The sequence below is a fragment of the Haliotis asinina genome, chromosome 2 (assembly GCF_037392515.1).
Source record: "Haliotis asinina isolate JCU_RB_2024 chromosome 2, JCU_Hal_asi_v2, whole genome shotgun sequence".
Classification (NCBI taxonomy): domain Eukaryota; kingdom Metazoa; phylum Mollusca; class Gastropoda; order Lepetellida; family Haliotidae; genus Haliotis; species Haliotis asinina.
The window spans coordinates 36595763-36667851 of record NC_090281.1 but is presented as its reverse complement, the minus strand read 5'-3'; the positions used below and the strand labels follow the sequence as shown (position 1 = coordinate 36667851).

The 72089-nt window shown below is 40.5% G+C and overlaps 4 protein-coding genes across 5 annotated transcripts in view; 3 read left to right on the top strand and 1 right to left on the bottom strand.

Moving 5' to 3' along the window:
- LOC137272518 (uncharacterized) overlaps positions 1-2024 on the bottom strand; it is a 13294-nt gene extending 11270 nt beyond the window's left edge. The window contains exon 1 of the mRNA XM_067804907.1: positions 1875-2024. Coding sequence (XP_067661008.1) covers positions 1875-1888 — 14 coding nt within the window. The 5' untranslated portion in view covers positions 1889-2024. The remainder of the gene's footprint in view (positions 1-1874) is intronic.
- Positions 2025-15659: 13635 nt separating this feature from the next.
- LOC137271769 (tyramine beta-hydroxylase-like) lies at positions 15660-23907 on the top strand. Its single transcript, XM_067804172.1, has 10 exons — positions 15660-15673; positions 16734-16923; positions 17915-18044; positions 18549-18647; positions 19925-20113; positions 20616-20773; positions 21156-21399; positions 21935-22031; positions 22712-22994; positions 23620-23907. The coding sequence occupies exons 1-10, from the start codon at positions 15660-15662 to the stop codon at positions 23905-23907; spliced, it is 1692 nt and encodes a 563-aa protein (XP_067660273.1).
- Positions 23908-38635: 14728 nt separating this feature from the next.
- On the top strand, positions 38636-47886 carry LOC137273675 (tyramine beta-hydroxylase-like). Its single transcript, XM_067806468.1, has 10 exons — positions 38636-38770; positions 38858-39047; positions 39614-39743; positions 40278-40376; positions 40695-40883; positions 41454-41611; positions 45276-45519; positions 45675-45771; positions 46488-46773; positions 47236-47886. Exons 1-10 carry the CDS (start codon positions 38757-38759, stop codon positions 47521-47523), a joined length of 1695 nt encoding a protein of 564 aa, XP_067662569.1. The 5' UTR covers positions 38636-38756; the 3' UTR covers positions 47524-47886.
- An 8183-nt stretch (positions 47887-56069) lies between these two features.
- Positions 56070-71878, top strand: LOC137273676 (DBH-like monooxygenase protein 1). Of its 2 annotated transcripts, none has more exons than XM_067806470.1 (9): positions 56070-56269; positions 65544-65745; positions 66331-66466; positions 67034-67132; positions 67367-67549; positions 67731-67888; positions 68521-68764; positions 69787-69883; positions 70364-71878. In XM_067806470.1, coding segments are annotated over exons 1-9 (1677 nt in total). In that variant the 5' UTR covers positions 56070-56267; the 3' UTR covers positions 70920-71878. The 2 variants fall into 2 exon arrangements, with proteins under 2 accessions (XP_067662571.1, XP_067662570.1); XM_067806469.1 differs by lacking the exon at positions 56070-56269 and adding an exon at positions 63162-63393.
- The last annotated feature ends 211 nt before the right edge of the window (positions 71879-72089 follow it).

Genomic DNA, 72089 nt, shown 5'->3' with positions numbered 1-72089 from the left:
GAAACTTGAAATTTGTTTACACGCACGTATTGCACGTGATGTTCAATTTATGATCGTGTACGCGCATATCTAAACTCAATTCATGATGCACCGGAAGAGTCAGCATAATCATACAGACAGACAGACAAAATCATGAAATGAAAATGTATGTATGAGTTAAGAGTGATTGGAGCTGCGATACTTTTTCCCATGTGCATATACACCTGATTCATATTACCAACAGGTTAACACTGCCAGGTCATGTAAATTACTTCATTCATGACATGCCGAGTGTTTAAGTAGCCTTGGGATTAAAGCCTTAGCCAGTCACTAATAAAGACTTCTTTTCCAAAAATGAGTACAATGTCTGTAGCCCATTTCTGGTGTCCCCGCAATAATATTGCTTGGTCTTGGTTTGTTAAACCCGCCTTTGTGTATATACTGTTTATAGAAACTGCGCATGGTTACCCTCCTTGGTTGCAAGTACATCAACTCTAAGCAGAAAGAAGGCTCACATTTCACTTTACACAAAAGGGCAAGAAAACCTGTTTTAGGGAGATCAGAAGTTCAGTTCATTCTGTGCTATATATTACATGTGTGCACTCGCTCTTTTCAAGGCTGGGAAATCATATGATGTTTTTTGTCAAATGAACAAACACACGGAATGGCTATTACACTGTAGGTTATTCATTTGTTTCTATCCCGTGGTTTACAGATGGGACTGGAGGGGTTACATTTAGCATAATAATTCCATCAAAAACAAATACAAATCTTATTCATAGTGTATATTTATCATATACCCACGCTCAAAATTAGTACACCCACCCACCCAATCCCCACGTGTATGGGATAAATGCAGTAATGCCCTCGGGAAATGTTAACCCCCATTACGTGAACCTGTGATTGTTCTGTCAAACAAATATACAAATTAACATGAACATGCATGCAGTACACTCTTCAAAATTAGAAACGCATAAGAAGTGAGAACCTTGACCTTATATATGCATGAAACATTTACACAGAGATGCAATTTAGTATTACTGAACAAAGTTATTCTCATACACGTTAAATGGTGCTGTAGGCAAACGTAGACGCCTGTACCATCATTCAGCAGCTTTTTGTTAGACACTTGGAAATGTACAAAAAAAAACAACTTATCAGTAGAATGCACCTGCAAGGTGAGACAATCGTATGCAGTGACGACTGTTAAAGAAACTGGACAATGCCTAAAGAGAGTGCTGCCAATGGAATTATTACCCCAGGACGTTTTGGAGCTGAAGAGTTCTCAGTCGGCAGTTACACGTTAATTTCAACGAATATCTCGAATCCCTTAATTCAAGCTGAGATCGTCTTTGTTCATATTTTTATCATTCAGTTATTTTCACTGTTGAGGTCCTTCATAATTTAAAGATCAATGTTTCGCCATGGCTTTACAGATCTGATTCTGACAAAGCAATATTCAAGCTATATGGCGGCGGTCTGTAAATAACAGAGTCTGGACCGGTGTGTTGAAATGGGGCGTACATGTGGGATGTCGTTGGGGGTCAGAAACAAGGCACATCGACAGGCCTTTTTAATCTCCAGTGATGGGAGGAATGTCGGTCTAGTGGTATTTGCACGACTTTAAGTGGCGAAAACCAGTAAGCTCACAGTGAAAATTACAGATTACAATGTGAAGTGAAACAGTCACGGTGGCATCAAATCTAATATTTAGGAGTTCTTGAGCTTATGCTCACTGATTAAAGACTGATTCAATATATGCCGAACCTTTACGTTTATAACACGAGCGGTATATTCCACATAACACACCTCTCTCTCTCTCTCTTTCTCTCTCTCTCTCTCTTTCTCTCTCTCTTTCTCTCTCTCTCTCTCACCAATGTAGAAAAAATACTTACCCGGAGTAAAACATGTCACTGTGATATACTAAACCTTGACGGGACTGCGCTCGCCGGTACCCTTACTCGCGTTATTGACAAGGTTCAGCGTGGGCAAACACTCTCCTTTACAGTGAGAACACGGTAGGAATGACGAGTTGAAATCAGACTAACAGCTTTGCGACATCAGAACCACTTTTCTGATCTTTTTTTAGGATCTTACACATGTTGCATTGTCAACACTCGAAGCATGAACACGTGCTATTACCTTATATGGTGTTGGTTGTGCAAAATTACAATCCATTGCGAAATCGTCGATGAAGGAGGGTAAAGAGAACAATGTTTGCTTTACAAAGTATAGAGGCAAATATTTACAATACCATCACACTGTGGTAGAACAGTATTCTATGATCTTTAAACCATAAACATTATTGATATAATTGTTCTTAACAATAAGATACTGTTTCTTGTAAACACAAGTCTAGTGGTTGTAGCAGCAATGATGTAACACCGGAACTGTATCTTTGTTGTTTAAGTGTCAGCTTTAATTAATAAAGTTATGCAAGCATGCTTACATTAAGCGAGAATGCAAGTCAACGATCAGTCAAAGAGATGTTTAAATGATTTGATAGAAGGCTTATGAAGACTTTCCATGTTTAATGTGTGCATCCTGACGTAATAACCCGCGAAGATTCGTGTTAGAATGGCTTTTCTGCAAACCATGCTTGTCGAAAGAGGCGACTAGCGAGATCGGGTGGTCAAGCTCGCTGACTTGGTTGACACATATCATAGAATCTCAGCTGGCTGATTGATGCTGATGCTGTTGATCACTGAGTTGGTTCCAGACTCGATTTAGAGACCCCTAAGACGGACTGTTGCTGAGTTCGGTGTCAAATAACAACCAACTGATTTCCTGACATGAACGAAGTCAAAAGCAAGACAAGAAAGAAGTTAAAAGCAACTTCATAAAGTTTGATTTCGCATAGGCAGTTCATAAATCTATGGAACTGTTGTGATTAGTTATTTTGGCATCTTTAGCGGACGGCGACCTTAAATCAAGTAAGATTTTGTATTCCTAAATAATGTGATGTAGTGTTAGTAGCAGTCTTTGTTTGACAGGCAACAAATTCAGAGTATAAATACTTGAATAATGTGATGTAGTGTTAGTAACAGCCTTTGTTTGACAGGCAACAAATTCAGAGTATAAATACTTGAATGATGTGATGTAGAGTTAGTTGCAGCCTTTGTTTGACAGGCAACAAATTCAGAGTATAAATGCTTGAATGATGTGATGTAGTGTTAGTTGCAGCCTTTGTTTGACAGGCAACAAATTCAGAGTATAAATGCTTGAATGATGTGATGTAGTGTTAGTTGCAGCCTTTGTTTGACAGGCAACGAGTGTAGAATATAGATACTTACAGTGTGTTACATATCACGTGTGTCTTTCTAGAGACAAACCACCAGTGTTTACTATTTAATTACAGCGATATCATGCATCTGTTTTGAAACAAACTAAACACTTCTCTCTGAAGATTTGAAATGTATTTATTCAAGGAAATTTCAAACGGAAAAAAAGAGTAAGAAAATTATTCACTTTTTATAGCTTAAATTGTTTAATAAACAGTCACATATATTGCTTTAAACCTGAAAATATATTCGTAAAACCATGACATGATATTTTCTAAAGATATATACAATATACTGTTTCACCAGTAGAACCTCATTAATACGAAGCTCAAAATCTCACCATAATCACTTCAGCACTTCGGAACTCCATCGGTCCCTGAATATAAATGTGTTCGAGGCATATATCACAAGACTTTGAGTTAACGACGTTTCCTTGTGTGCGACAATAGGACACACTGCGCACGCACTCTATTGAAAGACTGACATGATTGCCAAGATAACTGCGATGAAAGCAAGGGTTGATTGTTTCGAGGCACCAGCCGTCGGATACGGTCCATAGTCAGGTTTAGTTCTGCACTCGCATGAATCCAACGCAGCAAAGAATTTAGTGTTTTCAACACTATCCCGAAAGTTTCTCATTATGTCTCTGATATAACCCTCAACTTGTCCTGTAAAGCACGGGTGCTGCTTTACCTCAGCTACGGCAGCTGGGCATTCAGCACGACATCCGCCATAGACATTACAGTTGTCCAAAACCTTGAAAACAAATAATACAGATATTACATATAAAAATCACTGTTAATAATAACAATGAATTTTTTTTTGTATCAACCTAAATGCCCAATTGAATAAAGTACATACTTGACAAACATCGTATTTATTGCAGCGACGTTTCCGTGTAAGTACCTTTCTGTTAAACATCATGTCAAGCTTACAGCCGTTGAGAGTTCCACTTTTATCGAAATTACAGAAATCGATATCATTCCACGTAACGCAGGATTCGCTTTGAATGGCCTCTTCGGGGTAGTAGGTGAAAATCCCATAACACATCTTATTGGACGTCCAGTCTAAATACATGACAGTCGTGCTTCTGGGGGTGGACCTGTACACGCAGGTAGATTCTAGAACATCGCCCGCCAGAAGCTTCACGGGTGAAGCTGAAGTTGAGAAAAGTATTGAGTGAAAGTGTGAGTCCGTGAGTGCGTGAGTCCGTGAGTGCGTGAGTGCGTGAGTGCGTGAGTGCGTGAGTGTGGTTGGGCTTTTTTTCAGCATCATGCCAATGTCAAAATGGAGAGTGAGTGTGATTGATTGATGCGGACACTTGTTATTCTACACAGTTTGGTGGAAAATAGTGCGACCTAATCAAACTTTTCATATTTAGCATTGAGCATGATTCGAGTGAAGTTTTATGCCACTGTTGAACACTAGTGACGCTAAGAGCGGCGTAAAACTCTCCCATTCACTAGACAGAGACGTCATGAGAATATGACGCAGCGTCGAACATAGACTTGAGGACGTGACAATTCAACGAAGACCCGTCTACGCTGCTAAGCAACACATGGGACTAAGCTTGTGAAGAAACATTCCTGATTCTGAACGTAATCATTTGCATAAGACAAACTATTATGGGTGTCAACTTTTTGTCGTATACTTGAATATTTCTAAACTGACGAGCAAAAGAAAGTAAACAGGTTGTGTTTCTTCCAACAAGATAAAAGTAACAAAACGCTGAGAAGAAATGGAAAATGTATATTGAAGCACACTGCAATACTCGCGTTTTATCAGCAAAATGACATTGTAACAATAAACAGCGATGTCGTGATGGCCACTGCAGACGGTACGTATGATGCTGGAAGGTCAAGGCAGCGGTCGTTGGGCCCAAATGCCAGTAGCACGAAGTCGTCTTGTCACTGTGAATCGGCTCATGCGACGAGCCAATGATGTGGCGGCTGATAACGTCACCGTCAACATCCGGTTGCGTAGGTGAATAAACCGCTTATAGCGATCTTCTTGGGGTGTTGTGACACTGGGACGTCCAGCTGTGGGTGGATCACATGCCTGGCCTGTCATACTGAAACAGTTAAACAGACGAATTATGGATGGGTTTGTGCAACCCAATGTCCTTGCAATATGGTTATTGGAAGCACCCATTGGTGACATTCTTGTGGCCCGTTCTCGTTTCGTCGACGTTAGTTTTGTCATTTTCTCAAGAGATTTTTGTTATGTGATCCTTCAGTCTTCATCAAAAACAGATTTGATACTCTCTCTGCGAAACTGGCTCGTGCATAGGAAAATGGTCATAATTTTGCCCAAATCCGTGCAAAACACTTACTAATGTTTTCGGTTGCACTTACGCAAATGAAACATGATGGCCGTGTTCTATACAATTAGTGTTCTTCAATAATTTTACTAGTTAGAACGCAAATTTGGGATAGCAACAACAATTACACCTGTTTACATTCTTTTGCACGTCAGTTTATTTGCGTCTAAAGAGCCCCCGTAATCAACCTTATATTTTTATTGTAATAGTGGCCCAATGGTTGAGGTGCTTGCCCGATGTACTAGTTACCAGTGAAGATCCGGATGAAAAATGTTTTTCAGTAATCCATGCTTGTCGTAAGGGGCGTCAAACGAGATTGGTCAGACTCGCAGGTTCCCATTGCGAAGATCAATGCGCATGCTGTTGTTCAGTGTTGTCTGGTCGAGACTCCATTATTTACAGATCGCCACCATATAGTTGGGGTATTGCTAAGTTTAACGGTTGTTCAATGTGGAGTGTGGTGAACAAGTTGTTGATATTTTTCAGTGTTAACTAAGATTCTGACGCCATCCGATCCTCATCAGTCTTCCCTTAGATTAAACTGGACATACTTCGATACACATCAAATGAAATATACTATGAGTCGTTTGTGTTTCTGTGTTTTTGCTTATACTATGATATCGAGCGAAGTCCCGTCCGACGTGGTTGTGCCCGACACCCTCACCATAAGTAGTTGGCTTTACAAATGTGCGGCACATGGTCTCCGTTTGGGAACTCGTCCTGGTAGAAGCGGTAGGCGGATGTCGTCGCCACCAGCGGGAGAACTCTGAGGTTTAGGAAAAACTACCTGTATCACATATATCTTGAGCCTGTTCCAAAAGGCCATCTTAGCACTGAGATCAACGACGTCCCCGTGCTGGGACAGCCCCCATACCGATTAAGCACATATAAGCTATACAGAAGTGAAAGCAAATTTAAATATAAACGAAAACAACGTCAGTTTATTTGAAACGAGCCTATGAGACCTGGGTTCGATGTGTCAAGCAGATGCCACGTGCCCCAAATCCTGATATGGCTGGAACATTTCTAAAACCGGCATGAAATTGTCCTCGGTCTTTGTAACCTTCTGAACCAATGTTTTGTTTTGAATAAAACGGTAATTAGATTATTTACTCAAGGTTTGCCATGGTGATGCCAACTCAGCTCTCGATTTACAGAGTGTTCGCCGGAACTTGCTCCTCCATCTCCTGAAGAAATAACAGTCTGTCCGTGACTCGCTGTGAGGATATAGGCTGCCATGACACACACATGACTCACGTGAAATATGTACCCGTCTGTATATGCTGGACGACGGTGGGGCTACCTACTGGACACACAAGGGATATTGTCACAGTTTTTCTAGAAATTATTGAGAAAGTCTTTGTTTCCCAATACTGATAACAAAATTTCAAAATGGGTAAACTTGATGGCACCCATACGGGAGGCACCTCTTGCAGGGTTAACAATGAACTTTACTACGTCAAGGTTTATCTCCCCTTGTGTTGCAGACGGCAGATTTGACAACACAAGAGAAAAAGAAAGCTGGTTCTAGATGATTTTGAAAGGGATTTGACTAATGCAAAAGAGTCAGCTGATAGACATGACTTTCCCATGTCTACAATATACAGAACAGAATATTCAGTCTGAAATTCAGTTCGACGAATCGCTGGCGACCTGACCTGATTGTGAATTGTCGAACATTGTAAACATAACATATGTGACGAGATTTTATATTCGACAGTGTTTGACAAGCTTTTATTAATGATCAACTTCTTTATTGTACAAAAGCTATATTTATACCGTTTTCTTTCGCTTCATGTGATTTGTATTGTGAACAGATGGATACATACGTACAACTGTACACATACATGCGAGATGATATGCATGACCATATATATATATATATATATATATATATATATATATATATATATATATATGGAAACTATACTTTCGTACAAAGTTGGTCATGCATAGTGGCTTGTCCAATATCATTTGTTACTAAATTCATTTGGATACGGAACATATAATGTAAAACGTAAAATTGGCTTTTAGAAAAGTTGGTATTCTGTAGGTAAAGGACTTTATTAGCAAATTAAGCGTAACGTGTATGCAGTGTACGTGTTTTAAGTGCCCTAAGATGAAAAACATACTTTTGAATCTCTGTGTTCAATCTCAAATTCAGCTTTTCTTTTGAACTTGCCAAATGTAACAAAAGTGTAATCCAATAACGGGAAGAATTCCATTTGTAAACTGTCCCTGACTTGCACTGTACAATGCTTGAAGCCGCATTTGTACTATAGGATTGTTTGGTGCGAATTATGACCACACGAAAAATAAAACATACACCTTTACGGACAAGAACTTCTTGTTTATTGCATTAAGCGATGTTTCCATGTAAGTATCTCCATGGAAACTTCGCTTAATATAAGTTGTCATCCATAAAAATGTATATTTCAGATTCTGAGATGGTTCTAAAATTGGTCAGTTCAAATTCCAGTATATAGATGACTCACTGGTTAGAACTAGTTATTTCAAGACATGTGGCGATAACAGTATGACTCAAACATGTGACCCTGAGCTTTAACATCCCCGGTATTGTACTAAACACGTCCAGACATAACATGTACCTACCCCTTTTTACCCCGGTGGTTTAGATCAAGGTCTGGGTAAACACGTGAAGGTCTGGGTAAACATATGAAGATCTGGCTAAAACACGAAAGCGTACAGTAACTGGGAGTACAGTAAACACTACGACACTACGACACTACGACCGAGTATGTCCCTCTGTAATAGCGCACAGTCTCTGTGTCCTATTTGTACAGCATGACAGCAAGTTCGGCCTCAAACGCACAGTCATGTGAGTGTTTTGCCAATGCATTACACAACTACACCTTATAACAATACTGGTCGCGGATGCGTGGTTTACTTTGAGCACGCTGTTTGCCCCGGGACACCTCACATTCCCCACATCTATTGTTTACAGTCTGGTCCACGGGGAAATGACCAGTTAGTAAAATAGTTCACAGATTATAAGTGAACTGATTTTACCAACTGACCTGTAATAGCTGCCTTCTGACAGTGGGAAGTGTTTACCAGTGACACTAATTAGAACACACTCCTGCGGTTAGTTCCCATGAAGCAGGATTGTAAAGACAATGGAGCGATCTGGTGGTCTAGAACAAAGGCTATTCTATGTTTTCACATGCGCAAGGTTGGTGTGAAAAGCTGAAGTGTGGGAAAGAAATGAAACCAGTGTATACTGGTATCTAACACTTCATGACATAATAAGGGATTTGGCGAGACGTAGAATGCACCGTCTCCTTAGATAACTTGTAACTTGATAGTATTTCTTGTTTGATCGCCGATCTAGAAGTTGGTGGGTCAAAATGGAACATCCAACTTTATGGCTGAAGAGTTTTTGTTTATTGTGGAGCGATGTCTCGCTATAGACTCTTACATGTCATCAAGCTGGACAAAAGATTGAAAAAGATGTGACAGTTCTTGTCCTACATCGAAATCGTTATCAAACTAAAAAGCGATGGAGGAATCTACATCGAAACGTTGCTAAACGGAGTAAACAAGAATTATCAGTAGGGTTGTATGTGTCATGTGGTGTTTATGTAACATATAAGATATATAAGTGTACTGATTGAATGAACAAATGAATACGTTTGACAAACACTGATATCGATGGAGAGAACGCATTAATCAGTATCTTCATAATCTCAGTGACCTAAAGACAGTAAATGAACGCAGTAAATTCAAGTCACATTTCACAACATGGTTCAGTATTTTTATAGCTCTCACTGACCGAATCCTTTTTCAAAAACACTGGCACAACATCAAGGAGATGATACTCGAATAACAAAATTCAGCTTCACGGGAATCTCCCCAGGAGGAGGTGTTCTATGTTTGCCTGTGTGAACTAACCCGTCCTCACCTCTTTCCTCAGTGTTCAACACTTCCATCACCACCGATACTTCAACTTGATTTTCTATGCAAGATTTTAATGTAAATATGCTTAACACCATATTTGGAATGTCTTATCTTAGCACTTATAGTGCTTTTAACATGTTGTATTATTGTAAGAATGAAGATATTTATGGATATCAAATTCTTTATATGAGAACACAACGTTTCGGAGTTAATGCTTACTCCTTCATCAGGTGATTGAGAATGGGGTACAGAGCTATATTTATATGTACAGGTATGGGGTACCAGTGAAGCTGGTTGTAGAAAGACCCTACAGTAAACAGACGGGAGAGTATGGTAACCACCCCACCCTACCTATGATATGCGCTAGTCTCCCATAACTCTGCCAGAATCTCTTATGTACAGATGCCTATGTTTTACTTCTCATAATATTGTTGTGCATAGGATGCAGCTGAAATAAACCGTCTGCCTGTCTGTCTCTGAGAAAGTCTACTTGCGACGTTGCAGAAAAACAGCACAGTTAAAGGAGGAGAGAGTACGGCAATAACCACCCCACCCCAATCCCCCCAGGACATTTGGGGCAAGTGAATTCGGTCGAGGAACGCTGGTGTTATTTACACATGAGTGGAGCGCAAACATACCTGTGATGGAGGCACAAGGTCCTGACTCGCTACCTAGTCATAGCTATATATGAACAGTCTTTGAGAACATACACTAGTATATTAACTGTGCCCCTGTCTAGGTTTATACCAATAGATCGTATGAATAAATGAGAGTGATGACAGTAGTCATTTGTTTGCATGAATCGAGAAATACCTGTTACCTGTCTTCAGTGAATCAAATGCACGGGGTCGTCGTGTACACCCGCCATAAAAGTGATCCAACTTTGACCGACTTTCGAAAATAACTCTAAAAAAATTTGAACCTCAAAATATCTCTCTTTAGAAGTTGGAGCAGCGTATAAGCTCAATGTGAGTAGGGCCAAATTTAAAACGACCTATCATTATATTAATGCATTATGTTGAAATTGAACATAAATATCCTGACTAATAACAAAGAATAAATGGATTTACATTTAAATTACCCGGGGCGAAATTTATAAAACAACTAATATATGAAAATACAGAAACCATTTACTTTAATATCAAATTTGTTTAAATCGTACTATTTTGATTCACTGACTGGTTGTTTTGTAACGCCGCACTTAGCAATATTCCAGATATATGGAAGCGGTCAGTAAATAATGGAATCTGTACCACTCAATCGAGTGATCAATAGCATGAGCATCAATCTACTCAGCTGGCAGCCGATGGCATGTATCAATCAAGTCAACAAACCTGACCTGAGTTTAGCTTTACGCCACACTCAGCAATATTCCAGCTTTATGGCGGCGGTCTGTAAATAATCGAATCTGGACCAGACAAGCCAGTGATCAACAGCAGGACCATCGATCTGGGCAACAGGGAATAACATGCGAAGGGTTCGTGAATCGGTTTCATCACCTGTTCAGCTTGTTAGGGTTCAGTGCCTCAAGGTAAGGTGACCTGTTGTAATGGTTGGGATGATTAGTATTATCATTATTATTATTACTCGGGGTCACTCCTAAACCAGTGCTCAGGTTCGCTTCAAAAGAATCACCAAGGTGCAACGTGTTCTGAAGTTCATGGCGCCAAAGACTCAAGGCTATAGGCCTAACAGCAAAGGACAGATAATTCAAAATTAAATCCCAAAATGCAACGTTTGCCAGCACATATCTTTAGAAGTACTTCAAGTGGCATTTTCGACTTTTTTCAAAGACTTCCAAATTTTCTTATGTCCAATCTAATTCCCAACAATTTTGCCCGATTCGTCAAGTGGCTAAAAAGCCAGTTACTATTTTAGCCGCAGTTTTCTGAGTAGTTTGCTTCCAGTGTGTGCCTAGCTCGAACTATAAGCTAAAATCCCGGCTAACCCACCTGCAAATTGGACAGTCTCTCATACCTTTCTCGCCTCATATAAAAAATCTTGGTGTTTTTATTGACTCTTCTCTTACTATGGATAAGCAAGTGGACCATCTCTGCAAAGTATGTCACTTTCATTTGAGAAACATAGGATCAATCCGTCATCTTCTAACAGCTGAAACCACAGCCACTCTGGCTAGATCGCTCATACTTTCTCGTCTGGATTACTGTAACAGCTTACTGGTGGGAATATCAGGAGATCAGCTGAACAGACTGCAGAGGATACAGAACAGGGCTGCCCGTGTAATAACCAGGACTAAAACCCAGCCCTAAAGTCACTGCACTGGCTCAGAATCCGTGAAAGGATTGACTTTAAGATCCTTTCTTTAGTCTACAAGTCTTTTCAAATCGTTGCCCCTGTCTATCTTCAGGACATGTTTGCCCACTACAAGCCCTCTAGAAATCTCCGATCAGCTGACCAACTGCTCTTGACTGTACCAGTATATAAACTGAAATCTATTGGGGCTCGATCCTTCTCACATGCAGCTGCCTCATTATGGAACTCTCTCCCATTTAACCTCAAGAGTGCACCTACGCTATCTTTGTTTAAATCTGGACTAAAAACGTATCTCTTCCAACGCTACCACTAACTGTATCCACTGTTGTCCGCCCTGTGCATATGCACATATGTCATACGCGCTTTGAGCATGACCCTCAGTGATGTGGAACTAGCGCTTTATAAATACCCTTATTATTATTATTATTATTATTATCAGATCCAGAACGTCGAAAAGTTCTTTCTATAATGTGTGTCTAGGAACTACTCTATATATTGAGCACAAAACATGCTCACGTGTGCCTAAGATGGCCGCCATATTGAGCTCTACGTCTGGATCAAAATTCTCTATTAAAGGTTTAAGATTTCTCCACGATTTTCTCAAAAGCAAACTTACCATATATATGACAAGAGTTGGCTGTGATGTCGCATGTGGATGTTGAACAATATCTATTCCTAGTCATAGCCATTAGTGATGTGATTTGTCGGCCATATTGGATTGAAGGCCTTCAGATGAAATTTTGATGAAAAAGACATTTCAGAAACCATATTAAATTTTGAGCATATGCGTCTGATGGTTCAGGTCCTGCCGATTCTACAAGAGGCGTTAAAAGTAGCCGGTCTCGCGTTGGGAAATGATGCCAGTGCGGCTGTTTATTGTTTTAATTTACATATCATATGTCAACCTCAAGAAAATCTTTTTGCTATGCTATGTACCAGCCACAGGATCCCCGTTTTGTTTGACTTACCATGCTGGTACATTTGAAACTACACTCGCTTGTTAAAGTGACTCCCCCTTCATGTTTGCTGAAACAGCTTGGTTTGGAGACACTTTTCAGATGAGGGAATCATTAGGCCAGAACCTATTCTGTTTCCACTTATTCACACATTATGCGAAGAGTTCAAACTAATGGCAGAATGGTCAAACAAGGGTTAGCACACATTATATTGTAAACAGGATTTCACCCGGATAAAATGTTTTTAAAAGGTTAAAGGTGCCTTTAAAAACAGCTCCGCCTGGATGTAAATCAAGGAATCCCAATGCTTGAATGGTGATTATCCAATACAATACTGAAATCATTTTATAAGGTATTATCAGAGGCCATTATCCAAGAGGTACCACACGACTGATCGGTTTTCATTTTCTACATTTGTTAAAGAAATATTATACCCCAATGTGTTGTGATGATTAAAATCTTGTTAATCACATTACCCACATACGTGGAACTTTAGATATGGTTGCGCTAATGATTCATTCAAAATAAACTGTAAGTTCAAACACTGAACAGCGAGAATATAGTCATGCTCACTACTTTTTGAACAACCCTCGTAGGAAATGTCTGATAACAGCAGTGTCGACTGTAAAAGTCAGTCCAGGCAATCCTGTGATTCAGATCTTATGATATGGTTTCAAAGCAAAAAGTGGTATTTCTTTAAATTAGTAACTATAATTATGGTGAATAGGTACATACAGTTTGCAACATATTTCCCAGTTACATATAACTTTCCGAGTTTGAATCCATTGTCACTGAGTACAACCAGAACGCACGTTTCCTTTTGCACGCACATTTCATGCATCATTTCCAATAAAAGTCAGAGGGTTTCAATGCTCTTGCGACAGTTGACGATCTTAAATTTGTTAAAGTCATGCCTAGACTAACTGAGGCTCAGCGCAACAATGCGATTGGTCATTTGGAGGTTGGGGAGTCCCAGTCTTCGATTGCAAGGCAGCCGAATGTTTCACAGAGTACCATAGCAAGACTTTGGCATCGCTACCAGCAGCAATGGTCAACACGTGATCGCCCCAGGTCAGGTCGACCCTGAGTGACCACGCCCGCTCAGGACAGGTTTATTCACCTAACTGACTTATAATTAATATCCATTTTTTTGTGACACCCATCCAGAAAACGAAGTGAAAATTAGAGTACTTTGTTTGTCGCCATTGACGGGCAAATTGAAATATGTGACCAAACGTAGCTCAATTGGTCCTATATTCATTGAAAACAACGGACAAAAAGTAGTTCCTGCACCTGATAATAATCACATCATGTCCCGTGTATATGAAAGTGAGATACTCGCAGATGAATCCAGGGGGCGGCCAGAAACAAGTACGAGTGGTGGTACAGAATCACAAACAAATACGTCTTTAATAGTAAAGAAAATAGTGATAGTGAAAATCATGAAGCTTTCGGATGAGAAGGTGGCGAACTTAGTAGTGACACCTCGGACTTATGAAATGAGTGTTGACGAAGATATTGAAAATGATATGGTCGAAATCAATCAGTTATTACCATCAATTATAGATTATTTGAGAGAAGATGGTAGATATTCAGAATGGAAAAGTTTCTATCTCATGTTATCCGACAAAACATTACAAAGGTTACAGAATGTTACACGGTCGTTAAAAGAAACCTTGGAGAGGTTGAATTATGATCCAAAGTTTCAACTTAGCTGTTCCAAGTTTGATTATATTTTGTATTCAAATAATTGTGAAACAATTCCTCGGGACATAAAAGAAATAATTATAGCTCATGTTCTTGCTATTTTGAAGTTAAATTAGCTCTGAAGTGGGGTTTTACAAACTGCAATAATTGTTAATGTATTGATTTCAGTATTGTTGAAACCATTAGCAACCGATAACACCGTAGCAAACCGTATTTATGCACATGGCTTACCATTAGAGACCGTAGCATCATACTTATAAAATGTTGTGTCATATCAGCCTTTCCTGACATTACGGTCAATACAGTTAACGATCATGTTATGGTAATGCTTCTTGAAATAAAAATATAGTTAAATTTCTCTTAACGAAAAAATTAGCTCATAACAAACACATGAAATCGAAAGCATCAACTCTGTTTGGAATCAAAGGTTTATAAATTCGTGAATTCACGTTTAAAACAATTCCTTTGAACACATTCACATTTTAAAACACTCTATATAAACACTGGCTATCCATGATTGACAAGAATCTTACAACCTAACGTATAAATGTTAAAAAATGTCCCCGTCACCGTGTTGCAAGCAATGGTATTGAGTCGTAGCAAGTCGTTACATCTGTACATTGCAAACCGTAACGGCCACTAGCAAACATCCTATCTCTGGTGCGGATTACAGGGTGCATATTCGTATCCATATTTCGCTTCGTGTTACTTTCAACATGATGGCGTGTACACTACTGAAATGTAAGCAAGCTGAGCGGACTATCGGGTGTGACGGCACGCCCACAGATGGCAGACCGCTGAAAATATAAATATGAATACGAGTAGGCGGAACTGAAGTGGTTTTTGTTTTGGTGCATATTTATAATTTTTAGGACATTGTTTCAATAAAGAATAGTGTTTGAATGACATCATGTAATAGAAAAGCATAGTGTTTAACCTTTAATACTGTATAATGAGATCAACGCAATTTCTATTTTAAGATCACAGCATTCGAACTGGTATATAGAACTACTTATAAACATTGTCAGGAAGGCAGTACCGCCCTATGCTTCGCCCAGCATGTACAGATGGGTAGTATGTATTTCACGTGAGTCTTGTGCATGTCATTGCAGCCTATATCCTCACCGACAGACGTTTATTTGAACAGTGAGTTTGCTGTATTTCGTCAACAGAAGGAGACGCGAGTGCACGGGAACAAGCTGAGAGAACACGGAGGGTATCGCCATGGCAAACCTCGGGTAAATTATCTGATTAATGTTTTATTGCAAAAAGTATTGGCTCCGAAGGTTGAGTACAATTTTAGGCGGGTTTTAGATAAATTCAGCCATTCCAGGGTTTGGGGCACCTGACATGTGCTTGACAGATCAAACCCATGGTTCATTGGTACATTTGAAATGAGCTAATGCTGTTTTCTTTTTAATGATTTAAGTATTCTTTAACTTTCTATTTAGTGGTATGGTTTGTATACATATACGCATCCAATCAGCGTGAGGGGTTCGTCTCTGAACATGATAAAGCCAGAACGGAAACGTTGTTAATCTGGCAGCGACCAACTACCCCCAGATCTCGGTACACTGGCACCAGACAATTAAACGCTTCCAGACTTTTGGACGTAAATGCAGTATTCAAAGCTAACATAACACGTGACTTTAAACAATGTGCTGTAAAAAGGGGATTAAACAAAGACTGGTCGCTGTGAGAGACAACACTGCATACGGGTGGGGTATCCGTGTTAAGTGGTCGGCTTGAACTGAGTACACTTGGTATCTATATTAACAGCTGCTTCAGCCTATCAGTGGGCTGGGGCTACAGAATGGACTAGAACGTCCCAACTAGCACACGCAGGTAGCGCATGCTCTCCTTTCCTGATATCATTTGGTTTTTATATATGTGGACATACAGAAGTGCAGGCAAACATCGTTTTTGAAATACTTAGAGTACGATATCAACTCAAAATGATTAAGCAACATGAAGTTGAAAAAAATATTTAGATTCGGGATTCCAATCCCCAATCCCCAATCCCCAATCCCCAATCCGTTTCTAACTTCCTGTTCCCAGATGATTACTAATGAAGAACGTAAATGCTTACTTGTGGACAAACGTATGTATGTTCGACACATCAGCGTTCGAGACAACAGTGTTTGACTGTGTGTGAGTCTGGGTCACGAGGCGATCTTCGCGTTACGACTGTTGTAGAGCATGGTACTTGACTTACTATTGTCTCAGCCCTGATGTGGCTTTCTGGAACATGCTCATGATGTCGTTTATATGAAACAATCACTTCTTCCTTTACCTCAGAGTTCTAACCCTTCTCCTGCTGGTGGCGTCGACATCCGCCTACCGCTTCTACCAGGACGAGATTCCTAACGGAGATCATGTGCCTCACCCTTGTAAAGCCAACTACTTATGGTGGGGAGTCGGGCACGACAACCCTCTCGGGGGCGGACCAAAGAACCCATTTGGACGGGACTTCGCTCGATATCACAACGTAAGCAAAAATACAGAAACAAGCACGACTTATATGATGTTTAATTTAATGGGTATTGAAATATGTCCAGCTTGGTGTAAGGGGAGACAGATGAGGTGGCTTTTAAATCTTTCTTCATAATATCAACCGCCAGTTTACCATGCCTACCAATGTGTTAAACAGACAAAGAATTCATGCTATATTACAATATCACAGGATGCTGGTCATGGAATCATTCCAAGGTTTACGAAGGGATATCAAACATCAGTGAGCGTAACTATATTCTCCATGTCCAGTGTTTGTAAAGTTTCCATTTTATTGTGAAGAGATCATCAGCAAACCCATATCCAAAGTTTCACATGTGTGGGTAATGTGGTTCACGAGATATGAGTCATCACAATACATTGAGATAAAATATTTGTAAAATAATTGCAGACAATGAAAATGGTATCAACGTCATTTTGGTACCTCTTGGATAATGGTATGTCCTCAGATAATATCATATAAAATATGTTCAGAAAGGCATTGAATGTATTCCCGTCACAATCAACAGCCACAGATTTTAATTGTTTGAGTTAGATTTAAACAGGCACTGTTTTTAAGGACACCCCCACTTTGATCATTCACAAACATTGTATACAGATATTCAAGTTGGCACTGCTTACAACATATCGACAGCTGACACTCGTGTGACCATACAGTATTTAACTTAAACCCTATAGGCATCAGTTATGAATAGTGAAAACATTAGCATCAGTTCAACGACACGAGTTTAGTTCTACGCCGAACCCAGCAATATTCCAGCTATACGGCGGCGAACTCTAAATAATCGAGTCTGAACCAGACAGTCCAGTGATCAACAGCGTGAGCTTTGATCTACCCAATTGGGACACGTCGGCGAGCCTGACCACTCGATCCCATTAGTCGCCTGTTATGACAAGACTGGATTGCTGAAGATAACCCGGATCTTCATGGGTAACTATTTGATCTAATTCATCATGTCTGATATCAGTGGACGACAGAGTTGTGTCGCCTGGACTCGGATGGGGACGGGATGACCAACGGTGAAGAGCTGGGTGACCCTTACTGTGTCTGGAAGAAGGGAACTTTCCCTTCCACATCAACGGGCTTATCTCATCCGGGTAACAAAATATGTCACAACTGACTAATTTCCATGTAGATTTTCATTCTGGATTAGAACTTAGTACACCGGGCGAACCACTAGGCCTCTACCCGCTTTCAATTGCTTACTACTATCAGTTAGAACAGAATGAAAAGGAAGGTAATGAGTGAGTTTAGTGTAGTTTTACGCGGATGTCATAATATTTCCCATCAAAGTGTGTACATTAACAAGTGTCCGGAGTAATTCTACCGATGTGTTGTTCCATATAGATGTGTTTGGGTAGCCAAGTGGTTAAAGCGTTGCTTCGTCACGCCAAAGACATGAGTTCCACTCCCCACATAGGTACCATGTGTAAGCCCCATTCAAGGTGTCCCCTGCCGTAATATGACCGGAATATTGCTGAAAGCGGCGTAAAACCGCACTCACTCATAATAAATGTTAATTACTGTTCCATTTAATGGATACAACAGCTAACATTTGCTGAAACTGATTCAAAAGCAAACTGACCTTTTGTATGATTCAGGTGTCTGTGACCCATGGGGCAGCGAACAGTGCAGAGAAGCAAACAGGGATGTCACGTGCGAAACAGGGGAGTTCACGTGCGACGGCATCGACAGTCAAGGTAAAACAAATGACTGCCGTCGGGGGGGACTGTTGATGGAGAAATATTCAATCCTGTTCTTATGTTGTGACAACATCAACGTAGTGTTAAATATAGAAGCTGCTTGTTTTCGAACCACAATGATATATATGATTTGTAGTAGCTCTGTACTGTCGAAAAATACCATATTCTATCTGTACTGATGGCATTTCTGTGAAACCCATCCGTCGCCACTCCCCACTTTCCGTAACCAAAACGAACCTGTACTGCTTGTTCCAGAAAAGCATAGTCGGTAACGATTGCTGTGGAAACCGACACTCAACCCAAAATGGCCTCTTTCAGTGATCTTCAAGAACACTCGTACAGTTCGCCATCATTGCCAAGAATTGTGGCAAACCAATCACATTATTCGTAGTAAAATGTGAAAGGAGGTCAAATAATTGTTTTGACGTTTTTTGATTTGCACCATTATTTCTGCTATGATAAAATTGTCTTGTCACTGATGTTTCTTAACATCATGAGGTACTTACATAAACTGGTTTTCGGAGTCTACGAGACTACTACATTTATTCCCGTGGCCGTCTAACTGGATATGCTCGAGAGGGGTACGAGGCGGTATTAGCCTTCAGGAATCACGAGTAAATACGATTGCACTCGGTGATCTTTTCGCAGTTCTCGTGATCCCGCCGCCATCAATTTTGAGCATCGTTTGTGGTTTGTTGGCCTCATTCTTATGTAAAATTTAGCTGAAATTCATTGAAAAAGTCTGACGGGCCGATCTGAATCCATTCTACACACCAAAAATGACGCTTGCGTATTTTTCTGTGCTTGTACGTGGCGTTTTTCATGGATTTGTAAAAATCTAAATGTCTGTTCGCAATAGAGATGGCTGTCAATACAAATCACAGTGATTGATGATCGTTCACTAGATATCGATTATAGATACCGGACACGTAACTTTGAGAAAAAAGGCAAACCATGTAGGAACGAAAGTGACACATTTCATATATTTCATACACCATGTTCTGCATGGATCATTAACAAAACAGCGGGAGAAACAGTGTCTTTAAGGTGCAGCAATTCTCTGTGCAGACTCTCTGTGCGTCCCTTCGACCTACCATTGTGGGTTCGTATCCTCAGCACGTCATACTGCTGGTGACTTTCACCACTCTTTAGCATTTCATTTCAAAAAGTACCGTTTAATTCAAGTAACACACGAGTCCCTTCATAACTACACACAGAAAAGATAAAACAATGGTCAAGTCTTACTGATAACCTTGTATTTCTTTCGTAATCAGATGTGATGAACATAACACTGCGGTTCCCCCCAACCCGTGTCCCGCCTGAGGAAACAAGCTACATGTGCTTCACCTTTAATCTGGACATGCTGGATGACAACACCGACTATCATCTGATCGGTAGTAAGCCCTTCATCGACAACGCCAACGTCATGCACCATATCACACTGACTGGGTGCGACGCTACAGGTAAACCTCACATAGAAAGGAAAAATAACCCCACTTCATGTTGTTATAGTCCAAATTAGTTTGAATTGAATTGCGACTGTTTGGGTTTTTTAATATATTTTTTTTAAATTAACATATTTTTAAACCTCCTTTCTTCTAGTAATTTTGTTTATTTTATAAATTCATGAAACACCCTCATTTCATTGAGGTTAACCTACATTAAGATGAAAAGCCATCTTGTTTAGTTTGATGGTAACCCGTGAAGATCCAGGTCAGAACTGGTCTTCAGCGGTCCGTGTTTGTAATGAGAGGGAACTAACGGGATCTGGTAGTCAGGCTCTCTGGCTTGGTTGACATGTGTAATCAACGCTCACACTGTTGATACCTGGACTGTCTGTTTACAGACCACCTCCATATAGCTAGAATATTGCAGAGTGCAGCGTTGAATACCAAGCAAAACAAAAACATTTTGACAGTAAAGTCTTGCTCATTTCTTGAATATTTGAATATTTTTATTATTCAGGCGTGCCTCTTTCGGAGCCAGCCTTGTGCAACATGGCGTCCCCGGGATGCCAGAGAACCCTTCAAGTGTGGACGCTAGGGATGCCAGGAGAGTGTGTCTATCCGGATGCCGGATTCCGGTTTGGCAAGAAGGCAGGGATGTCCATGATCAATATGCAGGTGCGAGAAATTAAGAAATGGTTCTGCAAAGTTGGTTTTTTTCGAATCTTCCGAGTGTCAGGTGCTACGGTAGAGCAGAGCACGTTTACTTTAAAAACAACCCCTGGTGCCATTACTGCTCTTCATGAATTCATCTGTAATTTGTACCGCTTTTCTGCTCTTTAGAATTTGTTCCGATGGAGTGGTTAGCAGAGCCGACGATAGTCGGTTTGAAATCCAGTTTATTTAGGTGAGGTTGTCAGGTTTTTCAGCATCATACCATGGCTGATATATTTCAGCAAAACCGTAAACCTGCGTTGCTGCAGGCCTTTGAATCATGCTGCAAGAGAAACACCTTAAAAGCGGCGGTTAAACGAACATGAGGTTTTTTTTTCCCTGACAGTTTCACTGGACGAACCCACAGAAAAGAACCGACTACGTGGACAGTTCAGGCCTTGTGTTGTTCCTGACGACGAAGCTGAGAAAGAACAACGCCGCCTATTTTACCACTGGCCAGATGCAGCTGGTCATCCCGCCTGGTCAGCAGCGAGTGGTCAAGAAGTCTACATGTACCGCAGAGTGTACCAGGAAAATAATTAAGGCGCCTGTGAATCTTATGACTGGGTGGAACCATATGCATTATTTGGGTAGGTATTAGAGTGAGTGAGTGAGTTTTAGAGTGGGCGAGTGAGTAAGAGGGGTTGGCGTTTGCCTGAATATGTTCTGAAATAGCCGATTTGTTGTTGGATTTACTTGTTGAGGCCTGGTGTTTGTTAACTTTGATGTTAATTGGTCTGGAAGGTTCATCCGTATACGACTGTTACAGTCAGTTTTGTAATTCACATCCTCAAGGTTTAAATTCTCGTTGTTGGAGTTGTTGCGGCTTTTGGCCACCAGTAGGTTGTTGAGAGTTCGTTGAGAGTTGAGAGTTCGCCTAGAACGTTGTTTCTATATCAGCTTTCTGCTTCAGTAGTCTGCTGATCTGGTGTGAAGTTTTGTCAATGATTGTGAAACAAAATGCAGATATTTTTAACCTTTCGGAAGAATCTAGGAATAGAGCACAGAACTTGTGTAGTCCTGCGTGGCTTGAAATGCAGTTCTGTACAGCGAGTCTCGACCACCAACAATACGGAGATCGGAACTTCACGATCGTAAAACAACAATGACCTCCTCCCTTTTCAGGTTACCAACAAAATGTGGAACATATCCGGAATGGCGAGAAACTGCGAGATTTGACACCAGACGAAGTTTACAGTTATGACAACCCTATTGTTCACACGTAATGCATTTCTTGCACTATAATGAAAACAAATTGTGATAGAATATTCTATTGACGAGGATACACGTCACATGTTTTGTCAACACGACATCAATCATCACATGTTTGGACGTCATCACACGCTTTGCCAACGAACATTCAGTGCTCTAATCAGGCATTGGCAATCGATTAAAAAACTCTAATGGTGTCCTTTTGGGTAGCATAATCTATTTTTTTAATCGAACGTCTTTAATATATCTCTAGTCATTTGAAATGTTTTAAGAGAGTAAATGACAGGTAGTAATAGAAAAGGTAAACATAAAAGTATCGAGAGAAAACCTTATATTTCTTCCGAAACGATCTGCAACTGAAACAATGAGGATTTTTTTAGACCTTTAATTCTAACAAATCTGAAAGAGAATCGACTGTCTTTTGGCATAACACAATAGTAAATTTGTCACCTCAAAACAAAGATTCTAAATGCCTGAAAGGGCAAATCTTATTTTAGTAGTAGCATTAACGCTACGACCACAAAATAAGTGAAAGACTGGGATCAGTTGGCTAGACGCTGTCTGAAGAGCCGGCTTCGATTCACCACATGGCTACTATGTGTGAAGCCCATTTCTGGTGTTCCCTTCCGTGATATTACTGGATAGTGCGGTGTAAATCCATACTCACCCTCAACGCTCCTCTCAACCTAGGTACAACCCTCCCGTGCAGCTTCTGGCAGGAGATGTTCTAGAAACCACCTGCGTGTACAGGTCCACCTCGAGAAGTACAACGGCCATGTTTGGAGAGGGAACGTTCGATGAGATGTGTTTTGGGATTTTCACCTACTACCCGGAAGAAGCCATGCAGCGCCGGTCCTGCCTGACGTGGAATAATGTGGATCTCTGCAAAGTCGAACGTAGATCTCTCTACGGCTGTAACTTAAACATGGTGTTCAATGCATCAGATCCCATTAGAAAGCAATTATTTGGCAAGGTATGTTGAACTTTGTTTGGTTATAACTAAATTAAATAACACTATTTTATTTTAGATTCAAATTGCACTATGTTATTTTAATTTGTAATAACATTATTATTTATTACATGATATACTCCATGACACACTTCATTATGGAAACACCCAGTGCCCGGCTTAAATACCCTTTCCGACTGTGGGTTTGACAGGCATTCACGAAGCAATAATGATATGCGCTGGATTCATGCGAGTGCAGAACTAAACCTGACTATGGACCAAACAATCAACCCTTGCTTCCATCGCAGTTATCCTGGCAATCACGTCAGTCTTTCTGTAGAGTGCGTGCGCAGTGTGTTCTATTGCCGCACACAAGGAAAAGTCGTTAACTCGAAGTTATGTGATATGCAAACGACTTAATGGGTAGCAAGGTCATGTATTGCACAGGGATGGGTTTCCATGTACATTCATACACCGATTTTAAGCTAAACGAAACTTTGAAAAAGTTGTAAGAATCTGCACAGAAACGTCGCCCGGTGCAATGAAAAGGAAGTTGTTAAGTCAATACTTTATTTCACCGAGCAGTTAAGTTGAAAAAAGGCTACTTTTATTATTATGAACAGTAATTAACATGACGTTTGCTTTCAAGGTTTTGGACAGCTGTAATGTCTATGGAGGATGTCGTGCTGAATGCCCAGCTGCCGTAGCTGAGGTAAAGCAACACCCGTGCTTTACAGGACAAATGGAGGGTTACATCAGAGACATAATGAGAAACTTTCGGGATAGTGTTGAAAACACTAAATTCTTTGCTGCACTTGATTCATGCGAGTGCAGAACTAAACCTGACTATGGACCATACCCGACGGCTGGTGCCTCGAAACAATCAACCCTTGCTTTCATCGCAGTTATCCTGGCAATCACGTCAGTCTTTCTGTAGAGTGCGTGCGCAGTGTGTTCTATTGTCGCACACAAGGAAAAGTCGTTAACTCGAAGTTATGTGATATGCAAGTCTCGAATATATCCACAGATCGATGCAAAGCAGTCCCGAAGCTATTATGTGTTGAAATCATAATGATATATCGAAAAAATGGGCTTCATATTAATGAAGTTAGTGCGAAACAGTAGATGTTATGTCTTTATAAAATATAATTATCACGCTTTCACCTATATATTTTCAAGTTTAATTATTCCTGGTAAACATCGGTGAGAGTTGTTACTGTTGTGATAAATAATCCCAATTTAATCGAAGAAAATTGAATAATTTTCCAACTGTTTTGTATCTGATGTTTTCTTAAATAAACACATTTTAAAGCTTCAGGGGAACTGTTGCTTGGTAAAAGGGCCCCGAAAGGGTGCGTGATATCGCTTTAATCCAGTATTAAATAGTGTATACCATTCTCTGGCTCAGGAAAGATGCAAGTGACACGCTATAGCACCATTCATAAATATATAGTCTGCACTTGCTGCCTGTCAAACAAAGGGTACAAGTGACACGATATCACAACATTCATGTATTAATACCCTGCACTTGCTGTCTGCCAAACAAGGCGTGAAACCGACTCTATATCACATCATTCACGTATTTATACCCCGCACTTGCTGCCTGTCAAACAAAGGGTGCAACCGACACAACGCATCGTTCATGCATTTATACCCCGCACCTGCTGTCTGCCAAACAAAGGGTGAAACCGACACAACACATCATTTATATCCTACACTTACTGCCTGTCAAACAAAAAAGGGTGCAACTGACCCTATATCACTTCATAATATAACTTACTTACTTAATATAACTTAATATATACTTCATATAGTATAACTTACACTTCTTGCTTGTCAAACAACGGGTACAAGTGACACGATATCACAACATTCATGTCTTAATACCCTGCACTTGCTGTTTGTCAAACAAAGAGTGAAACCGACTCTACATCACATCATTCACGTATTTATACCCCGCACTTGCTGCCTGTCAAACAAAGGGTGCAACCGACACTATATCACATCATTCATGTATTTATAACTTACACTTCTGGCTTGTCAAACAACGGGTACAAGTGACACGATATCACAACATTCATGTCTTAATACCCTGCACTTGCTGTTTGTCAAATAAAGAGTGAAACCGACTCTACATCACATCATTCACGTATTTATACCCCGCACTTGCTGCCTGTCAAACAAAGGGTGCAACCGACACTATATCACATCATTCATGTATTTATAACTTACACTTCTGGCTTGTCAAACAACGGGTACAAGTGACACGATATCACAACATTCATGTCTTAATACCCTGCACTTGCTGTTTGTCAAATAAAGAGTGAAACCGACTCTACATCACATCATTCACGTATTTATACCCCGCACTTGCTGCCTGTCAAACAAAGGGTGCAACCGACACTACATCACACCATTCATGTATGTATAACTTACACTTCTTGCTTGTCAAAAAACGGGTACAGGTGACACGATATCACAACATTCATGTCTTAATACCCTGCACTTGCTGTTTGTCAAATAAAGAGTGAAACCGACTCTACATCACATCATTCACGTATTTATACCCCGCACTTGCTGCCTGTCAAACAAAGGGTGCAACCGACACTATATCACATCATTCATGTATTTATAACTTACACTTCTGGCTTGTCAAACAACGGGTACAAGTGACACGATATCACAACATTCATGTCTTAATACCCTGCACTTGCTGTTTGTCAAATAAAGAGTGAAACCGACTCTACATCACATCATTCACGTATTTATACCCCGCACTTGCTGCCTGTCAAACAAAGGGTGCAACCGACACTATATCACATCATTCATGTATTTATAACTTACACTTCTGGCTTGTCAAACAACGGGTACAAGTGACACGATATCACAACATTCATGTCTTAATACCCTGCACTTGCTGTTTGTCAAATAAAGAGTGAAACCGACTCTACATCACATCATTCACGTATTTATACCCCGCACTTGCTGCCTGTCAAACAAAGGGTGCAACCGACACTATATCACATCATTCATGTATTTATAACTTACACTTCTGGCTTGTCAAACAACGGGTACAAGTGACACGATATCACAACATTCATGTCTTAATACCCTGCACTTGCTGTTTGTCAAATAAAGAGTGAAACCGACTCTACATCACATCATTCACGTATTTATACCCCGCACTTGCTGCCTGTCAAACAAAGGGTGCAACCGACACTACATCACACCATTCATGTATGTATAACTTACACTTCTTGCTTGTCAAAAAACGGGTACAGGTGACACGATATCACAACATTCATGTCTTAATACCCTGCACTTGCTGTTTGTCAAATAAAGAGTGAAACCGACTCTACATCACATCATTCACGTATTTATACCCCGCACTTGCTGCCTGTCAAACAAAGGGTGCAACCGACACTATATCACATCATTCATGTATTTATAACTTACACTTCTGGCTTGTCAAACAACGGGTACAAGTGACACGATATCACAACATTCATGTCTTAATACCCTGCACTTGCTGTTTGTCAAATAAAGAGTGAAACCGACTCTACATCACATCATTCACGTATTTATACCCCGCACTTGCTGCCTGTCAAACAAAGGGTGCAACCGACACTATATCACATCATTCATGTATTTATAACTTACACTTCTGGCTTGTCAAACAACGGGTACAAGTGACACGATATCACAACATTCATGTCTTAATACCCTGCACTTGCTGTTTGTCAAATAAAGAGTGAAACCGACTCTACATCACATCATTCACGTATTTATACCCCGCACTTGCTGCCTGTCAAACAAAGGGTGCAACCGACACTACATCACACCATTCATGTATGTATAACTTACACTTCTTGCTTGTCAAAAAACGGGTACAGGTGACACGATATCACAACATTCATGTCTTAATACCCTGCACTTGCTGTTTGTCAAATAAAGAGTGAAACCGACTCTACATCACATCATTCACGTATTTATACCCCGCACTTGCTGCCTGTCAAACAAAGGGTGCAACCGACACTATATCACATCATTCATGTATTTATAACTTACACTTCTGGCTTGTCAAACAACGGGTACAAGTGACACGATATCACAACATTCATGTCTTAATACCCTGCACTTGCTGTTTGTCAAATAAAGAGTGAAACCGACTCTACATCACATCATTCACGTATTTATACCCCGCACTTGCTGCCTGTCAAACAAAGGGTGCAACCGACACTACATCACACCATTCATGTATGTATAACTTACACTTCTTGCTTGTCAAAAAACGGGTACAGGTGACACGATATCACAACATTCATGTCTTAATACCCTGCACTTGCTGTTTGTCAAATAAAGAGTGAAACCGACTCTACATCACATCATTCACGTATTTATACCCCGCACTTGCTGCCTGTCAAACAAAGGGTGCAACCGACACTACATCACACCATTCATGTATGTATAACTTACACTTCTTGCTTGTCAAAAAACGGGTACAGGTGACACGATATCACAACATTCATGTCTTAATACCCTGCACTTGCTGTTTGTCAAATAAAGAGTGAAACCGACTCTACATCACATCATTCACGTATTTATACCCCGCACTTGCTGCCTGTCAAACAAAGGGTGCAACCGACACTACATCACACCATTCATGTATGTATAACTTACACTTCTTGCTTGTCAAAAAACGGGTACAGGTGACACGATATCACAACATTCATGTCTTAATACCCTGCACTTGCTGTTTGTCAAATAAAGAGTGAAACCGACTCTACATCACATCATTCACGTATTTATACCCCGCACTTGCTGCCTGTCAAACAAAGGGTGCAACCGACACTACATCACACCATTCATGTATGTATAACTTACACTTCTTGCTTGTCAAAAAACGGGTACAGGTGACACTGCAACACATCATTCATTTACTTATACCCTGCAAGCGTTGTCTGTATACCTGATACTTTCTTGAATACTCAGTTGCTTTCCCAGTGCGCGATTAAACAGACACACTCTGTGTTTTTCGTTCTAATTGTGTCACAGTTCACGAATCTTATGTTTACTGGAACCTCCCGGCGTGTACATAGAAGTCATGTGTGTTTTGAACACTTGAAAAGAGAGGTTTAATCTGTCTTATGAACATTTCACAAACTCACTGTATGGTCCATTACGCTGTACAGTTTTCGAATATGTAAACCTGCTATTCTGTGTAAATAAAGTATATAAGTAGTGTAAGGCTCCCATATTCACCAGTGCTGGGTACGTTGTTTTCCACAACACAAAGAAGAGCGTCAGCTCAAGTACTGTGTGCCTTTTTTGTGATTAACTATCTATCAGAAATGTAAATTTGGAAGAAAAGATAGAAGAAGCTTAGATCACCTACTGTATGCGTTTAACGTGATTGGCTGAGACCGTTAGCTCCCGTACTGTGTCCGGGTTTCAGGATTAACTGTATACACAAAGACCTTAATAAAGCACACTGCATTTAGGCAATGATAGGTTTTAAACAAGTACAGAAATCGTCTCGTTTATGACTCGTTAGATTCTCTGACTCTTTATCGGAATCCATGTTCTATGTTGCTGGAATATCGATAACAGTGGTGTAAAACCAAATTCACCAACTCACTGAAGCTACATTCGCTTGATTTACACTGGGTACAAAGTATCTACCCCTGAAATCCAAAGACTACAGTCGCATTTGCTTGTAGACACTTAATCATGTTAAACTAATCGTGTTTTATCAAGAGTAATTAATACAGAAGAATTTCCACTTCAGAACACAAGACACGTGTGGGCAAAAGTACTATTAAGTTTATTCATAGTTATGCAAGCAACCAGAGTCAGGAAAGTGTGCAAGGTCAGCTTCCACTGTACACTAACTGGTGAACTGTCAATTAGCGCAACAGACAATCACTCAGGGACATTTAAAAGTATTCCAGTACTCAACATGGTTAATTGTCGCCCTACACACACAGAGTTATCACAAATTTCAATTAACGAAACTCAAACTTGACCTTAACAGGGACAACAGGTGATCACTGCAAAGGTGGGAAATAGTAACTAAATGAGTAGAAAAAGGTATACCCAGTAAAGAAAACACGTGCACGGCACTCGAAAGACCTGTACTATACACCACTGTAGTGAACAGGAATAGGGCAAGTAAGGTTCATTAATTATAACTTACTGTGCAACATACAAAATATGGGTACATGAGTTAACTTAATAGAGCGGGGAGCTTTTGAATTTAAGCAACATAAGTGATCAATATAGCAGTGAAATGTCTTCCACTTTACGGTCGAGATGTCCCGTGGTTACCTTGAACTAGTTACCCCTAATGGTATCTTCCTGTTATGACCACTCCCATGATGACTGCTCACAGTTTGACAACGCAGGAACATAAACATATGATGGAGCACCCCTTCACTTAATAATGTAGGACACCCTCCTCGTGGTTTGTACTGGGTAACGCTAAGTGCTCTTCGACCCACTCCACCCCAGCACACTACCCTATTCCACCCACTGAATTCAGATCGAGAGATTGTTCGGGATAGAGCTAAATGTCTGTATGACATGATAAAGGATGAAATGTTTGCTTCTTTCAGAAATCAAGGCGTTACCTCTGTGAAACGCTTCATTAGGAAACAAATACTTACCGTCTATGAAAGGCATTTTAGAAGTTGTACAGATGAAGGAATTCGGTTTCATGTCAGACAGCAATATCTTAAGTCACAGATACACAGGTCACATTAATAACTCTACCTCATCTCCTGGGGCAGAGTTTAAACGTAATAATTTTGGTCTTCTTGAATTCGACTAAATCCTTCCCACAATCACCATGTGTGTGGTGTAAATCAGGCTATGGTCCAAAGCAAGGTACTGTCAGTCCTCATGGTCCCTGGTATGGTGGTCTAACTACAGTTGTTGCGGATCTATTGCCTGTTTTTATATTGTACCGTCCATAATAGTTAAAGTATTTTAGATTTCATTACTAGTTTTAAAAATATATAAAATATATATGTGATAGTCTAGTCAGTTGTACTGTCCTTTGTCGACAGATGTTTAAACTGATAACCTTCTATTTATTTCTACATGGCTGTAATATTGTCAGTGAGATGTAAACGTGTAACTCATTCACTCTCTCGCTGTAATATTGTCAATGAGATGTAAACGTGTAACTCATTCACTCTCTCGCTGTAATATTTTCGATGCGATGTAAATTGTAACTCCCTCATTCATTTAATAATACACTGTAGCTGTCTATTTTTTAAATCTATTTACAACCTAAGCTTAGATACTCCCTCTACTCGAATTAAATATTAAAACAAAACCTGTCACATTTATCAACCAAGTATAAGACTGACCATGACTACTCCTGGTGTATATATAATTAATTGGAATTGAGGCAGTTCCATTCTTTGGTAGTGGACATGATAACTTAAACCAACATGTCATCACACGTGTAGCTACTTGTAAGCACAGATGGGCTCAGTCATAAAATTTAGCGTAGACATCTTTAAGCTTGCTTCCAAGTTTAAGAGCATCAAAACACGACAGTCATATTTGGGGCAATTGTACATATAATCAAAAGTTTATCCTTGCAAACTTGATGTACCTCGATCCAGTCCGAACTACACTTGGGACTGTCTGTGGTACCATTCTTATGAAATATACCATGAAACAAATCTTATCTTTTTGGATAAAAGCTGGAGAACAATCTAGTGCCTCCTCCTTTGTCATCTCTCTTTGCTATATTCAGTATCTGAATTAACCATCTGTATTATTTTGTTAAAGACTTTGATATAAAATTTGTTCTTAACGGTCATTCCAGCTCAAAATTAGAAACGAATATGGATCTCTAGAAATCAGAGCACATGTTCATACCTGGTAGGTTTCCTGTTTTTGTAACATCCAAAGATATGAAACATATACCTCCACACATTCGCAAAGATCTGGAACATAATTGCATTATATTGTCATACACCTTTTAATATACAGCCATAATTTTGAGTTGTATCCATCCGTGTCACTGCAATATTGAATACAAGTGCCAACAATGCTCAAATACTGTATGAACCCCATACATCTATGGATTCTTTATTTTATCCACTGAACTGAGGCTGGTATTTTTGGTGTATTTAATAGATGTACGTTTTTTCTATGACTTTCAAGTGATGTATAGTGAAAAATGTAATGAATTGCGTCTGCTATGACTGATGAATTACAAAGGTTGCAGGAAACTGCGAAATTTTCCAATTGGTAGTTTATGACTTGTCGTTCTAATGAGATACATTTTGTATATACATACATATTACCTGATTTTCAAGTTTAGGTACTTTCTTGTAATATCTGTATTAAAAGCCTTTTGAATTGTTTGGAATTGAACTGTTCCATGACTGAAAAAACACTGATCACTGAGAATTGTGTCGATCATACTAACCAGCCGCTGCCTGTCATATAGGCTTGGCATCAGAAATGCATATGAAAAGGCCACAGTTGTTTAACATTGATTCTATGTGGCTAACCCAAGGAAACTGATAGTTAGAAGATATATCTGATGTGATAAATGATAAGAGGTCACACGCTAGTTTCCCCGTTCCTGACACTTTGTTTAAGCCTGCAGCTTATTATTTCTTTAGCAATCGGAATTATTAATGGTTTTCTGCCCAGCTCGCCATACACCATAAAGTTAGGTATGGAGATTAGGTATGGAGATTTTGGGACCTATGCTAACTGCAGAAACGTGCGATGCGTCTTTTCAACAATGTTTATGTTTGAATTTAAATAACCCCAAATTAGTGAGTGCTGCAAAGACATAGTACTAGTAGCAAACAACTGTACCTATATCAAAGCATTGTCAGTCAAACCAGTAACACTCAGATTCTAATTTATCACAAAGCAAATGGGAAAGCTGTTTCGTCTAGAAACAAAGGCTCCCCTATCCTCAGGTGTCTCCAACTGTCGCGCGCTCCTTTTAAAGCAATACACGCGATAGCGTGCGTGTCCCAATCGCGGGACCCCTATGATGGAATCTTTCAGTGCGGGCCACCTATCGCTGCGACAGCCAACACCCACATGTCTCCGCTTACACCGGTAAGAAAAAACCACTTAATATTACCAGAATTATGAAGTTTAACCCCAACTAAGTTATTAAGATTAACGCTATATAATATCAAAACACCTATGATAAATAGCCCCTGTTGCACACTTCCACCCTTGAACAGAAATTAATAATATTACACTTAAAAATAAAAACAACAGCCAACACCATGAACCCATCAATCATTCATTTTTACGGCACAAAGGTATTCCATACCTTGCCCCAACTGTTCCAGTCGGTTCATAATAGTAATAATGTCCATTTGTAGGGCGCCCTGTCCACACATTAGTGTATGCTCATGGCGCCCAGTGTATAAACTCAAAACTAAACTGCAGTAGCTACTGACTGTACAAGTCATTCATAGTACTTCCTGAAGAGATGGGTCTTCAATAGGGATTTGATCCGTGAAGGGAGGTTGCTGTTTTGATGGCTATGGGAAGACTGTTCCAAAGTGAAGGAGAAGCGAGGCTGAATGCTCTGCGACCATAGTTCTTGAGATGTTCAAGGGGTGTTGTTAGGAGGAACTGAAGATGTGACCACAACTGTCGTTGTGGTGTTAACACAGTGATGAGTTCAGAGAGGTACTGAGGCGATAGGTCATGTAGACATTGGACCACAATGGACAGGGTCTTGAATTCGATTTTGGCTTGGATGGGCAACTAGTGTAGAGACTTTAGAACAGGGGTTATGTGAGATCTTTTACACGTAAGGGATACGATTTGGCTGCTACATTTTTTATTTTCTGGAGTTTTGTCAAGTGTGCAGAGCTGAGCACAAACAGAATGCTGTTTGAATAGTCCAGTCTAGATAGAACAAGAGACCTAACGAGAGTATGAGCTGCATCTGTTGTTAAATTCTGACGAATGTTACTAATAGCTTTAAGGCGGGAGAAGGAGATTCTTGAGAGATGGCTGATTTGAGCATCAAGTGATAATCTTGATCTGTGAATACTCCTAGATCTCTCACGGATGAAGCTAGAGTAATCTCTGCATCGGCAATTTGTGGCGGCTTGCCTGGCCCGGCTTCCGGGCTACATTTCGGGACTCTCTGTTTGCCGGTGGGAGAGTATCCAAAGGTCGATGAACTCCGGATATGCAGCCTCCATGATCTTTAGCTCCATTCACGGGTAATGCTGGAGAAGATGCCACTTTGCGTGGTCCTTAGTTCGGCCTCGACGCCCATACCGGTAACACCGATAAAACGTTCCGATGTCTTTCCGTGTCTCCAAAGATCCATCAATGAGTTCTGATTCTGGAAAGGGTCTGGTTCTTAGAATGGTGAGTAAGTTTGACCATCCTCCCACAGTGGGTGTGAAGCACATGCCCCCACCATTATTGCTAGAGGAGAAGAAGAGTCTATCCCCTGGTCAGGAGACAGTGAATCATCATCAGCATTGTGAACTGCTATCCTTTTGTATTTTGTAGGTGAGATGACAGCTTCACACAAACAAGATAGGGGCTAGTCCAACCTAGTTCAAGCTTCTGACCTGCTTTTGGAGGATACCAACGCCAGTTCCTTATTCTTCACACCAGTGCCATAATGTTTTTTTTTGTGGACTAGCGGAAACTCCAAGATTTCTGATGACAAACTCAAAGCACTTTTGCACTGACCTCTGTAACCACTCGACATACTAGACTGGACAGTCAGCCTGGAGAACTCCCGATAGGTTACCCACCATAAGATCTAAGGGCATCCTGACTTCCCTACCTGTCATCAACAAGTTAGGACTACATATCATGAACACTAACCTTAAAAGCCATGAAGAGAAACAAGAGATCATTCCAGTCTAGCGGCTCTTGATGCACAAAGAAGGAAAGCATGTTGCGAAGGGTACGATTAAATCTTTCCACTAACCCATGTGACTGAGGATGGTATGGAGTAGTCCAGGATTTATTTACCCCTAACCTTTGACACACCGTAGCATCTGGTCCGGACAACCGAAACGGACCAGAAAACCTCAGTAACCAGCTTGTCTGCGACTGTTAATGCAGTGTGGTTAGGAACAGCAAAAGCCTCTTTGCAATTAGTGAAATAATCACCCATTACCATAATGTACTCATTTCCATTAGATGTCACAGGTAGAGGCCCTACTATGTCAATAGCAATGCACTCTATTGGGCTCTATTCGCCTGAGGGGTGCTCTATCCTTACCACGACCAGGTCTTCTTGTAAAGGATAAAACACGATCCCGAGGTTTTGGTTGGGCATGTAGGCCTTCGGCCCGCGGGTTCTCCCGACACCGTTCTCCCGACCCCGAATGCTTACATTTCCAACCAAAACCGACGGAGATCTGTCATACAAACCAAAGGAAAAGGCGACAAATATATCAAAATCGAGGTTTATTATGACGAACAGGGATGAACAATAAGCGAGTAACCGTTTACACTAAAACCTATCGCCTAAACACAGCCACTGTAAACAGCACGATCTGCACGTGGTAACTGTCGCGACTACGGGTGTCAGCGCGCTGGCTCGTCGTCAGTCGCTACTGTTACTTCGAAGAATATGGAGCGAGAAGAAGGTGATGACATTTTCATAACGCAATCGCAATCGCAATCGCAATCGCAATCGCGTGAAATGGATACCGAAAGCAGTGACAGTGATCGTGAGTTTTAGATTCGGCGAACCCCTTGATAATAACGCCATTGATAAAGAACTTGAAATTTGTGTTTATAAGTCTACAAAATACAAGAATGATTGGGCTGTTGCTCTGTTTACTAGATGGCAGGAGGAAAGACGTCAGAGAGCCATGAAATACAATTTGGATTTGCCGAAGGTGTGTTTGTCAGAAAGTTTATTCGAAATGGGTGCTGAGAACCTTAATCTCGCCCTGAAATGTTTCTTGTTCGAAGCCCGGAAACAAGACTGAGGGTTGTATCCATCTCATACATTGTTTGGTATATACACCTCGTTACAAAGCGCCATCAGAGCAAAGTGATGCACAGTGAACATCTTTGAAGATAAGGAGTTTGAAGACAGTCGTCGATGTGTAGACGCAGTTATGCGCAAACGTTCTGCTGAGGGTCTAGGAGCCGGAAGCCGGAAGCCTACAGAAACGATATCCCTCACTGAGGAAGAGCAGCTTTGGCAGTGTGGAGCGCTGGGAGACGACACCCCTAGAAAACTTCTAGATACAGTGCTGTATCTTACAGGTTAGTCTTACAAAATACTCGATTCATGTACATATTGATTATAGTTATCGTAAGCTTTTCTATTCTTTGGCTGAATGCTCAGATATAAATGATGATGTGGTTATTTTGGTCTTTTTGTAGGATTGCACTTCGCTCTTCGATGGGGTAAGGAACATAGGACCTTGAGGATGTTTGCCAAACCACAAATAACGGGACCTCATACGAATGGCAACGGCCGAAAGTTCCTTCTGTACACCGAGGATGTGTCAAAAACAAACCTTGGCGGGTTGAAGCAGAGGAAACAAGCACCGAAGAAAGTGCGGGCATATGAAAACATTGACCACAAGGACCGATGTTTGAGTATATTTTCTATCAACGAATCAAAATTTTAAAACGATAAAGAAAATAAAAAAAATAACAAATTTAACATCTATAAGATGAAAATATTAAGATTTTCTTTCAAGTAAGTGGATAAAGTATTTCAGAAATCATTCTTTGGGTTCTTTTAATACAGTGTGGATGGCAAAACGACCGATTACTTCTACTTCACTCCTCGCGCCAGACCCAAGGATGGAAGTTGGTTTCTGAAAACCCCAGTTGACCACAATACGCTCCAATCTACAGTCAAATGGCTTTGTGAAGAAGGTGGTTTACAGGTAACAAAACAAATCATCCATTGAGAGCTTCAGCTGCTACAAGGCTTTATCAGGCCAACGTCGACGAGCAAATGATTTGTGAAATGATCGGTAAGAATACATTCGACATTGCTAGACAATATTTTAATGTTTACATTGTAACAATTATCTCATTCACGTAACACATTGTAGCCAATGTAAATAGCACTCAAGATTAATTACGTTTGAAATAATCTAATTTCTAAGATCAGTCGCCGTTATTTCACAACCTTTTTATTAAGACAAAACTACTTCATGTGCTTTGAGATATGTGATCTTACGAGCACTTTATTTATGCTTTGCCTCTTTCTTTCTAGGTCACAAGAGTGAAGCTGATCATTCATACAAACGGACCCCTGATCAAAAATCTACCTTGTCCGACACCCTTACGTCAGCGCCAAAACGTCAGAAGGGTATCAAAGCTACATGTAAGGTATCTCCAGACAAAGAGCTGAATATCAATGCCGGAAGTGACGTTGTTTCCAGGGAATCTAAACCGACAGTCGTATTCAATTTCATCATCTCGTGAAATGTAGTTTCAAGAAATAAAATCACTGTCTCTGCTTGACTTTTTTCTTTAAGAATCTGAACGAAAGAACTCGTCTCGTGAAAATCTTCTTTCAGGGCCGAATAGTATTCTAAACATCCCAGGGATATTCTATAGAATGTCCAAGGGATATTGCAAATGGCCCTGAAAGGAGGTTTACCCGACAAAAGAATCACCTGTGAAACAACATAAGGCACCTGAGGTTTACATCTAGCGCAGAGAACACATTTCCACCTTGCAAGTAACACGCCCTGATAGTCGCACGATTTGATAAAGCCTGTCTCTCAACTGACAACTTTGCCTGAGACTGACCCGACTCGTTAACCCCTGCACACTTCTTTATTGATTCTACTGCACCAATGACCAAAGATGGCCCCACACTGACATCGTCATTGGTATAAGCACTGAAGCACTCACAAAGAACTATCTGCTCCGATTGTGTGAGTATTCTGACTTTATTAACGAGCCTTATCCTAGAACACCCTTTAGTTGTCCTTTCTGTACAACTTCACCTTGCCCTTCTTAGTCTTGAGAGTACGTTTTGTTATGCAAGGTCATCACACCCACAGGTCTCAAAGAAATCCATGCCGAAAGTTCCAGATAAACCATCAAGATTGCCATGACGAAATTGTGTCCAAAACACAAGCCATCCTGACCTCCTACCACCAACTGTCTACTATCGACAGTAACTAGGTCGACACCCACCCAAGCCAGTTTCTTGGTGTCAAGACCTAACCTGGAAAATTCTTAAATAGACAACCGTGATATCAATCATATCAATACGCACATCACTCTGATGATCGTGGACCTGAATATTTGTGATGAGACAAGTACCAACACTCTGGATATTACGTACACGATAGGTGACTTTGGCAAAACTGGAAGTACCTCCCTCCAAATCAGATCCCGAGTCATCTTCACTATCCAAATTAGAATTAGCTGGCATTTTATTTGTTTGTTTTGTGTGTTTTTTGTTGAGAGCGCGCCATAATTCATTTGGCGCTTTGAACTGTTCTTCCGTTGACATCTTGTAAACATTATCTTTGTGTTTTCCTAAATGTTTTTTCGTAGAATTTTTCATATTCTTCATTGGCATGCCGAAAGTAAGAGTGATTTAGGATACTTTCATTTCTTCAGAAACACTCTAGCTTTAAAACATTTCCTCTTGGAATGACATTCTTTTCTTTTAGCTAATACCTTTCTTGATAAAACACCTTCCACGGACTTTCCTCCAAATGTTACAGGCGCGGCTTCAACGGGGGTACTAGTCAGTTTTGTTGCTGTTTCAGTAATGACGTCAGCCTCATTTGCTCACCCGAATAATGCCTCTGATGTGAGTATCCAAGTTCTTCCATCAGGACTGCATTAATATCTGCACAATGCTCACTGGCTTTAGCTCGATCATAACGCTTTGGCTTTTCATTTAGGGGCATGTCAGGTTCCTGTGCACTTTTATTTTGTCTGTGGATATTGCTGGCAAATGAAAATAAAAGTGGACTATGAACGTCTAAGTAGTGAAGAGAAAGTTTTGACTTACAATTGTTTATAAATGTTGACGAAACAGTCTACCTGATGGGGGAAAGAGCAAGTAATTATAAACACTGGAACAGGTTTGTGCACTGGACGGGTGGTCAAAATGGGAATGACCCCCCCAACCACACACCCAACCACTCAACCACACCTCACCGTACAGAAAGAACGCAACCTTCGCCACAAGAGCATATAAGTACTTGTGTCGTGAATAGTAATACATCAATGACAAATGGCAAAAGGGGGCAAAATACTGTCAGAATATTCTTTTGAGACAGGAAAATTCAAACATCCCGTATGGTGTCATGCAATGCAGACCCAGAAAGAGCAAAGTTTGCTCTACATGTTTTGATGGAACAAGACAATTATTTAGGTGATAATAAATCGGGGGAAAGAGAGCACAGCGTGACACAAAGAATATTCAAAGAACAAATTGAACAGACTCTATTTCTGTAAAACCATCACTGAAAATCCCTTATAAGGATATGCCCTTCGAACAGGATCCTTTACACCATGTAATGCTATTACTGCAAGTTCCCTAATAAGGTCATACCATTCGCACTGGTATATGGAAGACCTACTTATGAATATTCCATATATGTCCTGATGCAAGCCCCACGATCGTTCAGCATATACAAACGGGTAGTATATATTTCACGTGAGCCTTGTGTGTGTCATTGCAGCCTATATCCTCACCGACAGACGTTTGTTTGAACAGGGAGTTTGCTGTATTTCGTCAAAAGAAGGAGGCGCGACTCGAGGGGAACAAGCCGAGAGAACACGGAGGGCATCGCCATGACAAACGTCGGGTAATTACTGTTTTTCGTTGCACAAAGACTGAGTACAGTATTTTGCCGGTTTTAGAAATATTCCAGCCACTTTTTTCTTTACTTCAGCGTTCTAATCCTTCTCCTGCTGGTGGCGACGACATCCGCCTACCGCTTCTACCAGGACGAGATTCCGAACGGAGATCACGTCCCCCACCCTTGTAAACCCAACTACTTATGGTGGGGAGTCGGGCACGAAAATCCTCTAGGGGGCGGGCCAAAGAACCCTTTCGGACGGGACTTCGCTCGATATCACAGCGTAAGCAACGAAAAAAGAAACAAACACGACCTATTTCATTTAATGTGCATTGCGGTATGTCCAGTTTGGTGTAAGGGAAGACAGATGAGGATCGGGTGGCTTTTAAATCTTTCTTCATACTATCAACCACCAGTTCACCATGCTTGGCGACGCGCTAAAACAACATACAGACAAATCAAATATTACAACATCACAGGACGCTGTTCATGAAATCATTCAAAGATTTAACTGTCCGATTTTCGATCATTTACAAACCTCCGTGCTATACACGAGATTCGTCGACCGTTGTGTTTGACCACAAATTGTGTTGTTAACTACTTCTGGTTGTTGTTTAACGCCGTATTCAGCAATAGCCCGGCTATATGGCGGCGATCTCTAAATAATCGAGTCTGGACCAGGCAATCCAGTGATCAACAGCCTGAGCATTGATCTACCTAACTGGGACACGTCAGCGAGCCTGACCACTCGATCCCATTAGTCGCCTGTTATGACAAGACTGGATTGCTGAAGATAACCCGGATCTTCATGGGTAACTATTTGATCTAATTCATCATGTCTGATATCAGTGGACGACAGAGTTGTGTCGCCTGGACTCGGATGGGGACGGAATGACCAACGGTGAAGAGCTGGGTGATCCTGATTGTGTCTGGAGGAAGGGAACGTTCCCTTCCACATCAACGGGCTTATCTCATCCAGGTAACACAATATGTTACAATTAACTTCCCTGTAAATTGTTACTCACTTCAGTCTGGATTCGAACTTAGTACATCGGCGTGAAGGGTGAGCGCTTTAGCCACTAAGCCACTACCCTCTTTATATTGCAATAACAAAATGATAAGGGTGATGACGTTCAACATCAAGAACAAATGTGCAGAATCATACACACATGCTCAAATTCGTAGAGCAGAAGGTTAATCATTGACTCGTAACGTCCTCCAGTCTTGGTTTGAAGCTGTATTATATCCGCATGACCCCTCTATTCAGCAACATTATTTTTTAACAGAGGCGCAACGCTTTCAAACGAATCATACTTAATGCTGATCATATTTTTTTCAAAAAAAAAGTTGCTCAAGGTCAGGCATATTGTGGAGATTACTCAGTCACATATGTTCCGCAAATATATATATGGGACACATATTGATACATACACCATGTATACATGTTTTCAAAGTCATTTTACTGATGTTTTATTGACTTTAAAAAAACTAACCGATCCTCTGTATAATTCAGGTGTCTGTGACCCATGGGGCAGCGAATTGTGCAGAGAAGCAAACAGGGATGTCACGTGCGAAACAGGGGAGTTCACGTGCGACGGCATCGACAGTCCAGGTAAAGTAAAGAATGCCCGACTAAAGTGTTAACAATTAGCTGAGAGTTATTTTGGGATAGCGAGAGCCCATGAATGTAGGTTCGAATCCCGGTTAATCTCGAGGTTTCTCAGTACTGCATATTGCTCGTGGCTTTCAGCAAAGTGACCTTTGACCTGCCACCCTGACTTATTGCATTTAACATCGCCGTGGTACAGTTTGAATGTCCCTAAGTGTAGCATTTAATCCAAGTAGCTCACGAATTCCTTCATAAACACACACACACACAAGAAGTAACGGCAACGGATTAATGATAACACTGTATTGCGTTCATAACTAGATGTGATGAACATAACACTGCGGTTCCCCCCAACCCGTGTCCCGCCTGAGGAAACAAGCTACATGTGCTTCACCTTTAATCTGGACATGCTGGATGACAACACCGACTACCATCTGATCGGCAGCAAGCCCTTCATCGACAACGCCAACGTCATGCACCATATCACACTGACGGGGTGCGACGCTACAGGTAAACCTGAAGCAGAGAGAGCTCCAAATTATATTTGTGATAAAATTTCCAATGATTTTGCTATTTCATATTTTTTAACTAATACTATTTTCTCTTTCAAAATATTGTTTATTTTATCAGTTCTCAAAAAGTGTAAAACATTTACAGAATCCTGCTCATTTCGTTGATTTATTTTGTGTTAACCCTTTGTAACGTGAAATGAATCGCATTTTGACAGTCTTGCTCCTTCATTTCATTGAGGTTAACCTACATTAAGATGAAAAGCCATCTTGTTTTAGTTTGATGGTAACCCGTGAAGATCCAGGTCAGAACGGGTCTTCAGCGGTCCGTGTTTGTAATGAGAGGGAACTAACGGGATCTGGTAGTCAGGCTCTCTGGCTTGGTTGACATGTGTAGTCAAGGCTCACACTGTTGATACCTGGACTGTCTGTTTCTGACTCGAGTATTTACAGACCACCTCCATATAGCTAGAATATTGCAGAGTGCAGCGTTGAATACCAAGCAAAACAAAAACATTTGACAGTAAAGTCTTGCTCATTTCTTGAATATTTGAATATTTTTATTATTCAGGCGTGCCTCTCTCGGAGCCAGCCTTGTGCAACATGGCGTCCCCGGGATGCCAGAGAACACTTCAGGTGTGGACGCTAGGGATGCCAGGAGAGTGCGTGTATCCGGATGCCGGATTCCGGTTTGGCAAGAAGGCAGGGATGTCCATGATCAACATGCAGGTACGACAATCTCAGATATTAAATTATTCTAAACAAAAGTCTCGTTTAGCAAAGCGTGTGAGTGCCGACTGCTACCTGTAGACACTGGCAATGCTTTGGAGTTGATATGTTTTTTATTTTATAAATCTGAAGGGTGCTTCTCACTATAAATTGGACATGGCCTCTTTTTCCGCAATTACCGCATTTGAGGTTTTTGGTTGCTCCCAGGTTTTACTTTCTGTAAGTAAGACCTACTTCCCGGTTTTACTTTTTGTATTTCGTAACTCCATATCAACATCAAAATTCAAATTCAGATGATCTGTGCGTGTTTGAAATCAACTGAAAAATATCATCGTCATATACATCTTCGAAACAGAAAAAAACATAAAACAGTTCTTATAGGATTAAGCATCTACCCGTCTGCCTGAGTTAAAATTTCCTTTAGTTACATCCCCAATGCGAAATATCAGAGCACATATATGTAGAAGTGTGCCGGCACTGTATTTTCTATAAAATATATTTCTTATACTACTTTCTATTATTCTAACCTTTCTCTTATTTTGTATGCATAATAGATAAAACGAGCTAGATTAATTATGTCTTATGTTATCATTTGGACGCTCCACCTCACGTCAACCGAGCCGTCGAAGATGCTGGCGTTAAATCGTCTACATGCATGTATTTATAGTTTGGCCTGCTGTCATGACATTGATTTTACTAGCGCTTCAGTTACTGTTACGTCGCGTCATTACATGGACATCTAATTCTCCATCACTTAAGGTTTATATGTATATAATGAAGCACTCCTCCGTTGAGCTTGGGAAAGTAAACCCTCGACCATCGGGTGGAGAGAAGACTTCTCCCACCTTCCGAACCCGGGTCGTACTTTCCCAGACGTAACCTCGGAGTCGTGCTCGATCCAACACAAATGAGTGGAAGTTTTCAATACTTCTACTCCATTGGAGACGGCTCCTAGTCGTGACTATGATGATATTGATGAGGCTTCGAATATGATTTTCAAACAATGAAATAACTGTAGCAGAAATAAATAAAGTTGTCAAAGGTTTGAAGAGGAATGTGTTAGCTGATCATGATAAAGTAATTGCTGGAGTTTTCATATATGGTGCTAGTGTTTTAACTCCAGCCCTTCTTAATTTATTCAACATGACCTTTGACACGGGATACATACCGAATGAATGACCGAAGCTTATTATTATCCAACTACAAAAATGTGGACCGTCAAATGGTCAAAATAAGTATCGAGAGATATCTCTCTTAAGCATATTTAGTGAAATATGTACATCAGTCATCTGTAATCGACTTAAAATGTGGACACAGATATTCGACAAGATTGTTGAAGTTTTAGACCTGAATATTCTACAACAGATAAGGTACTTATTTTGAGTGCATTGATAGAGAAACAAATAACGAAGAAAAGAGGGAAATACTATGCAGCGTTCATAGATTTTAAGGCTTTTGATATGGAAACGCACCCAAAATTTTTGAAATTATTCAATCGCATCGGAACATAAGGCAAGACATTTCAAATAATATATAACCTATATAATGGTGTCTCTGCTTTTGTAAGAACTAACTGTACGTATTCAGGATTCTTCAAATGTCATGTCGGTTTAAAACAGGTGGCATTATGAGTTCTTTGATATTTTCTGCATACATGTACGAATTAACAACTAGTACTGAATGTTCAGACTGCTATGGGCTACAACTTATGGCAGATCCTGTCCATAAATATTCAATTCTTTTTGCTGACGACATAGCGTTGTATTTTACTGTGGGTAAGGACCTCCTAAAACAGTCAAACATTATTTCTTCATTTTCTGTCGCGTCTAGATTGAAGGTTTATGTGGCAAAATCAAATATAATGATATTCAGAATGAGATGTTAAAAGTTACAACTTGTGTATAGTTATAAATACCTAGGTTTATATTTCACTTCTCGGCAGTCATGGAAATTAGTAGAAAAGCTCATGAACGGAATGAAGCGAGCCTTAGATAGTGTTCTACAACGCTGAATATGAACTGCTCTATTACGAACAAGATATTCCTCCATATCTTCGACACAAACATAATACCAGTCCTAACATACGGATGTGAAATTTTAGGGTGTAAACAATACGATAAACAAGAAGGAATTCGGCTAATAAGTAAGAGATTTCTACAACTGGCAGTTAAGACACCAAATTATGTCGTCCTTTGTGGCTGCTTCCTGTATTTGTAAACTTTCGTGAGATTAGTTACATATTAACTTTAAATAAACATGATGCGTGACCATAGATGTGTCAAAAAATGTACAGAATGTGACCTCTCTGTTATACTAATGGAAAAAGAAACTGAGTTACCAATGTCAGAAACATTTTATGCTCTAATGGATTTATGTATGTATGGGTAAATCAAGCAGTGCAAAAGGTAAACTTATTTCTCCAAGAATTTAAACAAAGGATAAAAGATGCGCTCATATCACATTGGTTTAATTCAGTAAATAGTACATCTAAACTACAAAACTACACATTGTTTTAAATATAGATTTGAAACTGAAACGTTCGTTGGGGTACACTTCCACTACAAATTGAATCTGGTAGAATGAATGGTATCGAACGCAAAAATAGACTGTGTAAATTATGTAAATTCGGAAGTATAGAGGATAAATGCCACTTTCTTTTGGGTTGCAGATCCCTTTCACACTTTAGAAAACAATATATCAGTGTCACAATAATTTCTATGGATCAGTTTGTTTACCTAATGACAAATGTCAACACTTTTAGAAATATTTCAATGTCAGTTTATTTACATCATGCCATGAATTTGAGAACTTCTATATTATTCCCATACACATAAATCATTGTGTCAATACATCAATACAAATATGAATATGCATATTTTACGTATGCACACTATCATATTATATTGTCTATGCATTCTATGTCATGATAGACCGTTGGTCTGGTTATCAACTGAAATAAAGACAAATTGTATCAAATAAGTTGACTGGACAGCCATTGCTTGGGCCCTGGCATATTTAAGGGGAGAAGACAATTGTTGTGTTTAGGAAACGGACGCTCGGTTCTTCTTCGAAATGTACATAAGCGACAAAGATATTTCAACAATCCTGCCGACTTATTACAATAAGTCGGAAAGGTTTGTCTTTATCCCGATGACGGGAGGTGGGGTTATCTAGAGGATAAAGCGTTCGCTCGTCACGCCTTCACTCTCCATTTGGGTAAAACGTGTTAGGGCCATTTCTTGTTTTCCCAGAAGTTATATTGCCGGAATATTGGAAAACCATACTCACTCACTCTTGTTCCGATGACGTGAAGGCTCCATTGTCCCATAACTGCTTACAAATAGCTGGTTCTCGTTCTCGACTGATTGATCATGCTTTCGATCACTTGCCTTTCTTGTAAAACCTGTCCAACAATTCACAGGCTGCTGTGTTATGGCTTAAATGTTGTTTAGTGCTGTGTTCAACAATTCTCACTCACGTCACTCTCAATACCAAAACAAACACGCTTTGCCCATTTTTCCAGAGCCTAATTTGCTGAAAAGAGTTACATCCTTGAGAAGGGCCAGGATCCTACTATAGAGCTTCCTGCCACGTCATGCTAGAGCAAGAATGACGTTTAAGGACATCGTTTAACCAGACTTACTCAGTTCATTTTCCCCGACAGTTTCACTGGACGAACCCACAGAAAAGAACCGACTACGTGGACAGTTCAGGCCTTGTGTTGTTCCTGACAACGAAGCTGAGAAAGAACAACGCCGCCTACTTTAGCACTGGCCAGACAGAGCTGGTCATCCCGCCTGGCCAGCAGAGAGTGGTCAAGAAGTCTACATGTACCGCAGACTGTACCAGGAAAATAATTAAGGCGCCTGTGAATCTTATGACTGGGTGGAACCACATGCATTATTTGGGTAGGTATTAGAATCTAATATTGGGTGAATCTATTATTGAAAATCAGTGATGACACCAGGTGTTTGCGAAAAGTGTCAGCTTGTCCAACTTGCCAAAGAGATCTACTTCTTACAAGATATGGGATCCTAGAATTAATGACCTCCTCTGTTTTCAGGTTACCAACAAAATGTGGAACATTTCCGGAATGGCGAGAAACTGCGAGATTTGACACCAGACGAAGTTTACAGTTATGACAACCCTAAAGTTTACACGTAATGTATTTCCTGTAGTGTATTTTTTCCTGGAAATGTTAAATACATTATTCTGTTGACAAGAATATACGTCACGACGTCCTATTATCACACGTTCTGCCTTGCAGCCTGCTCTTGACACGCACTCTCCAATCAGAGGGCGATGAGGTAGCTTCGTCGTTAAAGAGGTCGAAATTTCCCAAACGAGAAAAAACTTGAAATTTCGACAAAACACGAAAGCTGAGATGACGTGGACTTTTTCGACGTCACAAGAAAATTGTATAAAAGAATTGGGTGACCTTTGACATTATACATCTGTAAATTTCTCACGAAATGAGATATGCAGACCTTAAGATATGCAGATCTTAAGCAGTGTTCCACTCACAATACGAACAAGCTCCACTACTACTACTACTACTACTACTAATTCAGCTATATGACGACGGTCGGTAACTAATACTATTGTCCCAGTCCACCGGCTTTTGCAACCAGTATGGTTTTGCTGAAGCCCCAATACAACCAGGAAATTTATTCAATTCGTATACTCTAATTATTTAATGCTTATTTAATGCAGCGCCAAGTAGACCATAAAATAAAGCAGTCATGAGTGACATTCCAAATCCGAATTTTCAGTGCTTCTGGAGGCGGTGGGTACAATGTGTGAAGCCAATTTCTGGTGTTCACCGTTATAATGTTGCTCGCACTCACACACTCACACAATACTTCTTTGTACCTAGGTACAACCCACCCGTGCAGCTTCTGGCGGGCGATGTTCTTGAAACCACCTGCGTGTACAGGTCCACCTCGAGAAGTACAACGGCCATGTTTGGAGAGGGGACGTTCGATGAGATGTGTTTTGGGATTTTCACCTACTACCCCGAAGAGGCCATGCAGGGCGGGGCCTGCCTGACGTGGAAGGATATCGATCTCTGTAAATTCGATCAAACTGGATCTCTCTACGGCTGTAACTTTTACATGATGTTTAATGCATCAAATCCCATCAGACAGCAATTATTTGGCAAGGTATGTTAAACTTTGTTTGGGCAGTACCATTTGAAATAGCACGATTTTATTTTAGATTCAAATGGCTTACTCTATCTTAAGTTCAAATGGCACTATTGTCTAATAAAATTCCATGACCACCATTATCATGTAAACACCCAGTGCCCGGCTTCAATGCCGTTTCCAACTATGTGATTGATCGGCATTCAGGAAGAAAGCCAGACAATAATAAAACAAACAACTCAAACATAAAAAACCTTGTTGTTGATTGTACAGGGATATGTCTTCATGTGGATTCATACACTGATTTTAAACTAAACGAAATCGTGAAAACGGTGTAAGACTCTGCACTGACACAACGCCCTGTGCAATAAACAAGAAGCTCTGAAATCTGTACTTTATTTCCCATGGCAGTTAAGAAAAGATTAGTTGTATTGTTTAGTGGTTACTTATATGTATTTTTTCTTGACGTTTGTTTTCAAGGTTTTGGACAACTGTAATGTCTATGGCGGATGTCGTGCTGAATGCCCAGCTGCCATAGCTGAGGTAAAGCAGCACCCGTGCTTTACAGGACAAATGGAGGGTTATATCAGAGACATAATGAGAAACTTTCAGGATAGTGTTGAAAACACTAAATTCTTTGCTGCACTTGATTCATGCGAGTGCAGAACTAAACCTGACTATGGGCCATACCCGACGGCTGGTGCCTCGAAACAATCAACCCTTGCTTCCATCGCAGTGATCTTGGCAATCACGTCAGTCTTTCTGTAGAGTGTGCAGTGTGTTCTATTGCCGCACACAAGGAAACGTCGTTAACTCGAAGCAAGTCTCAAATACATCCACAGATCAATGTAAAGCAGTCCCGAAAACCGAAGCTATTAAGTGTTAAAATCAAAATGCCATATCGGAAAAATGGACTTCGTATTAATGAGGTTCTGATGAAACGGATGACGTGTATTTATAGAGAATATTACATGAGGGTGTCGCATACATATTTTAGGTTTTATCGTTTTTGGAAACAATAGATGTGAGGTTTTAATGATATGTAATCCAAACTAAAGTTCTAAAAGTGGTTTGTTTTCCTAGGGTTTTGTATGTGTGATATTTTTATAATAAACACATTTGAAAGCTTCAGGGGGTCGTTTTTTTGTTTTTCAAGACTTTGAAAAGATGCATTTAATCCAGTATTAAAAGTCTACGTTAGTTGTCATCTCAGGTGCCATATACATTGTTGTATCATCGCCAATGTTCTCGTATTAGTCCAATGCGTCATGTGATATCACCTGATGCAGCCAAGACATTAGTACAGTGTACAGGTGCAGGTACTCTCGAGGTTGAAATATGGGTACAGTTTGCTTCGAGGCCTCAGCAAAGAATCACTGCAGAGACTTACAAAAGTCTAAAATGTAGCGGCAAGAAATGTTACACGTGCCCCAAAGTACTCTCACATTACACCGTGACTGAAGTCACTGGCTTGCAGTAGAGGCGAGGATAATGTTTAAAGTACTCACATACGAGAGTCACCAGAATATCTAGGTGAACTGCTAATCCCCTACAAACCATCCACACAACTGCGATCTCACAGCAATTTTTTATTGAAACCACCGTATTGAAAGTTTTCTTTCAGTGCTAGTGATCGCTCGCTGTGAAAAGGAACTGCCCCCTCGCCTTGCACGACTGTGGAACTGTCTTTTCTCGCGTTCAAATCACATCTTAAAATGTATCTCTTTTCATTGCACCTTTAACTCTTCTCAAATATTACCATTGTTTTGTAGCGCTTTGAGCGCCCAGTTAGTGGCTTCATTTAGCGCTTTCTAATATTTTATTATTGTTATTATTATCACACGAAGGACGCATGTGACATGCTATAGCACAATTCAAGTATTCATAATCCGCACCTGTTGTCTGTCAATCAAACTGTGCACCAGACACTACATCACATCATTCAAGTATTTATACCATACACTTGTTTCCTGTCAAACAAAGCCTGCAACTGCCATTACATCACCTTATTCAAATATTTATACTCTCAACGTTTTGCCTGTCAAGAAAGGCTGCAACTAACACTATCTCTCATCACTCCAGCATGCATAATCTTACTTGGTTTAAGGTCACCGTCTGCTAAAGATGCCAAAATCAAGTACTAAAATATCTGATCATAATAGTTCCAACGTGTTCATCTAACTTTATTAATTGCGTGTAGGAAATTGGACTTTATGAAGTCGCTTTAAACAAATCGTTCTTGTCCAGCCTCAAGCTGTAATTCTCAAACAAAGACCATTAAAGCGTGTTTAACTTGCTTCGACAATGCATCTGGATTAACAACTGCAATTATTCTTAACACAGAATGCATACTGCAACGTTAGTGCACTTTTCCTGGAATATAAGGTAACAACACGCGCAAAACAGTGAATATCCACTATCATACATAAAACAGTGACTGACATCATGAGCAACGATCTACGCAATTGGGTTATGATCTACACAGAACCTGTTTTCAATGAACCTGAAACTGAAAACGTAAACAGATCATCTGAAATAAGCGATGACCTGATTATACTGACGTGGAAAATAAACAACGCCGCGACTTGATAGATGACAGAAGAAAAGCAAAATCGTGTACCAAACTAGAATATATGCAAGTAATCGGAGTCCTGTTAAAGAACCCAGGGAACGGTTTCTTCACCATGAAAGGAGGAACTTCATAAATATCACTCAGGAATGCAGAATTCCATGTCCAGAGTGGTCAAGAAGTCTACTTGTTCCCCTGAATGTACCCGGATGATCATGTCTCAATCAGTACATCATGTGACTGGCCATCCTCGATATCTCCAGGGTATACGTTCCGAAAAGTCTCCACTATACCCTGGACGCATCTACGGGTCGGCCCGATAAATTTATTACCTCCCTTGGCTGGCTTTTTATCCAATCAGGTGTCTACGCTGGAAAGTTGAGCGAACCAATCACAACTCACTTTCGCTTTTCAAATTCTCTAACCGATTAAACTTGGCAAACAAACCATGCAGAGGTTCTCTGAAAGGGGTAGATGGATTTCTTGCACATGTTTCTAAAAAGGTTTCGGACCTATAAATTTGCCTGTATGATTTCCTCAAATTGTGAGCAAACCTTTGTTGACACTGGCAAGATCGGTTATAACGGATACCTTGCTGATTGGCTACTGTGAGAATGCGGAGCCAGAAAAGGGAGGTAATAAAATTATCGGGCCGAGATGCGTCCAGGGTATAGTGGAGACTTTTCGGAACGTATGCCCTGGAGATATCGAGGATGATGACAGGCTGGAACCATATGCACTATCTGGGTAGAAATTAAATGTCACTGTACAGCTCGCGAGGATACAGTCAGTGAGTTTAGTTTTACGCCGTAGTCAGCAATATTCCAAATAGTGAGTCTGAACTAGACAATCCATTGATCAACAGCATGAACACCAGCCTACGCAACAGGCATACGAGGACATGCAAGTCATACTTCTTGACCGGCGAGGAGCGCCTAATAATCCCACCTGTCGAGAGTGGTGAAGAAATATACCTGTTCCCCTGAATGTACATGTTTCAGGGGGGACCCATGAAACTAACTTAGTTTACCTGAAAGTAAAATGATAGGCTGTATTCACAGACGTTAATCTGGAGGGTTAAATGTTATTAACAGTTAACTGAGATGGGCACTGAGTTTGCATTCAAGATAATTGAACTTATATACATATACTGGTGTAACTGAGTGAGTGTGCGTGAAAAGGATACTCAGGACTAATCCCTGTGCTAGACGCGGCATATTGACTCCTGGTCGAACAGTCCTTTAATCCTACTGGGAAATAGCAGACAAGGTGGCAACAAATAACATCCTCTAACGAAGCCTGGGATCGAACCAGACACCTACCTCTCCCCGGCCAGACACTCTATCCACTTATATCACAGTGGATGTCGTTAGTGTTCAGTGCTTAGTGCTCAGTGATTGCTCGAAACAGATTTTCGTGTCTTTTGGAACGTAACGGTTTGACCTTTCTCAAATCTACATGCGAATAATCGTCTGTTATTAACAATGAAAACGTTAGAAGTTTTCTGTGTGCTAGTTTACGAATATGAATCTCAAAATCATTCGTCGTAACAAATGTCAAATATGTATCAATTTTCCTTCGTGAAAAGTAGAATACGAAAAGCAGCTATCAACCAGCTTTTCAAGCAGCTTTTCACTTCCCATTCCTTAAATCAAATAATAAAGGCAAATAATAACACGTATTATTGGTTACTCCGGTTTATGACAAAATGTATTTCCAGGATACCAACAGACCGTCGAACTCCTCTGCAACGGCGAGAAACTACGAGACTTGACTCCGGATGAAATTTACAGTTGCGATAACCCAAAGGTTTATACGTAAGTATATCTGTAATTTCGTTTTAATGCAGAACACCCTGCAAAACTGGCCAAATATTCAAAAACATACTGATATCGAATTTGGCAAATATGTCGATATCTGTAACATCCAAATCACTCGCTAGAAGCCATCGTTGTATACATTCACTGACACATTCACGTTTACAGAAAATGATCAGATAAATACAAATAAATACTGTGATGACAAAACTCTTTATACCAGCAACTGTCTTCCACATGAAATCATTCAGAATAAGTCGGTGTGTAACAAAATATTCTTCTTTTTGGAATTGACGGCCATATTCTAGTTCTTTTTGATAGATTTCTGAATACCCAAAGTAACGACTTAAATGATGCATGAATGTTTAAAGAACAGTAAACGTTCGAACTTTATTAATACTTGAACGTTCAGATAACAGGAAACTTTCTGACTTCAGTGATGCATGAATATTCAGATAACAGTAAACGCGCGAACACACTGCATGAAGGAACATACAACAGTAAGCGCTCGGACTTTCATAGTACATGAATGTTTAAATAACAGTAAACGATCCGGATCCGTCCAAGGAGAGTTTACAGCATATGTTCTCATCCAGATACAATCCCCCCATTGAACTTAAACTTGGGGACAGCCTGGACACAACCTGTGTCTTCCTGTCTACGTCGGGAACCATATGTTTTGGTATATTCACCATCTACCCCGCGGAAGCAATGGAACAGCCCTCGTGCTTGACTTGGGACGAACTGGAGCTGTGCGATTTTGACGGAACTTCAATTAAATGCTGCGATGTGTTGATGATCTTTAACCAGTCGGATCCGATACGTAACCGTTTGTTTTCAAAGGTGGGTGAAGTGTATTAAAGTTCCAGAGTATTGCAATTGTCCCCTCGCCATGAGTAATGCTGGTTACATACCACGTCACGGTTTAACCCCAGAATTACCGCTCTGACAAGGTATCACAATATTATCTGGTCAAGATTAGATTATTTACAGACAGTCCCCATATAGCCGATCGCCAAACCCGGTTCTTCGGCGTGATGGTCGAACGCCTAAGCTACCTCACTGTCCCCTGGTGGAAATGAGACAGGATGAAAATAATTATCACGGCGCGTATTTGTACTAATTTGTGTAACTATTATCAATGTAAAGAACAAGAAGGTGCGGTGAGGTAGCCGTGTGCTTAAAGCGTTTGCTCGTCACGCCGGAGACCCGGGTTCGATTTCCCACATGGGTTTATACCGCCCTCAGCAATGCTCCAGCAATGTCGCGTCAGGGGACACCTGATAAAGAGACACATATACGTGTACCGTGTGAAACCCACGGTGCTGGATCCAACTAAAAGGGGTTCTCGAGTAGGCCAGTGATTGAAAACTAACTCGGTCAAAAAAAAAACAAAACAAACAAAATCCGTTGGCGTTGTGATGCGCTGACGTCCCATTCTTGGTCTGTCTACTTTGACCCTCACTGTAGCCCTGAATAAGTATTACAACCGTGATACGGTGACATCCGAGTGCGGTGGCAACAGAATTGGATAGGCACCATTCCAATGGCTTCTTTTCTCTTCAGCTGTTAATCGTGGTATATTTCTCGTACTTGTGTATCGTATCATGCATTTTAGTCTCTCTTTATACCCTACAGAATCATTCTACACGTGACACTGGTGCAGATACTGCTTGAATATTGTTACTCTGTGACGGTTGATATTGCTATGTGTAAACAGAAAATGGAGAAAATGTTACTTTGCTGTCCAGAATGTTAATAAATATAGTTCTAGATGTTCCTAAACGCTTTATCACAATGTCAAAGACAGGCTGTACTTCTGCCCACTAATGCAAATCGGCAGAAAATGTTTTAAAAGGTTGCAGAATGATCCTTTTACAAGTTTACATACTCTAAAGCAGTTGTTTCTTGGTTTAATGTTGAAAATGGTGTCTTTAAATGTTTGTCTCTGTCTCAAGGCATCATTTCATGTCTTTCTTTGGACATCTTAATCACTTTTATTGCTTCGGTATGGTCGAAAACAGGACAATTAAACTTTTCTGAAAAAGATGCATTTCACATAAATATGAAATTCATGTGAGAATATTTTTTTGTGATTTGAATAGAGCTGCGTTGTTATGCTTTCTTGTAAACTAATACCTTCTATAACATATTTCATAGTTTAAGTCATGTTGAATGATAAGCAACTATTGGCATTGAAGGGCTGTGGGGTAATCTAATGGTTGAGCGACGAGGGCCTGGGTTCGAGTCCCCACATGGGTACTAGGTATGATACCCATTTCTGGTGTCCCCCGCCGTGATATTGCTTCAATATTGCTAAAAGCGGCGTGAAACAATGCTCACTCACTATTTTCATTAAATATCAATTATCGATCATGCTTGAGTATAAAGTCACACATTTGCAACATTCCTGCTATGCCATGGTTGTTCATTAATAATTGAGTCACAATTAGCCGAGTAAGCAAGTGGATCAAAGTTCGTTACATCTTAATGAGCATTATTTCAGCTAAGATTCCCGCAATGATCCAGTTTTGATCAGGCAAAGCGGAAGGCCATGTACTCTTAGACAGGTGCATCACACCACGAGACCGACCGTCACCAAAAGCACACACACATGGTCATATGACTAAATGGCGTTCAGTTATTCACTTTAGTGTTTAGCACTTACTCACAGTCACCCGCCGAAGATGAGATGATCCAAGTCGGATATGAGTAGATGTGCATGAGTGTACACATTTCGCAATAATGCAATTTATTTAACGCGGCACACCTCGGCTCAAGTTTGTTTGGGGTCTACGTTAGTATACCTGTACCTAGCCTTGTGTTGTGACCTATATACTGTGCTGGCAATGTTCCAAAATAGTCTCTAAATATATGGGAGACAGGCTCACACATGACGTTGAACAAACCCGGTTCACTAAACAAAGAACAGACTAACAAAGCGAAAGACTCCTGTGCTGAAAACAAGCGTCGTTATTGCGAAATTTCTCAGCACTCCTCAAGGCCAGCAATTCATTCCTGTATTTCATGGTGATTCATAAACATAATCTCTGATGTCGTGTCGCAAGGTGACAGTCACTGGATTATCTGATCCAGACTCGATGGTTTACTACATTGAACAGCTGTAAACCTGCTGAAACAAATATATACTTATGATATAGTCACTATTGTACAAATGAGTATTGATTTGTTGTCACACATGGGCACAATGGTAGACAGACTATCCCACCCCCCACCCCCCACCCCCACCCCCGTCGTGCTAATGCTGGATTATTGCAAACAGTGGCGTAAAACCTACTCACTCACTCACTCACTCTAATGGACACATTTTCTCTTATAACATGACTGGGGATATATTAATATTTGAAATATAAGCCAACCAAAAGCCAGTCATTCCATCTAGAAACAGGACTTAATGCGTGTCGTTATAGATACATCACCGTCATCATCATAAACCTACCACAAGACACAGCTTTGAGATGTACGAGACAGGAGAGACCTGAGCTCGCGAGTGCTTAGTATTGACAGTGTTGTTGCCCTCGGTGCATGTAAAATGAACCGTATGTGGGTACAGAGAAAATTGGAATCCAGCTCAGAGCCCAGACAGCTTTCGGTGTGGGACACATACGAGGTCGGTCTTAGCAAAGCCGGCCATACCTTTTGTCCCTACAGTGGAGATTTCTCGACGAGTTCTTTTCATCACATTTAAGAATAATTTTTGCCGTGTGACTGTTATCCTTCTAGGATCTTGGCAGCTTGGGTTATCAGGGTAGCGTGCTGCGCTGTGATTGTTAGTCCTATGAGCATTCACCCAGTGAATGGAGTTCAGCACATTGTAAATGCACTTGTCATTATTATTAGAGATAATAATGGCTTTGCACTTACGGGTTTGAAATTCTGGGTGGAAGATATGAAACCAGGGCAGAGAAATAAGTACGTGTACATATGTACTTTTTAGTAAAAACGAACGAAAGTGTATTTCTTTACTACTGGTAGACGTTTAACTTCAATACAATATAGTATATATGTTTAATTTCCACTTGGTGAAATGAATTCATTCAAAGGTGAAGTAAAGTGGCGTGACTCACAACTTAATGTCGGCGGAAAGTAACCTTGAAGAGACGAAGGGGGTGGTGTAGTGGAAAGCGGAGCAGTACTAGCTCTGGAGAAACAAGTTATTCTTAAGCATATCCATGATAAAAAATAAACCTCTCTTTTCTGCGGTATTATACACCAACCACATGAAAATACTGAAAGAGCATTGAGGAGCGTTATGGTAAATTCACTCAGGTTCACTGAGGACTACGCGGACAATCTGTACCTTAAAATCGTAGACAGACTACCCAAGTATGAGTATTTAAGACAACACAAGTCGTCTTCTCCGCCCCTTTACTCATATGGTATAAAATATGCTCTTAAATTCATGAAATGAACGTCATCAAGTATCCAAAGGAACGAACCAGCCGGCTCTCATGAAAGAGCGTAGGGCAATTCTTGGGAGACTAGCGACTAGCGACTAGCGATGGCAATCCACGAGCAACAATAGCTGTGGACTACGTGTTAGGGTGGTAAGTACTGAGGTTGTCTTGGGAACAAAGGTCCTAACATTCCGAGAATGTCATGTAATCAAAAAGTCCTAACATTCCGACTTCGATGTGGAAAGATATGACTGAAATATTATTGCATCACTGGCAACTGTCCCTATCACACATCACAAGTGTTTGCATTCTTCACAGTACTTTCAAAACAACTGTTCCGAGAGCGCAACAATATTCCCGCCAAACTGTTCCTTCTCACCTTTATTTTCCCCCCAAAGCAGCGGTATAAATGACTTACGTTTGTGGATGACATATTATTCTCCCTATACATGCATATGAACACTAATATATACGATGTGGACGCCCACTAGACAAATGAACAATGTAAGTGGTGTGGCGATATGTGGCTACACGACAGCACGTGCTTTTCATGATATCTGTGCACGTGAACTAGTTATCGATGACCACGCTCTGTTCTTCTCTGTGTTTTTGTAAGATCCATATATGTGTTTCTATGTTTCTTTCGTGGACTCCCACTGGATTTATGCCACTGTCTAGTGCTAGGAGGTTCTCTTTCTGGACTCGATAATGTGAGTATAATGTAATCCCTGCATATACGCCTTTTGTAATTAAATATTATCTGTGGGTACCATGTTCATATATTTTTACCATAACACATTTTTCACAATTATTCTCAATTTGGTATAAGTATGGATGATGGCGTCTCTGTAAATTAGTCGTCCCCGTCAGACGGGAAAGGTGTATATAGTCCTCTCAGTATACTAGTATTCGAACAAGTGGTAAGACTAATCCCCCACCCCAATCAAAAGCCAAAATTACAAACTGACATGCATACCTCTCCCTAGCTATACGTTTGATAAACTGGAACAGATATAAAAAAAAACCAATGAATTTATTTCAGTGTGGGAATATTTCACCGAGGACGGTCTCCCAGAAGCAGATTTACTATTTCAAAAGAAGTGAGGGTATGGGTAAAACGCTTTCCGAACAGCTACTTAATGAAACCTCAACATATTATTCCCTCTTTCCGCCAATACACATTAATATAAACACTAACATATACGACGTGGACGTCGTCTGACAAAAGAGAAACATAAGTGGTGTGGCAACATTTTCCAGCACGTGATTCCAGTGCGTTCAGTTCGTCTCTGACTGTGTATTGTGAGATCTGTATCCATGTTTTTGTGCATTGTCTGTGGACTCCCATACGGTGTTTGCAACTAAGCCGAATTCGAGGAAGCGATTTTATTCTGGACACGATAATGATAAGGATAGTTTACTGTGTGTATATCCCTTTCTCTTATGTATTATCCCTGGGTGCTCAGGAAACCATACGCAAATCGTCACCATACACTCCTCACAGCATTTCTCATTTAGGTCTAAGTATAGGCATGGCACGTCTGTAAACCATTTTGAATATATTACTCTCCAATAACAGTATATGGATTTCCAAAAGGTTACATGGATTATGCAACTAAACTTCTCTTCGGGTAGCAGTCTTGTCTACTCATCGGGCAGATATCATCATGACAAAAGACTAAAGAGAAAAGAAATGCAAAGATTTCTAAACCCATACCCTGTTTCAATCTACTGTCTTCAAAGTGTTTGGAAAAGGATTTGGAAAAGCAAGTTGTGGATGACTGGAGTTGTAAACACTGTTACTTCTGTTAATTTAAGAGCAATTATATACGTGTAGCAATCTTATTTTTAAGTATGTAGACTGTTTACTTGATGTACAAAGAGATAATGCAGGCAATGTTTTGACCGTAGAACTGACTATTGATAACTATTAGTGAGTGGGTGAGTTTAGTTTTACGCCGAACCCAGCAATATTCCAGCTATATGGCGACAGTCTGTAAATAATCGTGTCTGGACCAGACAATCCAGTGATCTGCAACATGAGCATCGATCTGCTCAATGGGGAGCCGATGACATGTGTCAAATCAAGTCAGCGAACCTGACCATCCGATTCCGTTAGTCGCCTCTTACGACAAGCATAGTCATCTTTCATAGTAAGCATGGGTTGCCGAAGGCCTATTCTACCCCGGACCTTCACGGATCTGATAATTATTAATTAGCCATCACTAACATGTATGGTCCAAACACTGACTCGCCTAGCTTTACGATTCAATAATATGGTCCCTTCAAAGTGACACTTATAATTAATGATCATAATGAACGACTAGAAAATCTAAACTAAAACGTCAGAGTCTTATAGTTAGATCAACGGCAGTGTGTACTGAAAAGGGCGAAAAGAAACACCTACTCCATATTTTTTACGCCTTGACATAAGGACTTTCTTAAACATATCCTTCACTCGTCTAGAACGTAATCGTGGCAAAACTTACAGAATAATAAGAGATACAAGACGAAAGTAAGTCTTACAATTCTAAATTATACAACCAAAACAATAATGTGAGAAGCGTAGATCTCCATGACTTACTAGGAAACATCAGCGTTCCAAGAGTAGACGAGACAACGTCCGCAGCAGCTGATGCCCTTTAATGTTCAAAAAGTGATAAAAGTCCTGGTCCAGACGGTTTCACCTTTCTTCAGTTCTTTTGGACTGATAACAATATATACTTTATCAGATCGTCGAATATGTCTTACCGGAAAGGATAATTATCTCTTTTGTTAAAATGTGGACTTGCAACGTGTATACCTAAAGGTGTTAGTATTTGGAAAGTTGGAGACCAATCTCCCCTTTGTCTGTTTTAACAAAGTGGCCTCGGTGACAATATCTAAGAGGGTAAAATCATTTCTTGTTCAGGTGATAAATGATGATTAAAAAGGTTTCATGTCAGACAGATATATCGGGGAAATTGCAAAACTAACTTACGACTTAATCGTATACACAGAAACCCATCAAATCTCTGGTCTTTTGTAATTTATTGAAATTTAAAAAAGCTTTCAATGCGGTAGATTGGTCATTTGTTGATAAAACATTATACTTTGACGAAATCAACTCGAAGGTGGTTCAGAATTCGATATCAAGGTATGGTTAACCAGTTTCTTAAGGCTATGGAACGGATATGTTTCATATTACAAGAGGTTGTCGCCAAGGGTATCCAATCTCCCCCGTTTTCTTTAATTATGTGCATAAATATTACCAATAATGATATGAAACAATAAAATATGAAGGTAATTTCGATTGGAAACTCTGAATACTTACTGAATCCAAGGGTTTTACACCCGGTCACAGGCGTCACTTCAACCTCACTGAATCTCTAACCTGGCGCTTTAGCCAGCATGCCCATCGCGCCTATAATGCCGACATTCGACGCTATAAACAGGTCTAATATATGTCCAAATGTGATTGTAGGAACTGCTTTGAAGTTCTGTATATAAATAATTCGTTCTAAATGTTAGCAAATCTCTCTCTCTCTCTCTCTCTCTCTCTCTCTCTCGCAGTTCCCGGGACAAAACCGCTGAACTGGCGTGCTAGGGGTTACAGGTTTGAAACCGGGTGTAGGCAATACATGCTGGAAATTGTCAATAATGTCATATTTTACAACCATATTCAGTGATGGCAAGACAGTCGTATCAATCTTCAAAACAAGTATTAATTCAAAGTTCCAGGGTAGAGGGACGTTATTAAGATAGTGTCTGGGATAGAGGGACATTTTAAGATAATGCCCGGATCAGAGGGACATTATTTAGACAACTGCCCCAGGAAAAGAGATTGTATCAAATCTGAAGCATATTACGAGAAAATGTCCTCTGAGAACAATAGAGTGACGTCACTGTCGGTTTATAGCATGAGTGAAAATAATGTATCTGATGAATTAGTTATGAAACACATCCGAATGAAATTTCACCAATTTGCGTCTGCTGTGCAATAATGCTTAATGAGGTTACTTACCTGAGAGATACCAGTGTTTAAGTTAAACCGACCCATTCAAGGGTATCTCTTATCGGAAAGTAGGCCCGTATACGTAACAAGCCACGTTTTTCGCGTAATCCCGATAGGTTGCTAAGCTGCGTATTTAAATACTATTGAGGGCCCGCCCAACCTTTTCAGCAACAATCCCGTGTAAGCCCGGGCTTTTTCATAATGGTAGCTACGCCCCTGGTAATGAGCCCCCGAAGACCAAGGTTAGATCTAGATCTGATCTTCAGCAATCCATGCGTGTCGGAAATACATTACGGGTTAGGGTGGTCGGGATGGATGGCCCGGTGTGTCATCGCATTCCATCGCGGAGACAGACGGTTGTTTCTTTCAGGGGCATTCAGAAGTGAAATGCAAGGTTTATGGATGTCAACTTCTTTATTGTGAAAAGCATGACGATTAGGAGCCTATGCTTGCTTTTTCATCAGGTTTTTGTGTTGTAATGACTGAATTGCCAGTCTGTCATCTCGCAACGAACAATAGTGTAATTTCTCTGCATTATCACCTGTTATATCAATATATTTCACACTTGTTATGAAACATTTTGTGGCAATTGTACAGGGCATACATTCCGAACTGTTCAGTTCCTGTATCCACCACACCAGACAGGGAAACAACAAGTGACATGTTTTAACGTTTCTTACTCCAGAGCAGTCGAAGATAGGAAGTCCGGCTTTGAACTCCTTTTTTGGTTCAGATGATTCAGTGCCAGGTGGGATTCGACACCACTCTGTCACTGCCAGTAGAAGCATATCTGCACAGCCTTGCAAGAGGCGATCGGGAGATCATAACGAAGCCCGGGAATCTATTTTTAGATTCTGACGTCTGCTACTCAACCCTAATACCAGATGAGTCACTTTAACCTACATTCATAATGTTTGAGCTGTGACTTTGAGTTATGACTCGTGAATCTCATCGTATCCTCAGGCTATGACTAGCATAGCGGTTTTTGCGTAAAGCAGCATAGCCACGGCGAGTCGGTTGCAGGGTTGGAAAGGGGTGAATATGTCTGGTGGGAGTAGTGATGTGACGATACCCGACGAAAGAACGAGTGTGGTTTTACGCCGCTTATAGCAATACAGTATACCAGTAGTATCACGGTGGGGGATATCAGAAATGGGCTTCAGATAATGTGTCCATGTGGGGAATCGAACTCGGGTGTTCGTCGTGATAAGCGAACGCTTTAACCACTAGGCTAATAGTCGACGACAGTACTGATGCCCCTATTGAAAACGTTTTTGCATTAAGTAACGACATGCTTGACTTCCATACACGTAAGTGAACAATCCCAGCTAGTGACACGTCGTGTCTGTGAACAACATAACACATACGTTGGGTTTTTTCTATATTTACGATAAGAGTAACCGTCACAGTTGTGTTTGAATAACGTGAGCAGTATGAATAGTAATTATATATAGAGGGTTAGCTTGTATGATGTGATCATTCCTTTAATGCCGCACATGGCTGAGTGAGTAGAACTTTCTTCAGCTGAATCTTATCCTTATAGCGTCATGAGGCATACGTTCATGTGACATCAACTCTCGCTATAGTCTGCCTAGATACTGGTAGGTGTATAATTATCAATATGTATCATATTAGACCTATACGAATAAAGTAGTCGTTATTGATTTAAATTCCGTATTGGGTTGAAAAGGTCTGCACAAAAACTGAAAACCAGTGGTTTGAGAGAAAAGGTAAAGTGTCCTTCTTTGCCGGTAAAATTATTAATGTCACCTGCTGTTGTTAGCAGATATATTCATTAAGAGCTACTTAGTTGGCACATAACCCGTGTTTTGAGTATAACATAAAATATCCTGCTAAGACGGTCGAAATTAAGATTTACTAAGACATCTGTTGTTCTCAGAAGGTGCCAACTGTGAGTCACGCATTTAATCCGTCTTCAAAGACTATTGAGAAAGTGCTCTTTCTCACCAATAAGAACCTTAAAACATAATAAAATAATAGTTAAAGATGAGGAGTCGCTGATGTAGTTTCCACAGTTTATTCTGGAAGTGTGACATAGGTTGCACACAGACCCGACTTTTGTAGGTCTTCGCAGCTAAGGAAACTACGTCAGCAGACTCAATTAAGTTATTTATAATTTAGACTTTTAACTTAACAATTAAACCTAACTACATGCTTTTGTTAAACAATGGCATGGAGAACTATGAAACGATACTAATTAAATGAATTGGCGGTTGACAAGGTGAGCTATATTAATTACAAGCTGTTTATCTGGCAACTAGATGTTGTTACAAGAGATTAGCGGATTAGCGTCTGCCAAGCTTGAAACCTATTACTATGAAAGTGGACAATATAAATATATACACAAATTATATTAAAATATTACAGTAAAATACTCTAAAATACTTGATATTAAAATATGAAAAAGGTACACATTTTGTCACTGGGACACTATGAATGTCCCACTTTGTCGGCAGGGTTCATTAAGGCACATGTTGTTCTGAGAAGCTTCTCCTTGCTGCCTATTTCGTATGTTAATACAAATATTGTGTTCTTAGAAAACCAAATCATTACCCAAAACATTGGTTTTTTACGGAGTGATCCTGTTTTGCCTGTAGACATTGTTTAGAGATTAAAACCAGTGGACACCACTAGTCCTTAGAACAATGGGGATGAATGCTATAGTCTAATTTAGAAATGCAAGTATGCCATCAAATAAGAACCCTCAGGCACCTCTTGGTCAAATCTGCTTGTGAGGAATGTGATCCTACCGCCCGAGAATCGTTGCTCTGTAGTTACCTGGTAAGGCAATGTTACACTACACTGCCCCATTGTGACCCCTTCACCAACTTGCCCTAACTTGCGTCGATAACTATTGTTTGGCATGAAATGCATGTGGACCCGTTTTTAGTGAATAACTCTTCATCCAATGATCCAATCGATCTCAAACTTTGAAAAGTTTTGTCAGACAACCTAATCACACTGTAAATCACCAATTTTATGCATTTGTATGTTAGGATCTGTCTATGTAACTGTCATAAAATAAACGGCAGAATGCAGACGGCTTGAAGAGGGATGGCGCCAATGACTTATAACAGCGGGTGCACATGCATTTCATGCCAAACTATATAATCAGACTTTTTATCATTAAATCTAAATAAGTCATATTTGACACACATTTACCCACAAAACCTTGTATATGTTTATTGGTTGAAGTTTCAGGCAACTGTTTCATAGGCTAGTGACTGTAGTGTGTACATACTGACTGACAACAACAGTTAGAGAGGAGGATACGTAAACACCAATGCATTAATTTTAAAGTATGTAGGATTAGAATGATATTTAAGCTTTGGGTATTTACTTCATGTTTATATGTATCACATGCAAGCAAATGGAGACAATTATTTTCAATTTCATAAGTTCCGAAACGTAAACATTAGGCACACTGCCAGTCTCCGTGTTCTATATTGAGTATTGTCTTTCTTCAATCACGAAAAAGCACATGGCTACCTCGGGGTTGTCACACAAACCGATGTGGTGGGGTGGAGTTATACCAAGACTTTTGCAATATCGTATTATTCAGAGTCAAGGTGATGTCACACTGAACAATAGGTAAAGTCTCCGCTTGAAATACCTCTTCTCTGAGTCTCACAGATACGTATTAGGTTCACATACACGCATGAGAGAGTATTTCCGAGTTGTGTCCTGTGCGTTCATATCACGTGATCTTTGCTAGACCCACTTCACGGTGCTGGATTTATCTACAGCTAGATCCGTGTGTACAAAGGGTACAGGCGTGTTGAATATATGTCAGTTTCACACTGGCACAGCCATGAGCGGGTGAGTGAAGCTTTATCCTCTTTTATATTGCCCTTACATAAAACGGTGGATAGCGCTATGCAGTTATGTTGTATGTTTGTCTGTCTCTGCATGTATGTTTGTGTGTCTGTGTGTATGCATGTGGGTCTCTGTGTGTGTATATGCTTGGTGTGGGGTTGTGAGGTGTGTGCACACGCATGCATTGTTACAAATAATCACCTAATTTGCTGCAGTAATTGTGCTCAACTTACCACCCACTCACATACATAAAGCTTATAAACGTGGGTGCGTGGGTATGCGAGCGTGTGTGTATTTTACACGAGATTGGTTAGCCAACTTAAACTCAACATCTCTTGCTGTTGGTGCTGGTATTCAGCCCCGAGACCGCTCATTTGTAGCAACTACAACAGGTCAAGTCTTTGAAGGGCAAGACCCACATGAAGGAGTAAGCATTAACTGGGAAACGTTGTGTTCACATATAAAGAAGTTGATATCCATAAAATCTTCATTCTTACTACAGGTCAGTTTCTTATATTATGATATTACAATAATCATCAATCGGTACAGAGGACCGACTTTTCTAAAGATAAATTCTGAATGAAGAAATCCACTTGTTCAAGCTTTGTCAAGAATCTTCTAAAAGCAAATATGAAGTTTGCGTGCCCTTGTTTTGTCAAGCTCACTATATGCCATGTAGACAGACCGTACATCTACATTAGACCGCCTAAGACACACATAGTGGGGTCCAAACAATGAAGTTTTTCATACCTGGTACGAAGGAGTGGATGACCCTAAATTACCCCAAAACAGAATTTCTGACTCAGGCATCAACAGCATCTACAGAAAACCACATCACCACGCACTGTCAGACATTGCTTCACCTGCCTGTGCCAGAAAGGTGCCATTACCATCCCCAGAATGAGAGACATATGTGGGCCATATGTACAAATATGTTACGGCAGCGTATTACTGTCACATCGGTAATATCTAGGCAGGACCCACATTATCGTTTCCCGGTTGAGTAGGTCGATGTTCACACTGCTGATCACAGAACTGTCCGCTCCAGACTGGATTATTGACAGACCGCCGCCATATAACTGAAATATGGCTGAGTGCGTCGTTACACAACAAATAACCAACCAACCAAATCGTATTTAACCATTGACGCCGTGAGGATTCTAGACAAATGTGCTGGCAATAAGAGCCGACTTACCGATTTGCGAGGTCAGAATCGATTTGCTCATTATATTAACCATCGGTTCACATAATCATTTACAAGACGCAAACTAGTAGCTGGTTTCAGGTACAACGTTAATAGCAAACCCCAAAGACAATAAAATGCAGAATTAACTGAAGCAGTAACTAACTCTAATACGAACAACACATAAATTATTCGTTGTACCCTGTATATGCAGTGTTTAAATTCTCCAAAAGCACACGCACATTTAGCAAACATCATCAAGGCATCTCTGTGACTCCGTATATAGTTATGAGCAAGCGTACCAAAACAAGTCTTTCAATGGTATGGCACATTTGTTTGAAGTAATGCCAGTTCCCCTCTGACCTGGTTTAATGTTTGCAATCGCTCTATTTACGTTAATAACAAACCCAAAAATAAAACCTAACATAAATTTTACCACAGCGATGACTAGCTCTAATACGAACCACTCACTGACTAGTTGTTCTACATCGTATTTCAAGTGTTTCAATGTCCTATAGTATCTACGTAGCGCCCAAAGATACCGTTTTCAACTTACATTGACAGTAAAACCCAGACCTGGGTTAATGTTTGCAGTCGCTCGATTTACAAGGAGACGTACGAGTGCTTCTTGGGTGGGATCCGCTGAGTTTCAATTACCATGTCTTACCCTTCAAGTAAAAGCGTCTCAGACAATGACAGGAGTGCGCCAGTACTGCGTCATGCCTGTACATATATCACAATTAAGAGAGTTACGACAGCCAAAGTTTTGAATCAGCGCCTTTGTCTATTTGTGCTTTTTTAATTCTTATTATATTAGAATGAGTGTATGTGAAACCCAGTCGAGCACTAACACTCAACGGGAGAGGTGATTATCGCTAATAAAGCACTGCATCTATACCTGCTTCTTATAATACACAGCCTATATACTTGTTTTGACTACCAATACAATTCCACACTCGTGTTTCTACAGGGCACTGACAATTTTTCTGCTTCTCTTGGGGACGTGTGGTGTGTCGGGGTATGGAGAATACCGGGATCGTCTGCCAAATGGCAAACGGGTCCCTCATCCCTGCAGAGCTAACTTCTACTGGCATGGCCTGGGTCACATCAACGCTCTTGGGGGAGGAAACCGAAACGACTTTGGCAAAGACTTCGCTTCTCACGGTCACAGGGTATATAAATTTTAAATGTATCTAATTTATGGGACAATTGTCATAATATCTCCATATGACACAAATGAGTGAATTAGTGAGTTTAGTTTTACATCAGACCAGGAAGGAAACCAGTAATGGGCTTTACACATTGTTCATATGTGGAAGTTCGTCGCCACTCGCCCCTTTCCATAAACTCCAAGAAGCTCTTTGGCTTGTCCCGGAACAACACAAGTTGGTCACGAATGCTTGTGGAATGGAACCCAGGTCTTCAGCGTGACAAACGAACGCTTTAACCCACTGTCTCCGTGGATTCGAAAGTCAGCTATTACGTTTGATGAGACTGGACCAAACGGGGCGTTAAGGTAGATTTGTGGTTAAAATCTTAGAAGGCCACGGACTCGGTTCCTCACATTGATACAATGTGTCAAGCCCCTCAAACGTTTGAGCAAAATACTCATACCCTTATGTGGTGAAACATTTGGAGATCATGCTTATGTGTTTGAAAAAACAACAACAACAAACAACCTTAATCGTCCCGTGACTGAGTCAAAAACTGTACTTTGAAGTTTCTCTCTATTCACAATGGTTTATATTCTGTTTAAGTGGACACAAGATTTGTGCCGTTTAGATTCTGATGGTGACGGTATGACCAACGGTCAAGAGCTGGGGGATCCGAACTGCGTGTGGACTGCAGATAGTGGTAATCTCCCTTCACGTACAACAGACATTACTCACCCAGGTATGCAATATCAACCACACTGATTTCATATATTGACACGCAGTTGGTGATCCTGGCACAACACAGGTTGCAAATTCTCCCTGCTTGCTTTGGATATATAATGTATCACGCCTAAGTGCTGGACTATTAAATACCCAATTACTGACCCAATTCGACCTCTGATATGGAGGGATTAGTACTGAGACGTAAAAACAACAGTTCCACCACCATCATTCCTGTATGGAATACTGGAATGGACATTATCGCGTTATTTTATATAGGATGACAACTTTAAAGGGACATATTTTGACCTTGAAATATGTTCATTATGTCGAAGGAAGTGTTTGGTTAATTTGAACAATGTCTTTGAACAATGATTACCTTTTATAATGATTATCGCTTCAAGTTACTGTTATTATTAAATCTACATTCCTACCAGCTGATGACCGAATAACCCCCTTGATGTCATTTTATGAAAGTCTGATTAAGCATCGATGTGTGGAATCTATGCCAACCCCGAAATTGGACCTATCATATGTGCATACAATATCAGCTCGGTTTATGGAAAACGACGTTTAAAAATTCCAGGTATATGTGACCCTTTCGACTCCACTGCCTGTAGAGAAAAGAATGCCTGGGTCTCGTGCAACGGCACAGAACTGAAGTGCGATGCCCTGAAAGCACCAGGTAAATCGTCCTGTTGCATGCATGCATTCATTCATTCATTCATTCATTCATTCATTTGTGTAGAGAAATTGTGAAGTATTTAAGTGAGCCTTCAAAAATATGAACTGACCGTCTCACTCTCTCACTCTCTCACTCACTCACTCACTCACTCCCCACTCACTCACACACTCACTCACTCAGATACCCAAATAATGCGCACACCTTGTTCTTAAGTAGTCATCTCATTCTTCACAGACGTGAAGAACTTCACAATCCGTTTCCCCGAAACCGAGGTCCCCGCAGAGGACACCACCTACATCTGCATGATCTTCGACGCCCCCTCTGACCAGGACTATCACTACATTGGAAGCAAGCCTCTCATCGACAACGACAACGTCATGCATCACGTCGTAGTCTACGGCTGCTCTGACACATCAGGTGCGTCGCACCAGCCTTCATTTGACAACACATCCATGCAGTATATTCAATGCCGTTTGGGTTAAAAAAGCACAAGATAGGACCTGTTTCTGTCATGCTTTGCAATTTGAGCTGTATACACACATTTCCTTTTTTGTTGTTGTTGTTTTGGGGGTTATTTTTTTCGGGTTTTTTTTTGCAGAGGAGCTACCATCAGAACCATACAAGTGTGGCATGGATGCAGGGAGGGGATGTACAGCAAGTCTCGGAGGCTGGTCTGTTGGATCTCCTGGAGAATGCCTCAATGAGAATTTTGGACTAGTTTTTGGAAAATCAAAATATACTCGGTTTGCCCTGGAGGTACTAAGTAACATGTTTTTAATATACAGGGGTGGTGGGGTAGCCTAGCAGTTAAATCGTTCTCCTGCCACGTTAAGGATCCGGGGTCGATTCCCACATTGGCGCAATGTGTTACTTGTTTAAGGCTACACGCCAGACAGAAGCAGGCTCTAATACGACTTTTGGGTGTATTATTTAATGAGTTTGATCGCGTGGTAGATCCACCATTCGCATACTCGCCGTGGATTATAGAATGTAGCCATTTTTCTTGACGGGAAGTCCAGATTAGAGGTGTTCCATTGTAATTATCACGATGGTTGGGATAATCAAGAAATACTTGTCTAATGTCGAGCAAGGTTCGCTATTGAATTAATAGCTAAAGTAGAATGCGTTACCGACCTACCATAACACAAGTTTCCTGCAACATTGACATATACTATTCTAACGCATGCAGTGATATCAACCCATCACATCACAAGTTCTTTCGAACATTGCCAAAAACTATACAAACGCATGCAGCGATACCGACAAACCACAAGTTCTTCCCAACTTTGCCAACAACTTCCCGAACCTGTCAAACGACCTATCACACCATAGTTAGACAACAACACTCTCCACCACTGTGCGTTATCTTCATTTCCCTTCTTTTCAAGTTTCACTGGAACAACCCGAACAAAGTGTCAGGCTGGAAAGACAGCTCTGGAATGACGATCTTTTACACCCCCAACTTACGAAAGAACAATGGCTCACTTATGACACTTGGGCAGTTGAACCTAGCAATTCCCCCTGGAAAATCAGAGGTCACGTTCACTGGAGAATGTACATCTGAATGTACACGAAAAATTATTACAGAGCCCATCTATGTCCCAATGGCTGGAAATCATATGCATTATTTAGGTAAGTAATGTACGCCTGAATGCATTATTTAAGTAAGTAATGTACATCTGAATGTATTATTTAAATCAGTAATGTACATCTGAAGGCATTATTTCGGTAAGTAATGTACATGTCAATGTTTAGTGGCATGCTTGTGGCATGTCATCCTAGTTACTTAGATCACTGCTCATGCTGTTGATCACTGGATTGTCCGGTCCAGACTTGGTTACTTACACCACATAGCTTGAATATATTGTGGAGTGCGGCGTTAAACAACAAACCAAATCCACTTAGGCCGTCTGGATTAATGTTCAGTGAGTCTAACTGGATAATATATATCTGGAAGATCTTTCAGAATAAATAATAACCAACATCTCAGGCGACAAATACGTCATGCACTATCTGAATTAATAAAGGGATTGGTGCCTTAAGGCAGGCAATATCGGATGATATATTCTGGTAAAACACAACTGAAGAACATCAAAGAAAATGTGAAGACTGTTTATGATTTTGCTCTTTCGACCATAAATTCAAAGAACTGCAAGGGATACTTGACCACTCACCTAAAATACCTCTACTGCTACCCGTCGAACGTTTGTGAGGATCTCATTAGGGCACGGCAACTTGTGAACAAAAACATCTTTGTGAATATCTTCTTGAACAGTCCCTTTAAAGTGAAATTAAAAACAATTAGAGTCATGAATTCACAGTTCTCATTTCGAGAGTAGGGCGTGACATATGATACATTTGGGATTACGCTTTCTCAGTAAAGCACAGATTCTATCAATTTTTGCTTTCATTCTCACCCGGGATTTGAACTCACGTGGTTAGAGTGGGGCACAGAACTAGTCAGGTCAGATTACCCGTTGCTACCACAGATATTTAAGTACACTTTCTGACAAAGCTGTCTTCAACAAGCACAGACACACCTGTGATTATCACGTGGGACATATAACTAACTTTAAAATAAAATAAATGAAAAACAGAGCGTAGAAGAATACCACTGTTATGAGTAGTAAATGGTAAATGCTTTACCTTTACAGGTAGATCAGCGTCCGTAGAGCTGAGGCGAAATGGACAAAGGGTCCAATATCTCACCAATGAACCCGAGTTCAACTATGACAACCCTCGCTACTTCAAGTAAGAACTTCCTTGTTAACGTTGAGTATCAGGTCTTGAACTGATCCACTTGAACAGAGTGAGCGAGTGTAATTTTACGCCGTTTTGGGCAGTACTGCAGCAATATCATGGTGCGGGGACTCCAGAAATGAACTTCACACATTGTACCTGTGTGAAGAATCGAACCAGGGTCGTCGGGCGATTTAACTACTGTGCTACACCAGCACCCCTCCACATAAACCAAAGTTTTAGATTTAAATTGGATTGTTTGGTTCGGGGTTGGGTGCGTGTCACTGTATTATGTGATTTTCACTCGCTATATCGGTCACTGGGTTTTCTGGCCATCTTATAACATAACAGAATCGTGATGTATTTACTGAAAGCCTGAACTGCCTACGTATATTAATAGCCATAACGTTGCTAGAATATTGCTGAAAACGGTTTAAACCAAACTCACTAAATCACTGACCTATTATATTACCCCCATTCTTTGCATTATAGCTACGACAATCCAGTTGAGCTTCTTCCCGGGGACAGCTTAGTGACCACCTGCAAATACGAGTCTACATATAAGAAGAAATGGGTTTTTTACGGTGATGGAACATCGGAAGAAATGTGTTATGGGTTCCTTTGGTACTACCCAGAACATGCTCTGAAGAGTGGCATCTGTGTGTCGTGGAAGAGCATCAATTTGTGTGGGGGCCAGAGTCTCATCGAGGAGAACTGCAACGTCTGGGAATTTTTGTTTGAATCTGATCCTGAGTCTAAGAGACTCTCCGACGCCTTACGCGACAACTGTAATCTCCTGGCCAATATATGCACTCCCGAATGCAAGATGGCGGCCATGGACATCCTTAAACATCCCTGCCTGAGTGGAGGTGATATCTCAGACTATGTAAGAAATCTCATGCGACAATCCAAAGAGGGACTGGAGTTCCTCGGCAAGATGACAATATGTACTGTAAATAAGAACGACTTTAAGTATCCCCAAACCGGTGGTGCAGGAACCTTCATGGCCTCCTTGACTTTGATCTTACTTGCGGTAATCATGGTTTAGATGCCTAAGACACGTTGAGGTTTTAATCCTTTCCAAATCTTTGACCTCGAAACAGTTTTGGTCTTTAAATCTTTTTCAGAATGTTAGCTGGTATTCAATGTCAGATATAGTAATATTCTCGGTGTATGCCAGTAGTAATACAAATACCTCCAAAACCCAAAGCTTTATGCCGCACTCTTGCAGTAGCCCTAATAATGGACAGTTGCTGTTTGGATTGGCAGTTTTTGACTTCAGAAATGCATGATTTTATATATACATGTACACATTTTTAAGCAATATCTGTACTACATGACGCGTTTGACTTTGTGATTGTATTCAAGACTGCGTAACTGAGGTTTTAATTAACGCATGTATTTTTTTTTTACAATTTCCATAACAGAATTGATAATTGTTTGATCCATTATTTCATTGCAATTAATTGTACATGCAAACAGTAAGTTTTACAAGCACATACACACACGCATACACACACGCACAGAGAGAGAGAGACGTCGAGGGAGGTGGGGAGGTAATCAGGGAATCTTAGATGTCATAACATTACAATTACAGTGATATTACATTGATCCTGATATATCCTTCTTGCTGTGCTGTCTAGACTAGAGCCTGGGGGTTAAGGCGTCGGTTCGTCTTGCTACCAGCTGCGGGTTCGAGTCTAACACAGTTGTAACTCGGGTACTCTAATTGTACAGACAGACAGACACCACACACACGCACACATTTCTTGAATCCCCGCCGTGATATTGCTGGAAAATTGCCAAAGGCGGCGTAAAACCATACACGCGCATTAATACACACTCACTCACTCACAACGACGACAACGACGACGAATACAACTACCTATTCCAAATGTTTCATACATACGTCATTGTTTTTCGATTCTTTTGATAAAGTATGCATATTTTTGATATTATTAAGAAATTCCATTGTACAGTTGGAATAAAGACTGTTACCGCATATGACCTACATTTTGTTGACAGTTTGCGATTCACTACACCATTGTCACGCTACATTACAGCCATACACCCGCGGCCTATCTTATCTGAACCGGACTAACCATCAACATGATGTACAACGTGTGTGAATGATAACACCCAGTCAACGGATCGTGATGAGGGGTGTGAGGGTAGTTTAGTGGTTAAATCTCGTAACGCCAAAGCCATGGGTTCGATT

What these genes read in the sequence shown, in the direction of transcription:
- LOC137271769 (XM_067804172.1), top strand. An exon ending in TGTCCATGATCAATATGCAG is followed by an intron (nt 20,774 to 21,155) that starts GTGCGAGAAATT and finishes TTTCCCTGACAG; the next exon opens with TTTCACTGGACGAACCCACA. An exon ending in GAAAGCAATTATTTGGCAAG is followed by an intron (nt 22,995 to 23,619) that starts GTATGTTGAACT and finishes TTTGCTTTCAAG; the next exon opens with GTTTTGGACAGCTGTAATGT.
- LOC137273675 (XM_067806468.1), top strand. An exon ending in CGACGGCATCGACAGTCCAG is followed by an intron (nt 40,377 to 40,694) that starts GTAAAGTAAAGA and finishes GTTCATAACTAG; the next exon opens with ATGTGATGAACATAACACTG. An exon ending in GAACCACATGCATTATTTGG is followed by an intron (nt 45,520 to 45,674) that starts GTAGGTATTAGA and finishes CTCTGTTTTCAG; the next exon opens with GTTACCAACAAAATGTGGAA.
- LOC137273676 (XM_067806469.1), top strand. An exon ending in CGATGCCCTGAAAGCACCAG is followed by an intron (nt 67,133 to 67,366) that starts GTAAATCGTCCT and finishes CATTCTTCACAG; the next exon opens with ACGTGAAGAACTTCACAATC. An exon ending in CGGCTGCTCTGACACATCAG is followed by an intron (nt 67,550 to 67,730) that starts GTGCGTCGCACC and finishes TTTTTTTTGCAG; the next exon opens with AGGAGCTACCATCAGAACCA.